This window comes from Grampus griseus (assembly GCF_964374135.1).
Source record: "Grampus griseus genome assembly, chromosome: 5".
Classification (NCBI taxonomy): domain Eukaryota; kingdom Metazoa; phylum Chordata; class Mammalia; order Artiodactyla; family Delphinidae; genus Grampus; species Grampus griseus.
The window spans coordinates 14,630,936-14,703,024 of record NC_138998.1 but is presented as its reverse complement, the minus strand read 5'-3'; positions in this window follow the sequence as shown (position 1 = coordinate 14,703,024).

Genomic DNA, 72,089 nt, shown 5'->3' with positions numbered 1-72,089 from the left:
AAAAATGCACAGAAGACCTAAATAGACATTTCTCCCAAGAAGATATACAGATTGCCCACAAACGCATGAAAGGATGCTCAACATAACTAATCATTAGAGAAATGCAAATCAAAATGACAATGAGGTATCACCTCACACCAGTCAGAATGGCCATCATCAAAAACTCTACAAACAATAAATGCTGGAAAGGGTGTGGAAAAAAAGGGAACACTCTTGCACTGCTGGTGGGAATGTAAATTGATACAGCCACTATGGATAACAGTATGGAGGTTCCATAAAAAACTAAAAACAGAACTACCATATGACCCAGCAATCCCACTCCTGGGCATATACCATATGTCCTGAGAAAACCATAATTCAGAAAGAGTCATATACCACCATGTTCATTGCAGCTCTATTTACAATAGCCAGGACATGGAAGCAACCGAAGTGTCCACTGACAGATGAATGGATAAAGAAGATGTGGCTCATATATACAGTGGAATATTACTCAGCCATGAAAGGAAACGAAATTGAGTTATTTTTAGCAAGGTGGATGGACCTAGAATCTGTCATACAGAGTGAAGTAAGTCAGAAAGAGAAAACCAAATACCGTATGCTAACACATATATATGGAATCTAAAAAAAAAAAAAAAGTGGTTCTGAAGAACCTAGGGGCAGGACAGGAATAAAGAGGCAGACGTAGAGAATGGACTTGAGGACATGGGGAGGGGGAAGGGTAAGCTGGGACAAAGTGAGATAGTGGCATGGACATGTATACACTACCAAATGTAAAACAGATAGCTAGTGGGAAGCAGCCGCATAGCACAAGAAGATCAGCTCGGTGCTTTGTGACCACCTAGAGGGGTGGGATAGGGAGGGTGGGAGGGAGACACAAGAGGGAGGAGATATAGGGATATATGTATATGTATAGCTGATTCACTTTCTTATGAAGCAGAAACTAACACACCATTGTAAAGCAATTATACTCCAATAAAGATGTTAAAAAGAAAATGGGGGCCTTCCCTGGTGGCGCAGTGGTTGAGAGTCCGCCTGCCGATGCGGGGGACATGGGTTCGTGCCCCGGTCCGGGAAGATCCCACATGCCGCGGGGCGGCTGGGCCCGTGAGCCATGGCCGCTGAGCCTGCGCGTCCGGAGCCTGTGCTCCGCAATGGGAGAGGCCACAGCAGTGAGAAGCCCGCGTACGGCAAAGAAAAAAAAAAAAGAAAAAAAAAAGAAAATGGGAGCTATGAAATCCTTTTTGCTTTATCGAGGACCTATAGTTTCAAAACACGATAGGAAATGAGTAGTTACATGGCAAGTAGCTCCTGGAGAACCAACAGAAAGGAAGTATCAGGAAAAAGATTCTCTTAGGAACAAAAAAGATTTTTTTAAATCACATTTTCAAGTTTAACTTGATCTAAAATGTTTAAATTTAGGCTAAGAAAAATATGGGCATTTCTTCATTGCACATTTCTTAAATCACACACACTATCTCTCATTCTTCTAAACAATATAACCTAAGACTAGGGTTTGTTTATCTATGTGCTCACATTTCCAAAAGACTCCTTTCTGGATCAATCACTGGAAATGCTTTGAGTAAATTCATCTCTGTGGATGTAAAAGTAGGAAAAGATGACTAAGATGATTCATATATTCTTCTGAGATTGAATTTAACAGCAATACCCAGGAGAAATAACTGCAACAACATATGTACTTTCCAGAGGACTGAGGACCAAATGATTCCTTCTCCCTGCTTCATTCCACACTGCCCTGATACCTCAGACCTCCTGGGAATGCAGGAGAAAAGCACCATCATGTGGGCAGGACTCCCTGAGACAGCCACCACACTCAAGTGTATATATCTGTGCTGCCTACAGGTAGCCCTCTTTTGTCTGTACAGTGTATACTGAACATTCCCCACACCGGTACTTCATTTTCACTTTCTGAAGTGGATTTACAGCTACCAGTAAGTAGTCCAACAGTCAGATATTCAGCGCCTGTCAATCAATCCAATTCCTTATTGATATCAAGTATATGAAAGATTCAGTGCTGGGCTTAAAGGAGGAACAACAGTACTAATGATAATGAATATTTATTGAGCTATTACTATGTACTAAGCACTATTCGTTCTTCACATGCATTTATTTGCTCATTCACTACTACCAATAGCCCAGTATACCACTGAACCATATTTATACTAACATAATGTGAGAAATTTGGGCTCATATAGGTAAATTTTATTTTGCAGAGCTAGTAATTGGTAAAGTCCAGATTTGAATTCAGATGGTATGATAATAGAGTCTTAATCACTACTTTGTACTATTGCACAGTAAAGAAGAGAAAAACAAACTATCTAATAGTGTATAATTTTGAAATTATATCAGCACATTGAAATTTGAACAAAGAATATCCAAAACAAAACCTAGAAAACACACATTGAAATCCAAGCCCAGGAGCTGAGAAGTTGTAGAGAATCAGTACATCTTGCTTCCCCAACTTTGTCCTGGGACCAGGCTGTGGCCCATCTCAGATCTATGCAAAATATAGTAAGGAAAAAAAGGAACATGAACAGGGTGAGTCCGTGGAAACAAAGAATCAGATCTACAGAGACTTTAAATATTGATATCAACTGAAAAAATAGAAATATATTTAATATATTTAAAGAGGTAAAATAAATAATTCTCAGTTTGAATTAAGAACAAGAGACCATCAGATATGACTGAACAAATTTGAAAAAGAGCCAAATAGAACTTCTGTAAACAAAGATATATTAGCATGGAACTTGATAAAGGGATTCTAAAATGCATAGAGAAGAGCAAAGGTCCAAAATTCCCTAACATACTTCTCAAGCAGAATATTTAAGAAACTTAGAAATGTCAAGGTATATTAAAAAGCTCTAGTATTTAAAATGTGTGTCACTGCTACAGAGCTACTACAGAGTAACGCAGTTGAATAGAAAGCAGAAACAGATATACTCATATGTAATATCTTAACATGACAGTGATGAACTGCACATCAGAGAGGAAAGAATGATATTCAGTAAATGTTGAAGGGACAATTGATTATTTTATAACTGCATAAAAACCAATTCTTGAAGAGTTCATAATTTAAATAGGAAAGCCAAAAGATTGAAACTATAATAAAAATTGGAGGAAGAATTTATCACCTTGCAGAAGGGAATGATTTCTTAAACAAGACACAAAAATTATAATCATTTTTTTAAAGTTTGATCTACCTTACTAGATAAAATTGGAATTACTGCCCATCAAAAGACATCATTAGGTGAATGAAAAGATAAGCCAAACACTGGGAGAAGGTATTTACAACACATAAACAACAAAGGATGCATATTCAAAACATACAAAGAACTCAATAGCAGTAAGAAATCCAACAGAAAAATAAGCAAAAGACATAAACAAGCCTTTCACAAAAGGGCAAAACTCAAATAGCTGATATTCATTTTAAAAGACAATATCATTAGTACTTGGTGAAATGAATATTGAAACTACAAGAGACCATTTCACACCCATATATTATCAAAAATAAAAGTCTTGTAATACCAAGTGCTGGTGAGATGTACAGCAATAGGAACACATATAAACACCTGCTGAGCCTGTAAATTAGTACAATCACTTTGAAAAAATCACTTGGCATTACCTTCTAAGTTAGACGTGAGCCTACGCCAAAACCTACGCATTTTATTCCTACATGTGACCCTAGAGATACTCTCACGTATGGGCATAAGAAGACATGTAAAAGAATGGTAATAGCAATATTTTCATAACATCAAAAAAAAAACCCGAAATAACCCAAACACCCATTGAACAGAGAATAAGCACACGTTACATTCATTCCACAGAACACTGCCATTCAAAATGAATTAACTAGAGCAGCATGCGTCAAAATGGATGATTCTCACAAACGTGACATGTTACATAAAGCAAGATGTGAGAAAATAATCTGCAGTGTACTACATATATATAAATTTCATAACTATCCCAAACTAATTATATTCTTAGGAATGATGCATGCATATTAAAACTGAATGAAAACCAAGGGAATTACAAATGCAAAATCCAGGGTCGAAGAGATGCAGGGGGTGTGTGATGGGGAAAGGAACACCAGGGACTTCAGAGTTCTTAACATGGGTAGTAACGCCCCATTTTGGGGCACTGCAGAAACTCATGATTAGGAGTGCAGTGTACTGGACTTCTGATTGTCTTGTTGAATTAAACTCTTATAAATATAAATTGGAAGTATTTTAATATGTGATAATACTAAGACATTTTTTTACAAGAAATTACTCTAAAAGCTCAGAAATTACTCTAAAAGCTCAGTATCTAAAATTACTCTAAAAGCTCAGTAATTCTGTTTAAGCTTCCAGAGGGAAGCTTAAACAGAATCAAGACGTCATCTTGAAACTATTCAGTGTTTTATTCTGCACTTCTTCTCACTCAATATATTCTAGCATTTCCAGCTACATTTGTAACTGAGAAGGGTTTCGGGATATAGTGCTCTTATGGCAGCATCCCCGGCTATAACAAAGCAAATAATTTTAACACTACAGTTCCAAATACAGCTCTGAACGTCACTTGAGAGATGAGGTTGACCTCATTTTCTCCACTTGAGCAGTCTGTAATTTGCCTCGGCCTGTTATCCCTGCATGTTTTTTTTGGCTTTTCCTATCCATTACACTAGTAAGTTTGGTCCGTAATTACTCACCCAAACTTTAGGCTTGATTTATTTATTTAATTCGAGTGTCCATCCTTGACTCTGTTCCCATATGGAATGGATCTTGATCTTATATATCCTATACCAAAACATTCATTGTAAGCATGTAAGAAATGTAACTGCTCCATGAGACCTCTAGCGTACATGTGTCCAAACATTTACAGATTGAAATATATTTTATTTTACTCTATTCTGCTTTCTTTCTATTTCTCTTTATATTACCATTATTTCATTACATTCATCTTTTAAAATTGTGCGTAGGTAAGTTTGGTATGCATTTTATTACCAGATAATGAAATATTTATTAGTAAAAGCAGTGTGTACAGACAGGTGGTCACTTCACTATGATTTATTATACCTCCCACACTGGCTATCATATCTGCATAAAATATTTCATAATAAGAAAAGGAACCCTTTTTTATCAAACAGTGCAAGAGCAGTGTGAGTACTATCTACATATTTGCTTGACACTGGGGGTGTGGGGTAGGGGCAGTTTATGGGTACGTGAGAGAAAGGGATCAACAGACGAGGATAAGAGGACACGCCTACGGAGAGAGGGGACCTTCCCCATCCTGCCCCACCTACATCGGGTACCCTGGAGGGCGAGGTGGTGCCCGTTCTAAAAAGCTTGTGGGTCCTACCTTTTCTTAATCCTCCTTGGAAATAGTAAAAAGAGAGTAATGGATCACTTCATTTCCAGCATAGAGTTCACTGTCGAAAATCAGCGGTTCCCACATCAGAAATCTCACCGTGCCAAAAACTTTGCGCAGTTTACCGCGTAGTACAGGGTTGAAGGGCTGACCTGCGCAGAAAGAGCGAGCGTCGCGCTACGTCGCGCGTGCGCAGACCCTCTGGGCGGGAAGCCGGCATTAAGCGAGAGTAGATGAATGGCGGCGAGGCAGCAGGGCGGTCCCAGGGGGTGATAAAAAGAGCAGGGGACCCAGGTTTTGGAACTGAGGCTCAGAGCAAATACATCGGTTATTACTGGAAATAGTTAAGACTTCAGTCCCTAATTGGCCCAAATAAAGATCTCGGGACACAAAGGAAACAAAAAGTCACATTTCCTGGAGCTGCGTCTGAAGTAAGGGCTTAACTACAATAAACATGCCAGATTCCTAGCTGCGCCGTAGAACCACAGCAAATAAGGCAGAGAAGTGATAATGTTTACTAGAACTCAGAAGCTTGATTTGCAATTGATAAAACGAGGATAATCTAAGAGACATAACTGACTTTACATTTATCTGTTTACCTGACATTTTAAAGTTATATAAAAATTTTTCCTGATTACGTTGGTTAGAGTGGTGAATGGAAGTGAAAAGACAGTGATGAAACATATTTTATTACAAAAATGTCCTCAGCTCAGGAAAAGGAATATTTTGCTGTATGTTCTACTTCTGTTTGAGATAGTCACAGTACATTATCAGATTTAAAGAAAGCCTTCCACCACCAACACTGAATTCATTTATGTAGCTTGCTTGATCACTAATGAATATCTGATTTTTCTGTTTAATATTGGGAAATATTTTATTTGAGAGAGGCTTTTCAAATATTTTAAAATACAAACCAAGCATTGTTTATTTATCTTTACAACCTATTATAAGTGACATTAACATTTCATGTTATTTCATGTAATAAATATAGATTCAGTACCACTTTCAAGTAAGAAGATTGTCTCCTGTCAGGAACGTTTCCCAAATGTCCAAAATTCTACTTTGTCAGTTTGGCTTTGCGTATCAGAACACTAGAATTGCAAGCAGCGTTGAGATCTGAGGACTAAATTAGGGACTTCTCTCCAAATTAGTGTCTCATAAAATTTGCCAAATGTTGGACACAAACTCTTCAAGATGCATTCAGTTTTGAGACTTTGAATATTCAAGCAGTTTTTCTTGGGAGGTAAGAAGGATATGGAAGCAGCTGGCTGAACAAGACACTTTTCTGTGCTTAGCTAATTGCACACAAAATTTTACATGAAACAGATTAGAAATCTTCTGTTATCAGTTTGACCCATACAATACTGTATAAACCATTGCTGTTGACTTTGCCCAACACTGAATTTTCTGCTAAGTACAGCTGAAAGTATACAAGATCAAGGATCTTCCTGAATGTTAAATGACATTACGTAAGAGCATGCGGTATTTACCATCCCCTTTCTTTGGTATTCCTAACCACGGCCTGCGTGTAAGGCAAAGTACACTAAATGTGAGCGGGACCCAATATCGCATTTACTACCTATTCAGCACATTTGCCTGCTTAATGATCATTCCCAACCAATCAAGTCTCCTTTCTTCTCCTCTAGTTTTTTTGAGATATGATTAACTTACATGTAAGTTTAGATGTACAAGGTGATGATTTGATACATGTATATATTGCAAAATGAGTACCACCATAAAGTTAGTTAACCCCCTTCATCCCAACACCTTTTTTGTTTTTCGGTGGTGTTAACTTTTAAAATCTACTCTCAACAATTTTCAAGTATATAATACAGTATTGTTAATTATATTCACCGTACTATATATTAGAACCTCAGAACTTTTTCATCTTATAGCTGGGAGTTTGTACCTTTTGACTGACATCTCTTCATTTCCTCTCCCCTGTCCCCTCCAATTCCCAGCTCCTAGCAACCCTCTATGTCCATTTCAGCTTTTTTAGATTCCACATACAAGTAAAAATATACAGTATTTGACTTTCTCTATCTGACTTATTTCGCTTATCGTAATGCCCTCAAGGTCCATCCATGCTGTCGCAAGAGGCAGAATTTCCTTCCTTTTTAGCTGAATGCTATTCCAGTGTGTGTGTGTGTGTGTGTGTGTGTATCACATTTTCTTTATCCGTGTATTGATGGATACCTAGCTTGTTTCCGTGTCTTGGCTATTGTGAATAATGCTGCTATGAACATGGGGGTGCAGATATCCTTTGTGATAGTGTTTCCATTTCCTTCACATACATACCTAGTAGTAGAATTGTTAGATCATATTGTAGTTCTATTTTCAATATTCTGAGAAAACGCCATGATATTTTCCATAGCGGCTGTACAAAATTACTTTCCCACAGTTGCACAAGTGTGCAACACAAGTGTTCTCCTTTCTCCACAACCTTGCCAATGCTTGTTCTCTCTTGTCTTTTTGTTAATAGTTATTCTAACAGGTGTGAGGTGATATGTCACTGTAGTTTTTATTTGCATTTCCCTGATGATTGGTGATGTCAAACATCTTTTCATATACCTGTTAGCCATCTATATGTCTTCTTTGGGAAAATGTCTACTCAGGTCATTTGCCCATTTTAAAATCAGATTGTTTTGTTTGGTATTGAGTTGTATGAGTTATTTATATATTTTGGACATTAACCCCTTATCAGATAGATGGTTTGCAATTTTTTTTCCATTCTGTATGTTGCCCTTTTATTTTGCTGACTGTTTCTTTTGCTGTGCAGAAGCTTTTTAATATTACATAGTTCAATTTGTTTATTTTTCCTCATTTCTTGCACTCGTGGTGTCATATCCAAAAAGTTTTGCCAAGATCAATGTCCAGGATATTTTCCCCTTGTTTTCTTTTAGGAGTTTTGCAGTTTCAGATCTCACACTTAAGTCTTTAATTTATTTCAAGTTAATTTTTGTGAGTGGTGTAAGATGGGGATCCAGTTTCATTCTTCTGCATGTAGTTGTCCACCACCATTTATTGGAGAGACTGTCCTCTCCCTATTGAGTGTTCTTGGCTCCCTTGTCAAATATCAGTTGACCATATATGTATGGGTTTAATTCTGGGATCTTTATTCAGTTCCACAGGTCTATATGTCTATTTTTATGCCACTACCATACTGATTTGGTTACCGTAGCTTTGTAAAAATGTTTGAAATCAGAAATTGTGATGTCTCCAGCTTTGTACAGTTGACCCTTGAACAACGCAGATCTGAATCATGCAGGTCCACTTATATGCAGATATTTTTCAATAGGAAATGCTACAGTACTACATGGTCCATGTTTGGTTGAATCCACAGATGCAGAGGAACCTCAGCTAAGGAGGGGCAATTGTAAATCAAATGTGGATTAACCCCCTGCATTAATCAAGGCTGCACTGTACTTTTCAGGATTGCTTTGGCTATATGGGGTCTTTTGTGATTCCATATTAATTTTAGGATTGCTTTTTCTATTTCTGTAAAAAAAAATGTCATTGGAATTTTTATAGGGATTGCATTGAATCTGTAGATTGCTTTGGACATTTTAACAATATAAATTCTTCTGATCCATGAACATGGGATAGCTTTCCATTTATTTCTATCTTCTTCAGTTTCTTTCATAAATGTCTTGTAATTTTTATATACAAAACTTTCACCTCCTGGGTTAAATTTATTCCTAAGTATTTTATATTTTTGATGCTATTATAAATAGGAATCTTTTCTTTTTCAGATAAGTCCTTTTTAGCGTATAGAAATGCAAATGATTTTTGTATGTTAATTTTGTATCCTGCTTTTTCTGAATTTTACTGAATTTGTTGATTAGTTCTAATAGTTTTTTTGTAGAATTTTTAGGGTTCTGTCTATGTAAGCTCATATCATCTGCAAACACAGTTTTACTTCTTTTTTTTTATGATTTGAATGCCTTTTCTTTCTTTTTCTTGCCTAATTGCTCTAACTAGGACTTCCAGTACTATGTTGAATAGGCATAGTGAGAGCAGGCACCTTTGTCTTGTTCCTGATCTCAGTGGGAAAGCTCTCAATCTTTCATTGTTGAGTATGTTTGTTGTGGGTTTCTTCTATATGACCTGCATTATGGTGAGGTTCTTTCCTTCCGTACCCAATTTGTTAAGAGTTTTAACATCTTTAATAGATGTTAAATTTAGTCAAGTGCATTTTCTGTACCTATTAAGATGATCATAAGGTTTTAAGCTTTTATTCTATTAATCTAGTGTATCACATTTATTGCAAATTTCAAACCATTCTTGTATCCCAGGCATGAATCCCACTTGATCATGGTGTGTGATTCTTCTAATGTACTGTTGAATTTGGTTTACTAGTATTTGTTAAGAAGTTTTGCTTGCATAAAACATCATATAGATATAACAATCTGTTTTATGCTAATAACTTAAAGGTGATTGCATACAAAAGCTTTACCCTTCTATTTCCCCACCATAACTTACGTTTTTGATGTCATCATTTACCAGCTAAATCTTTCCAACAATATATAGTCTTATTAATAATAGTACAGTTGTAGGTAAATGCTATTTTATTTCTTTCTCCAAAAGTGAAAATATCAATAGCTCAAATTTTAGCTTTGCCCCTCACTGGCTGCTGGTCTTTGGATATAATTATGGTCAGTGTCTTAATCTCCTATGTGTGAACTAAGTGTCTGAATAGATGACTTCCACAGATTTCATAACCACGGCATAGTCTGTATTGTTTGGCAGGGGCTTTGCTTTCTGTTTATAAAGAAAGCAAAGAGCTATAGTAGAGAATTACAGTGTATTGACAGACAGAAGAGTTTGAGGTCAGCCAAAGAGTATGTTTGATTAGACAGGGGCCACAAAGGAAACAAGAGACATAAATTACAACTCTCCTTTAACATAACGCTGTGATCTTTGTCTATAATGTGGGATTTTGTGTTCAAGAGTTTTTAAATCTGACCTCCATCATGGAAACTATAAGAAACAAAGCTAAAACGTATACAGCCGTACCACCCTGAACACACCTGATCTCGTCTGAGCTCGGAAACCAAGCAGGGTCGGGCCTCGTTAGTACCTGGATGGGAGAAACAAAGCTAAAACCAGTTTTCACAAGAATATGCACAGGAACAACAGACAAAAGAAACAGGCAGGAAGAATCCCAAACAACAAATTAATTTCCTTTCAAATAAAAATTACAGTTCGATTACAGTATACATAAAGTTCAAACATTCCTAGAGCTTGAAACAAAATGCCCCTAAATTATTTTACCCAATATATAGTTACTTACAGTAGATGGCTAGTTTATAAAAAGAAAAAAAAATTTTTCCTTCCTTATCCTAGCCTTGTGCCTAAACTAAGCAGTCCTGAGAATGTAACTTCATGAATGGGTGTTATTTAGCTTGTATCTCTAGAATAGCAGTAGACCAAATAAGAACTTGGACTTCTGAAGATTCTTTGTATGGGGATCCTTAGTTGACAATGTAATATTTTTAAAGAAGGAAAATTGCACAAAGACATTTGTGGTGTCAATTTTTAAAGCATCTTTGCAGATACACCATCACTTTCAAGTCAGGAGTCTGTCTTAATCCTCAATAAATTGGAAATGATTCCTTTTAGTTCAGAGACTTTGAGTCAGATACAAGAATGGTAAAACCTGGTGGACCCTAAAATAGTGCAGTTTGTTAGATAAACAGTTACATGTACATTCAGAGTAGTGTCAATTGAGGGTTACGTAATGGTTGTAATGACATCAGTTTTGATTTTTTTGGGGGGGGGCCTCCTCAGAAGTGAACTTCTTAGCTCTTTTAATAAAATAAATAGTAAATAAATAAAGGATGAAAAACTCCATTTTAAAAATGCCTACACTGGGTCAGTCACTATGTTAAAACCTTTGCCCTCATTGTCATTTAAATCTTATGTTACCTTTTGAGACATGATTATTCCCATCTACATGGAAGTAAATTTGTCTAAGATCACATTGAAAATAAGCGGGGCAGAGTTGGGACTTGAGATCAGATTTCTCTGATGCAGTCAGCAATCATCTTCTGTGCTATAAGTATTTGTAGTCACAGCTATAAGACCCCACTGGGTCTAATATCTAGAAATCAAAAGCCTGTTCATCTTACTACTAAATTAATTATCTCCAGTTGAACTAGTTATTACCCACTGCCTCTTGTTGGCCTGAAAAATGGGGATAACTACAGTAGTTCTTTCCTACTTCTTAGCCAGGTTCTGATGCTCAGTTAATTAATGTTTCTGGGCTGCTTTGAAGCCTTCTTTAGGTATTAATGGAGATTTTATCCTATGAATAAGATGGATAGTTTGAGGGTCCTTTTTGCTTCCATGAAGAGGATTTTAACTGCTTACAATTGAACTTCAAGTCCACTTATAGTTCAATATGCTCTTCTTGGTTATATCTCCTACTAAGTTCAATATCACTTGGATCCAGAATTTTATCTGAAGATAAGTAGTGAATTGAGTACTTTACAAAATGCTATGCAAGCTCAAAATATAATCATTATTAATTTTAGCAATCAGCCTATTTCAGCAGTGTTAGTGTTTTTCATTGCTATACTCATGGACCTTCCTGATTTTATCTCTCATTTTTCCTGATCCTGAGCATGTTAATATTATGTGAAAGCTATGTATAGCATAATCCTCAAAAACTATTCCATAGTTTGTTTTTTAATTTGGAAATCTCATTGCATTTAATTCTAATTCTTAATGGAATGTATTAATTAAATTTAGCAATTCATAAGGGAAAATATATTTGAAAATGTGGCCACTCTAAACCAGGGTATTGATCATAATAGGCTACTTTATGCCATGGTAATTAATTAAGCCCTAAGTCCCAAGGCATTAACAAAACAATGGTTTATTTCTTGCTCATACTACATGTTCATCGCAGCTTGAGGGGGGCTCTACTCCACATTGTCAGGCAGGGACCCAAACTGATGGAGGTTCTAACATTGTATAGCTGTACCATCTAAAATGAAGTAATCTTGGTTACTGTGGCACGGCAAAGAGGAGCTGGAGAATCTTGAATCTTTTATAGTTTTTTCACTGCTTCAGTCCATGAAGTCACTGGGGCCACCGAACAAACATTTCCCTGGCCAGAGGTAATCATAAGACTCTACTTAACTGCAAGGATGCCAGGAAATACATGGAAGCACGTGAGTTGCTTGGTGAAGTTTATTGTTGTTACCACAAACAGGAACCATTTAAGTCTCAACTGTGTCTAAATAGCCAGCTTTTAAGAGCCCAGTGAAACCACATTTGTTCTTTACAGTCACTACTATCAGCACCGGTCATTCTTAACCATGTTTACTAAATTCACTTGTGAACGGCACATCCTTGCTTCTTCCTTATTTAAGGCAATTTACAGTGCTATAACCTGCATGGTTTTCCTATGACACAGGTTCTAATAATCCACAAAACAACGAAGAAAACTGGGACTTTTAGAGATCAAGTAAACATCCTAAAGCAACAAAGCTAGTAAGTGGTAAAACTGTGATTTCAAAATGGGCCTGTCTGAATATGAGACACTTTGTGTCAACTCAAATGGGCTTCCTTCATGTCACAGACTTAGATTTATGCAGTTTTGAAGGAGATAAGAACAGATTTCTTTTTTCCAAGCACCAGTTCCTTCCCAAATTAAAACAACTACCAGATCTCAGCTGTAGCAGCATTCTAATAACTGATCTCTTTTCAAACTCTGAAAGGAGAATATCAATCTATCATGATTCTAGAAACAAATAACATCTCACATAAGAAACTGAGCTTTAGTCAAAAGATGATGTGAAGTAGATGGTCCTTACATCATTCTAGGTCATTAGTAGAAATTTACAGACTTCTTTGATATAAGCCAGTACACATTTTGGTGTATAATGTTCTTACTTACCCAAGACCTACAACTGAAAACTCTGAGTCTAGTCATTTTCAAGTTTCTTCATGTAGAAATATCAAGGAAATGTGATTTCCCTTGAAGCTCATGCTTTGGAACCTACAGGATAATCTAGCTAAAACATGGGAAATAAAAATCCAATGGCATGCTAAATAGGACCATTGTTTGAGATGTGTTACATCAGATAAACTCAGAACTTCTCCTCTAATAAAAGAAAATATTTATCATTTTAATCTTGACAGGTTTATGCCTGAGCTATTATACTCTACTTACTTCGAGTAATTCTTTAAACATTAAGTCGTGTTTTGAAATGATGGTTAGGAGCAGAATTTGTAATGATATATAAATCACTTCAAAACACTGATACAAAGAATTGTTAAGAAATTTATTATTTTAACATATTTTGAATCTAAAATATTTCTCCTTGAAACAGATTCACAACTAGGATGTTTGTTCATCCCTGTTTTGTTTACTAGGCTTAGGAATCATATTGATTCCAGAGCCCTGAGATGGATGTTCAAGGTCTAACATGTTAATATTCCACTTATCCAGAGATCAACTACTTAGTAACATCAATCACCCAGAGCCCCACAAAACAGAAAGATCTCAGACCAGCTAAACTATATAACACAAAACATATTCATTTTTTTAAGGAGGGTCTAATTTGGGACATGCTCAGAGCCTCTTTGTTCATATTTTAGACAGAATTTTACTGTGTGAGTTACTAACTCAATAAGATGGAGGTAGGAATTTTTTTTTTTAGAAATTTATTTATTTATTTTTGGCTGTGTTAGGTCTTCGTTGCTGCACGCAGGCTTTCTCTAGTTGCCGTAAGCAGGGGCTACTCTTCATTGCAGTGTGCGGACTTCTCATTGCGGTGGCTTCTCTTGCTGCAGAGCACAGGGTCTAGGTGAATGGGCTTCAGTAGTTGTGGCTCGCGGGCTCTAGAGCACAGGCTCAGTAGTTGTGGTGCATGGGCTTAGTTGCTCCACGGCATGTGGGATCTTCCCAGACCAGGGCTCGAACCCATGTTCCCTGCACTGGCAGGCAGCTTCTTAACCACTGCACCACCAGGGAAGTCCAGAAATTTTTAAAGAGAGGAGAGTTATAGAGGCTGGTAGGTTCCACTTATTTTATATATATTTTTTTAGTTGCTACACATATAATTGTAGCCAGAGTAAGAGTCAAGGCCAAAGGTTGACACTTGTATCTGATATAAAGGGTGAGTACTGCCAGGACGTTCTTATCATAGCAAGTATACTTTAGTACCAGTGTGGTGGTAGGGAAAGGGGTAGAGGTGAATAAACACGGATCAGGCATTTAGATAAACAGTGGGGCTTACAGGATGCATTGGGATGAACAAGGGGAACAAGCATCAGAGGGCTGAAATAGAAATCATAGAGTATAACACTGAAGTCAAATCACCAAACTCACAATTTTTTTCTTCTAGAATATATGTGTTCTCTGTATAACAGAACAAAACCTTCAGAAGATCAACAATTCATAGCTTAGTTTATGAAAGAGCCTTTTTTGTCCTCATCACAATTTTCTAAATCAAGACAGGAAGCACACAACACCCTGACATTAAATTGAAAGAAGTATATTCAGACATTATATTTATCCTTCCTTTTCTTCATTTCTAAACAAATATTATCAGCACTAGGTTCTAGCCCTTAACGTAAGTCACTAATCAGACTTTTTTCCTTAAAAAAATAAAAACCCTTTTTATGGACAGGGAAATGGTAAGAAATTGACACAAGAAAAAAGGTCTTAAATTTCTATGTGTCAAAAACAAAATTTGAGATTTTAAAAAATTATAGCTTCTATTTAATTATTTTATTTTTATAGTTTTTTAATTATAGTTTTTATTAAGTGTTCTGAATATTGAAAATTCTGCCATATATACATGACAGAAATAAATACCCATATAGATAGATAGATAGATAGATAGATAGATAGATAGATAGATAGATAAATACATATGTTTCTGCACTTTTGACATTGGTGGAATAGGACCAATCCTTCTGTTGATAACTAGAAAAGCTGACATGGATATATATGCTTAAATGTTTGAATTATTAATGAACAGTCAGAATAGTGAAGAATTAGACATTCTTTGTTAGTAAAAAATAGTCAGAGTATTTAAATACATAAATATAAAGTAAAGAATAATCAAGACATTCTTAAAATAGAAAAACACAGGAAAGGAAGAAGTAAAATTGTCACTATTTGTGGATGACATGATACTATATGTAGAAAACCCTAAAGCCTCCACCAAAAACCTATTAGAATTAATAAATGAATTCCGTAAACTTGCAGGACACAAAATTAATATACAAAAATCTGTTGCATTTCTAGACACTAACAACAAACTCTCAGAAAGAGAAGTCAAGGAAATAATCCCACTTATAATAGCATCAAAAAGAATAAATTAACTAGGAATAAATTTAACCAAATAAGTGAAAGATTTGTACACTGAAAACTACAAGAAAATCATGAAAGAAATTGAAGACACAAATACATGGAAAGATATCCCATGCTCGTGGACTGGAAGAATTAATATTGTTAAAATGTCCATATTATCCAAAGCAATCTACAGATTCAATGATTTCCTATCAAAATATCAATGCTATTTTTCACAGAACTAGAACAAATAATTCTAAAGGACCACAAAGGAACCTTCATAGCCAAAGCAATCTTGAGAAAGAAGAACAAAGCTGGGAGTATCACACTCCCTGATTTCAAACTATACTCAAAGCTATAGTAATCAAAACAGTGTGGTATTGGTATAAAAACAAACACAGATCAATGGAACATAAGAGAGAATCCAGAAATAAACCCAGACTTATAATGGTCAATTAATTCATGACAAAGGAGGCAAGAATATATAATGGGAAAAGGACAGTCTCTTCAATAAAAGGTGTTGGGAAAACTGGACAAATACATGCAAAAGAATAAAACTGGACCACTACCTGACACCATATACAGAAATTAACTCAAAATAGATTGAATACTTGAATATAAAACCTGAAAACATAAAAATCCTAGAAAAAAACATAGGCATTAAGCTTCTTGACATTGCTCTTAGCAATGGTTTTTGTATATAACTCCAAAGGCAAGGGCAACAAAAGAAAGAAATAAGCAAATAAATAAAACTGCATCAAACTAAAAAGATTCTGTGCAGCAAAGGAAACCATCAACAAAATGAAAAAGCAACCTACTGAATGTAGAAGATATTTGCAAATCATATATCCAATAAGGGGTTAATATTCAAAATATATAAAGAACTCATGCAACTCAATAACAAAAAAAGTAAAAAATCTGATTGAAAAATGGGCAGAAGACCTGGATAGACTTTTTTCCAAAGGAGACATACAGATGGCCCACAGTCATACAAAACAATGTTCAGCATCACAAATCATCAGGGAAACGCAAGTCAAACCCAGGAGATGTTACCTCACACCTGTCAGAATGGTTATCATAAAAAAAATAATAACCAAAAACTAATAAGTGTTGGTGAGGATGCAGAGAAAACGAAACCCTCATGCACACTGGTGGGAATGTAAATTGGTGCAATTACTATGGAAAGCAGTATGGAGGTTCCTCAAAAAAATAAAAATAGAATTACCATATGGTCCAGCAATTCCACTTCTGGGTATCTATCTGAAGAAAATGAAAACACTAATTTGAAAAGATATATGCAAACCTATGTTCATTGCAGCACTGTTTGCAACAGCCAAGATTTGTAAACAACTTAAGTGCCCAACAGTAGATGAACAGATAAAGAATATGTGATATATATATAAATATATATATATATATATATAATGAAATACTACTCAGCCATAAAAAAGAATGAAAACTTGCCATTCAAGGAAACAGGGATGGACCTAGAGTGTATTATGTTTGGTGAAACAAATCAGACAAAGAAAGACAAATTCTGTATAATCTCACTTATACATGGAATCTGAAAAGCAAAACAAACAAAACCATACTAAACCCAGGCTCATAAATAAAGAGAACATAATGGTGGTTGCCAGAGGGTAAAGGGATTGGTGGGCTGGTGAAATGGGTGAAGGGGATCAAGAGGTAAAAGCTTCCATTTATAAAATAAGTCATGGGGATGTTAATGTACAGTACAGAGACTATAGTCATAATACTGTATTAACTTTGTATGGTGACAGATGGTAACTAAACTTACTGTGGTGATCATTTGGCAAGGTATACATACACTCACACTAGGGAGTAAATGCCACATAAATAGGAACCTTATCTTTTTTCTTCACTATTATATTTCTAGCATTTAGAACAATGCCTGACATATGGTAGGCATTTAATAAAATTTTGATGCATGAATGAATAGACCACAATACAAACTATTGTGACAATATCTTTACTCATTACTTCTTTAGACTAGATTTATCAGTGATCACCTAATGTAACAAGTTGTGATCAGCTCATTTTTTTTTTTTTTTTTTTTTTGCTGTACGCAGGCCTCTCACTGCTGCAGCCTCTCCCGTTGCGGAGCACAGGCTCCGGACGCGCAGGCTCAGCGGCCATGGCTCACGGGCCCAGCCGCTCCGCGGCATGTGGGATCTTCCCGGACTGGGGCACGAACCCGCGTCCCCTGCATCGGCAGGCGGACTCTCAACCACTGCGCCACCAGGGAAGCCCTCAGCTCAGTTTTGATCTTTTGTTTGTTTAGTTTTTAATTATAATAAGCCTAGTGGCCACTGTGTTTCAACTTTGGCCCAAGAAATTGTCTAATCTTGTTCATTTAATCCTTAAGTACCTTGTCTCATTAGAAATGATCATTTCTATTTTAATCTAACTCTACATTATACTCTCAAGAAGAATGAAGGGCAAAATTCAAAGAACTGTTTTAATGATAAGTTTAAATTGCTACATCATTTTATGACCTCCTTATTTCCACCATTTAACCCATGTTTTTTTACTGCCTTTAAAATGTTTGTTTTCATTGCCTTTAAAGCTCCGCTTGAGGGCAGAGAACATTTATTGCCCTGAACTGTCCCCAGTCATATTTCTTGGCAGGAATCTAAAAAAGAAGGAGAAGAATGAAGAAGAGATTGTCCATTTTGAGAAATTAGCTTCTACTTTTCCCATATAAAATTATGCTCTTCAATTTATCACACATTTATTGAGAACCTACAGAGTCCTGGGTACTTCCTGAGGGCTGAAAAACAAAGATTAAAAAAGGATTTCCTACCTTCAAGTACCTCATAGCGTACTAAGGAAACTTCATATTTTTAGATTGAGTCAGAGGAACATTAATTCATTATATATTTAACAATCTGTTCTGTGAGAAAATATTATTCATAAGTTGGAAAAGAAAAGAGAAATTATTAGGTGTTCTTTCAGTGAAATACTGGACTTTACTGTCTGGGCTATTTTGCAACTCTATTAGGGCAGAGTTTAACTTACAGATATTGTTCAATAGAGATGCAAATAATTCCTGTCTGGCAGAAAAATAGCTCTAAAAGTTTATTTCTCCTTGAGACATCAACCGGTTTCATAGCCTGTATACCTTATCTTAACATTCTTTTATTAAATTATACATATATCTATGACAGTGGTGTGCTGGAGCCAGCTCGGACTGGCTCATGAGAACCAATTATTTAATTTTCAAGAACTTTGAAAGCTCACTGGCTTCTCATTGGTGACTTAAAATCAGCCATGCTTGGAGTACTTGGACTACAAAAACTGGCAGACACTACAAATCAGGGCTTTTGCATGCTTGTTTGTTTGTTTCCTGGAAAGCCAGGTGAACTGATTTTAATCTCTTATTGGTTCCCTCATTAAATGATGAATTAAATCCAATTAATGACAAATAAAATTCTTGACATGCTTATTTTATGTCTTTATAACAGCCATGATTTTTAATTTTTTAAAAATTATACTCTAATAGTTGACATCAATTGCCTTTCTCAGGAATTGTTGTTCTACTGTGTTAAAGAAGAACTTCATTTTCACTGTCACTGGAACAAACACAGAGTGCTAGATCAAGATGGCCTGTTTTAGGAGGACAATCTAAAAGCGTATGTCTGTAACAATTCATCTTAACCAAAGGTTAAGAGTAGGTGAACTAATATACAATTCCCATACTGATAAACAATTGAATAACCTAAATTCACCAACCTGACTTTACTGATTCAGGTCTCATTCCCTTTTAATGTATAGCTTGATTGCCAGGAAATTACCATTTTTCAGTATGTTCCCATCTATTTCTGAGGATTTCATTTACTAGTTCAGTTGAGCCTCTGAAAATGTAAATTCAAATCCTCATTTCTCTGAAAAGAGATAACTACTACTCAAAGAGCTTTGTTGTTCTCTTATACAAAGGTCCAAAATACGCTTTTAGTCCATGCTTAGCCATAAAGATTTACTTTTCATTTTTACAGAGCAGTTTAAAAAAAATATTGCTTTGGAGAACTAAAAAAAGTCTTTTGAGATAATGAAATATAGGTCTTCTTATCCTCATTTTACAGATAAGAAAACAAAGGTCCAGGGCCTTGGGAAATTTCACGTGTTCTACTAGGCAATTATGAAATGGCTTGGCTGTGGCATTCTCTGTAAAATATGGAAAACAGATACAGCCTGCTTTAAATGAATGGAAAATAGTTTTATAGCACTAAGTTAAAAAGTATGCAAACAAAATCAAAATCACAAGTGTCAAAATCACAAGACCAAGACTGAAGCTAAAGTTAGGTTCTTAAATTGTTTTATTTTCTGTGCATATTCAGCGAACAACTCATAATTACCAAATCTGGCAAGCAGAGAAAACACTGGGTGATTTGAGATGCTTAGTTTTTGTGTTTAAATTTTTAATTTGTAGATAAGCCATGGAGCAAGTTCTTGGCTCTTGACAGAAGTATCAACGTTCTTCGGTTATAGGCTTAATTAGGTGCATGGATTTCTTTATAGTTTGGCCATTTGGCAGTAATACTTTTTTTTCAATATGAGGGTTTGCTGGCGTTTTCACATCACCAGTTAATTTTTTTTTTTAAGTCACTATTGTGTTTTTCACAGTTGGGTGTTCATTGTGGCTTTTGAAATAATTGTCTAATGAGGCTGAGTCATTTTAAAGCTTTTTCATTGAGTAAAAATGCTTCTGGTAGCCAAGGTAATTTCAGGGAAGCGCTTTGATGAGCACTGTTTAGGATTATACAAAGTTTAGGATTATACAAAGTTTCTACGGAAAAAAAAGGCTTAGTGAAGGTTAAGTTTGGCTAAAATCTTCCCTTTTGCTTCTCTCTGCACATGGAAAATACAGTTGTAGTAAGGCCAGCTTCATAGATAGCCTGGAAAAAAATAATTGTTATTGGAGTGAATTTTCATGAGTTTGAATATCAAATCGAAATACAGAGTATGATAAATCATAAGGACTATTATTATTCTCTGTTTTCTCCTGACACTGCAAATATGACTTTAATTTACAACACAATTGCTTAGATTTTGTCACTTTCTTGGTTGGCTTCAGGGGAGAAATGAATGAAATAGGAAATCAAACTTTGATCTTATTGTGTCTATCAGAAATAAAGGCCTAAAGGCAAGGCTCTGCTTTATTTGAGGATAATAATAAAAAAAGGTACCTTTGTACTTTTTCCACTTGGCTAGATTGAACTACATTTCCTAGAATGCCCTTATTTAAGTTTCCACTTAGGACAGTCCATGAGAGAGAGTCTTGGGGGACTTAGAGGGCAGAAAGGAAGCACCAGCCATTCTGTAGCTCAAATGTGTTGTTGCTGATTTGCTGACCCACCTTGTTATCGTGAGACACAGCTGAGGCGGCAACTGTTCTATCTTCCTATGCGTTCTCCTTCAGTTTCTCTGACTCCTGGGCCATGTGTGTGTGTTTAGTTCTGTGAGATACTACCTGGCTTCTGCAAGACACCCATGTGACTCACACTAGAGGCAATAAAAACTGGCATGGGTTTCAGTCCTTTCCTGTGGAGTTCCAGGCTATGCTTTTGAGTTCCAGTTTGCTCTTGGTCTCCCCAGATTTACATTTATCTTCCCTTCCCAACTGCTTGCTCTGAAGACTCTAAACTCCAGCATCAGATGTAAAGTAAACAGCCCTGCAGAGACTAACCAGTTACACAGGGCCAAATCCCAAGTGTATATTATATATATATATATATGTATATATCCTAGTGTTTATACTTCTCTGGTTGAACCCTGAATGATACAGTGCCCCTTCAGAAATAAGAGAGGCATTTGAATAGTAGAATAAATGCCAAAACAAGATTTTTAACACAATTATCAAAAATATTAGAGACCTGTTCTACCAACAGTTGCCCACATCCCTAGTTGAATCCTCTCTCATGTAACAGACAAGCTGGGAGAACATATCAACACCATGTGCTTTGAGGGAAATACCAATAGACCCCAGATAAGGAAAAGGGAGTCTAGAACAAGTTACCCTTTTATACGTCGGCAAATGGAAGGTTTGGATAGAGTTGATCCTGTATAATAATATGAAAAGAAATAGCATGATAAGTAGGTAGAAATTCAGATGAAGAAAAATGGAAGGAAGAATCTCAATTATGTGAGACAGAGAAAAAATCCAGTATAGGAAAGAGAAGAAAACATCCTATAGCATTTGTTTTGTATATAGAAAAAATTTAAAAGAAAATGAAATCAGTGAAACAAAATGAGACATTACACCAACAGAATATGATTAATAATGCATAGCTAAGTCAGTAAATTAAGGATAAAACACTACCAGTCCTCAAAACTAATATAAATTAGAAGAACAAGAAACAACACATTGGGCTAAAACCTAACTGGAAGCATGGAGGGAAGGGTCAAGATAGTCACAGTCAGGGCAAATGAAATGACAGTGATTCCATTTGAGAAAGATAACAGATATGGTTAAATGGATAATAGTAATAGAGCCTAAGATTATTTAATGAGTATGATGTTAAGAAGATTATTAGCAGTATAAAAAATGTATGCAATAATTTTCCTGAAATAAGTATTTAGAGTGTTAAAAATAATAGTTGTCTTGAATGAGTTGGGAATTCTCAAATATTCTTGAAAATTTAATTTGATATATTTCTAGAAATCAATTTGAGAATTGAATTATCTTAAATCCTTTCTAAAATTAGAAATGACTATGCTCTCTGGGCTCCGCTTTCCTTTCATAACAGAAAGTTTAATGTAATTGTAAATTAAATTGTTAGTTTCAAATGTGGCACCAAATGCGTTATGAGATAACCCAAAACATAGATTTTCAAAGGGGATATCTCGGAACTGGTTACACCACTTTAAAAACTCCTTACTGTCAAGAAGATATAAAAAGGGTCAGGAATTGGATAGTCGTGAGGATCTGTAAAGAGATTTCTTCGAAGAAAACTGTTGCCATATTTGAGTTCTCCATTGACCCCACATACACACAATCATACACACACAGGGGTTAGGGATGGGTAGGGCTCTCCTTTCCTCAAGCCTGGAGATCTGGTGGTAACAGAACCACTACATGAGTTTGACATCTCTTCTAGAATTTGAGAAGGGCAGGGTACTGGTATCTGACTTCTGCTAGATAGGAGAGTGAGATAGATGGACTGCCAAGCAGAGTGCAAAGTGAAGGAGAGGTGATATTTTGGGTTTGCCTGTGCTTCCAGGATGGATTTGAACAAAATATTCACTAGTGTTTATTGTGAACCATATGTAGGCCAGGTTGGAGAGAGAGCCAGCCTGGAGCTATTTGACTTCTTCCTAAGAAGACTACCTACATGTCCTGTAGGACTCCAACAGAGAAAGTTTACATGGAAAGGATGACAGGAGAACCAAAGACTGAAGGTAAAGCATCTGTCAAAGAAATAGAATACACCAAGATCAACTGAGTTGCAGTTGGAGTGTCCCAGTAGGAGAGATTTTAACACCCCGTGAAAGGTACATATGAGAGAAAGGTCAGTTTTTCTGACAATTCCACAAAGCCGAAAATTATATTTCAACAATACCAATCAAATCAGAACTTTCTGTTCATTCTCTCTTCCTTCTTTGTGCCAATTCATGTGGTCTTTAAGAATTACTGGCAAGTGAAGAGAAAGGGAATAAATAAAGGAGAGAAACGAAGCACTCTACTGCCTAAAAGCAGGTAGTGATTCTCTACAGACTACACTTACGGGCAGTGATGAGAGAAGCTTGAACAAATATGGATGTGTGATTAATATATCACAATTCCCAAATCAAAGCTATAATTTGCACAGGACCAACTGTTACCTGAGGGAGACTAGAAAATCACAGGGCCATCAGAGTTTTTATCCAGTGAAAGGGGAAAACATTTTCCCCAGATAAAAAAATTTAAAGTGACAGTGGGAAATTTTTAATTATAAGCATTTTTGACCTTTTATTAAAGTATAATGAACAGAATATTACACAAATCACAAGGCACAGTTCAATAAAGTTTTAAAAAGCAATCGTACCCTTATAACTAGCACTCATACCAAGACATATCACCAGCACCCACAAAGCCCCACTCATGCCCCCTTTGAATCATCTCAGTCAAAAGTAACCACTTTTTGGGCTTCCCTGGTGGCGCAGTGGTTGAGAATCTGCCTGCTAATGCAGGGAACACGGGTTCGAGCCCTGGTCTGGAGGATCCCACATGCTGCGGAGCAACTGGGCCCGTGAGCCACAACTACTGAGTCTGCCCGTCTGGAGCCTGTGCTCCGCAACGAGAGGCCGCGACAGTGAGAGGCCCACACACCGCGATGAAGAGTGGCCCCCGCTTGCCACAACTAGAGAAAGCCCTCGCACAGAAACGAAGACGCAACACAGCAAAAATAAATTAATTATTTTTTTTAAAAGTAACCACTTTTCTAACTTCTGACATCATAAATTAATTTTGCCTATTTTTGAACTTTATATAAATAGAATCATGTGATATGCATTCTTTTGTGTCCAACTTCATTCACTCAACATTATGTTTATGATGGTCTTCCATATTTTTGCATGTCATTGTAGTTTTCTTCATTCTCATTTCTGTATATATCTTCTACACCAAAGGTTGGCTCTAATATGGGCCATGAGCCAAATCCGACTTACCACCTGCTTGTATGACCTATAAGATAAAAATCGTTTTTATATTTTTAAATGATTGAAAGAAAATCAAAAGAGGAACATTATTTCAGGATACATGAAAATTTTTATGAAATTTAAGTTTTAGTGCCAATTAAAGTTTTATTGCACATTCATCTGTTTATGTATTGTCTATGGTTGTTTTCAAGCTCCACTGGCAGAGTTAAGAAGTTGTGACAGTGTTGACAACAAAACCTAAAATATTAACTGTCTGACAATTTATAGAAAAAGTTGACCAACCCCTGTGTTATGTGAATGTAGCACAATTTATTTATTTGACTATTGAAAAGCGGTAGTTTCAGCTTTGGGGATATTGCAAATAGTGCTGCTATGAACATTTTTACACATTTCCTTTGTGATCTTATGTGTGCATATCTATTACATGTATTACATGTTTTTACCATGAATGGATGTTGAATTTTGCCATATGCATTTTCTGCATCAATTGATATGATCATGTATTTTTTCTTCTTTAGTCTGTTAATATGATAGAGCACATTATTTGATTTTCAAATATTGAAACAACCTTGCATCCCTGTATTTAGCTCCACCTGGTTACAGTGTATAATTCTTTTTTATATATTGCTAAATTCTATTTGCTAATATTTTGTTAGAGATTTTTACATCTATATTCAAGAGAACATTCAGTCTATAGTTTTCTTTTTTTTGTACTGTCTTCATCTAGTTTTGTTATCAGGGTAATCTAGCTTTATAAATTGATTTGAAGAGTGCTCCATCTTGTTATAATTTTTATAAGAGATTGGGTAGAATTAATGTTAATCATTCATTAAACATTTGGTACCATTCTCCCCAGAAACCATACGGGCCTAGAGATTTTGTGATGGGAAGTTTTTAAATTATGAACTCAACTTTCCTATTACTTATGGAGTTATACAAATTGTCTATTTTATATTGAGTAAGTTGTGGTAGTTTGTGTTTTTTGAGGACTTGGTCCCTTTTCATCTAAGTTGTCAAATTCAAGTATATAGTGTTGCTTGTAGAATTCTCTTATTATCCTATTATTTCGTGTTTAATTCCTGAATTGTTAAGTTATACCTTGTCTCTTTCTGTCCCTTTCACTTTCGCCTCTCCTACTGTTTCTCCTACCTGTGCACACCTCTAAAAGGATGCTGTTCAACAATTAGTTTCAGAGGAAAGCAGGAAAACTATAGAATGTACAATATTTCATTCAGCTATCAGCTAACTTTTAAAATATAAACAATAGGAACTGGGCAGTTGCTCTTGTTGAAAACAAGGATAAACTTATCAAAATGCCCTAAGCTTTTAAATTGTAACTATCTAATTTACTTTTCTTCTGTCTCAGCTGGGCCTTTAGGGGATCCTAGAGAAAAGGGCACAGAACACACGACGGGATTTTTGCTGTGACTTAACTCCTGTCATTTACACACTAATGGAAGTGAGAAAAATTCTGTGGGAATACATAGTGCCTCAACTTAATCCTAAATCATCTGAGAGGCCTATTTGACCTTTCTTGAGAGCTCTGCAAGGCAACTGAGTTGTCCCAGTCCTCTCAACAATTCCTTCACTCTCCTCTTTATAAACAGATGTTGGCAGACCAGACTGTTCCCCAGGATTTGATTCTGTTTCCCAGAAGCATAACACTATTTTCCACAGAAATACATCATGGGAAGGAACTCACACACACACTTAAAATACAAATTTTAAGGATGGCAGAGTATTGATGTATGGGTGATTAAAAAATAAATAGAGGGCTTCCCTGGTGGCGCAGTGGTTGAGAGTCCGCCTGCCGATGCAGGGGACACGGGTTCGTGCCGCGGTCCGGTAAGATCCCACATGCCGCGGAGCGGCTGGGCCCGTGAGCCATGGCCGCTGAGCCTGCGCATCCAGAGCCTGTGCTCCGCAACGGGAGAGGCCACAGCAGTGAGAGGCCCGTGTACCGCAAAAAAAAAAAACAGAAACATATAAAAAATAATAAAAAAAAAAAGATTGGGAAACAAGATTCCTAAATATAAACACTATTCTATCAATTGGACTTTAAGCAAATCCTTAAAATGTCCCAGTTTCCTGTTTGCTGGATGCATATATTTTTCTGCATCCCTCAAACTTGGGGAGAGTAATTACCGAAAGAACACTTACCAGACATTGGGTCATATAGAAGTAAGTTGAAAGAGACGTATGCCACTAGTTAACCTAGTTCTTCCTAGTAGTTAGTTGTATGATTTTTTGGATACTTCTACACGGCTAAGAGTAGCCCACTTCATGTTTATGAAATGTTTGTTAAATAAGATTATAGCATTTTAGAAATTTTGCCAAATTATCTCATTTGGAAGACAAGAAATCCAAAATTGGAGCCATTTAATCAACTCAGTGATAGAGTCAGGTCAAGAAGACATGTCTCCTAGAACTTTTCCAGCCCTCTTTCTATCGCATCCCCATTTTCTTTAATTTAGCAATCTGCAAACAACAGCTTACATATTGCTGAGAACAATAATTGTATAGTGCATCCATGCATGACATATATCCCTTTCTTTTGCAACAGTTCTTACCGGAACATCAAATTTTAAGCTAAGAGTATCGAGTTAATGAAAATTTGTAAATAAATAGAAGTCAGTCAAATAGGATGAATTAAATCTCAGTCATTGCGAATGGAGAGTCTGCACTTAAATAATAAGATCATGCTCTGTTTACATAGCTGGCTATGTGAGTTCCAAATGAAATTAGTGGAGCTCTCTTCATCTTCACTACTTGAAAGAGTAAATACAATTTGGCCTTCTTTATTTTGATTAGTTTTTACCATGAGAGTATGTGTCTTTGTGGGTACAATTAAATGAGGCTCAGAGACCTATTCAATCTAAGAGCTGGGAAAGAGTGTAGAAGTTGCCTAGTCTAACTTTACTATTCATGAAAATAATGTTTATTTAACCAACTTTATTAAGGAATGATATATCTGACATATATAGAAAAGCAAACAGGGAATCAAGCTGATAGTCTAGGGTCTTAGTGAAAGAACCAGCACGAGTTGGATATAGGGAGAGGCAGCTTGGAGACAAACCAAAGCAGATGGCAGATTTAAGAGATGATCTAGGCCTAAGGTAATGGTAGAATCAGGTATAGATAAAATCAGCAGGGCAAGAAAGAGATCAGGCATAGTGAGTAAAGGTTCTGGGTCACATTGTGTTAATGTCCTCCAGTCAAAGACTCCAGCAAGAGGCCTGTAGTTATACAAGTGAGTGCGGTACTTGCTGCAACAAGAGAGAATGCTCACTGTGAAAAACACTGGGGCATCTAAGGAAGAGTGCATTAGAAAGAACCTGTTATATTTCGGTTTTGTTGGGTAATTTGGAGGATAATTCAAGATAATGAATATTCACTATTGACTGGGTTTTCCGAAAAGTGGGAACAATTTTACAATTACGTATCTCATAAGTCTTACCTACAGGGAGGGAAAACTAAAGTGAGGCTAAAGTTGTAATTGGTAAAGAAACAGCAATCATTCATGTTAGCCAGAAGGGGGTGTTTGGCAATTTTCGTGGTTAGGACAGTGTTCACATTTTGCCTGCATTTAAACATGATTAGAGAGCAGTCTTGTTTTTATCTTCATCCATCATAGTCATAGAGTAGCCTAGCCTGATTTTGATGTTCTCTGGAATTACTTATGTTCAACAAGAGAACACCAAGACCTAGGTTTGGGCTCCAGGTCCAAGGCCTGGCTGATTACGCCAGGCCAGGTCCTGAAGGTCAGGGGCTGCTTTTCTCTTTCTCAGTTGGAAATGGTCCAGGAAACCAGATAGCTCTACATAAACGTGAATATAATAAAGAGAAATCACACTCAAGTCCTTATTCCCTTTAAGTCTAGTAAGTCATACTGAGTTAAGCTCAGTTTTAGAATATTGCAAATAAGATTAATTAAAAGTTTGCTATTTGGCTTTCTCTGTTGATATGAGTGTGTCTTGTCTGGAATGGAAGGGCTTTAGTACCATGAGTCATAGGAGTGTGTGACTGAAAACCAGACCTGTGACAAGGTCACGACGGAGATTCTGAACGTTGGCCAAACATCATAATATATTGGAGCAAGTTTGGACTTCTATGAAGGCTATCCCAGGTATTCATCAAACCAGTGCCAGCATGAGGGTATGGATAAAAACTTAGATACGCAGAATCATGAGTAACACATTAAAAAAAAATGTCTGGCTAAAAAGAAAAGCCCCCCAAAATTTTAGAGGAAGTGTCACTCTCAAGTTAACTCTGAGCCCATGTTGCCAGCCTTATGTTACATGGCCCAGGCCAGTGTATTCCAAACTGATCTACATAAAGGTATCTCAGGACTGCCACACACTTGTGATTCAATATTGTTTTTATTTTTAGTTTATAGCAGTACTGAAAAAAAAAAGTATACACACACTTAATGAATTTTATGCTACATTTTAACAATGAACAACAATGAAGACAATCAACTTGTTACCTGATGATGGAAATCTAATTCATATATCTGAAGATCTCAGAAAGAACAGAGATCTGTTCACATAAAATTTTCCCAATGAGTACACCTCCACTCTGTATTATGCTGGGCGTAATTAGTGACTAGGTAAGAATTAGTATCATGTGATAATGCACGTCACCCAGCTGAGTGATACTGGAGTAGGATTTCTTTATAAATTCTGGATACTAACCCCCTTATACACATTGCAGATAATGCACTTTGCTATTATAACTTTTATTACTATTCTTAGTTTTCAAGTGTATTCCTGATGGTTGAGATTGTCTGAAAAGCTGCTGCAGGTAAGTGTTCCTACAATTAGGTTTTTCTTCCCTCTTTATAAGCAAAGTCATCTGACTTGAGATGACTTAAAGCCTAAGGCAGAATTTTCACCCTTTATTATATACAAAATGGAACAAATATAAGTAAAAAAAAAAAATTTAAGCAATAAAATTACACTTGATCAGCTTTAATTTGCTTTTTGCTAAATTAATCATCTTAGAAGTTAATGTAAGAGTACCCTTCACATCTCTCCCTAAATTAGCTTATTTGGGAAAATTATTTCGAGAGATTTCAAGTTATGCTAAGTCTCTTCTAAAACAAATATATTCTTCTGTCAATGAAAATTGGGAAGAATAAAGGGCACATTAACATACAAAATATACGAAAAAAATAGTGCTGGAAAATCAAACCCTCTTGTTGCTAATCTTGGTAGCAAAAGCAACTCTATGGATTTAACACACTGTGTACATTTTGCTAACAGACTAAAAGGTTAAACAAATTTAAACTGTTAGCATGAAACTAGTCCCCCAAGCTATTTCAACTTAATTTCTCTGGCGAATCCAAAGAGAACAAAAATGCCTGGCAGCTTGTTCCTTCAGTGTAGAAGCAGCCTTGTACTTTTTGTAGATGTTGATTTCTAAATATTTGTCATTTGTTCATTTTTTTGCTCACCTCTAGTATCCTGATGATGCTAAAACTTGTTCATTTTATAAGGTCTGTATTACTTGAGACGGAAAGACATTCAGAATTCAAAGAAAGATTTTTATAAATTTGTATTCCTAGAGTCCTAGAGATAGTGTTTTAAAATTCTTTAATAGAAACACTTGATTTTAGAACCGTGTGTTCTTTTTTTTCTCCTGAGTATATTTTTTATCATACTCTTGTTTTTACAAAACTGGCACAAAATACTCTTTCCATTTTATCAGTGCAAACTGTCCATTGACCTAATTAATTAGAAGTGCTGTTCTCTGAATTTTTGCTTTTTTATCCAATATGCCTCATAGAGAAGTTCAGGTGGAATGCTAAGAGAATAGAATATCAATAGCCTCCAAAACCAAACTATGTTTGACTTTTAGGCCTGAAACAATATTATGGAGAAGGAGAAGTCTGTCTCCAGCAACCTTATCTCCCTTATCTCCACTCTTTCTTCTTCTAAGCATTCCTCCCAACCCCTCTTCCCCCAACACACACACTTGCCCACCTATGCACTCCCCCTCCACATAGACAACATGTAAATGAATGGGAATGGCTGTGTTCCAATAAAGCTTTATTAACAAAAACAGACTGTGGGCCTAATACGACCCATAAATCATAGTCGGCCAACATCTTCCCTAGAGCCTTAGTGATATAGCCAATTAGCTGTGCTCATTCACTCACTCACTTCCTCATTTAATAAAAAATATAGAGCCCCTACTATGTGTCAATTACTTGACAAGGCTTATTACATATTGGTACAAAGATGACTGAGACAGTTTCTCCCTGTATGAGCTCAGAGTTCAAGGGAAAGATAGATTCGTCAAAAAAAAAAAAAAATTCATAAGTTGATAAGGTAAGTGTGTGTCACTTTAGATTTGTTCTTGTTGTTGCAAGTGGCCAGCAAACTTTTCCCAAATAGTTTAAATAAAACATAGTATATTGGTTCGTGTAAGCTAAAGTTCAGGAGACATTAGAGAAAGGGACCTAACCAGGGCCTATCTGTTATCTCTGCTTTTCTTGAGTGGACTCCATCCTCGGGCTCCATGTGGGATCTCAAGAAGATTCAAGGTCATACCAACACCACACTTCACACCAGAAGAAATAATCTGGCTTCATGATAGCATAAAGTTCTGGGTTTATGTCTTCTTGGGTCTCATAAGATGATTTGAGTCATGTGCCCAACCTAAGCCAATCACTGTAGATGTGGGGATGGAATATGCTGAGTGATTTAGTTTAGGTCAGCTTCTCCGATCTGGGGAATTGAGGAAAGCTTCACCTAAAGCACATGGGCTAAGTGGAGAGGGCTGATTTCCCCAAAGAAAAATTGGGTACTATTATCATAATATATGGATGCCGTGTGGCCAGAACAACCAGTGTCCATCACAAAATGAAAATTTAGAGTGGGCAAAGAGCCTTTGGAGCAGTGGTTTTGTCTGCTGGCATGGATCATTGCCTTCTTCTAGGTGACTAGGACACTGACTTGTACACAGTCCATCACTAATATCCTACCCCTGTCCTTTGCACCATTGTTCATGACAGTCGGTTTGCCTCTCCAAACTCTCTACAGGTGGGACTGCCGCTCTTAACCTTAGTCTCCATGACTAGGCCATTGATATCTACTGCCAAACATCCCTGACATCAGTTGCTTACTTACAAGGATCTACAGATGACCAAATCCCCTCACCTATAGTCTGTCCACCTACTGGGATAATTGGTCACCAGGCTGGATGGCCTTAATTGTCTGATCCAAGGACAATATAAAATTGGCATGATTTCTGGCCACTCAAAGCCCTCTGTAGCTGTGCTCCAGCTCCATAGTCCTAACAGGAATGAGTTGTTGATGTGTAATTCAGACATCCATAAAAGGAGTTTAATTGGCAGGGAAAAAGCTCATCTTAGCAACCAGGATTCATAGATGCAACTCTTCATATTGTATGTGCATAAACCCAATCCTAATCTTAGAATTAAGGCTAACAACAACAATAATACAATTATAACAGTAGTAATATAATAATAATTAAATGCTTACTATATACCCAGGTTCAGTTCTAAGTGTATATATTAACTCTTAATCCTCACCCCAACACTGAGTGGTAGATATAATGTTACCCTTACTTTATAGATGAGGGTCTTGGAGCAGGGAGTGTTTAAATACCTCACTTATCTAGAACGTGGCACAGTCAGGATTTGAATGCCGGCAGCCTGGGTTCCACCTTATGTTAGGATTCTGCCACTGATAGGCATTGTAGGACTCTGTTTCCAATTTCTGTGAAAACACAACTTTCCAGCTTTGGCATCAGGTACATTTTAAGAGGCTCAGGATAATCAGCTGCAGAGTAAGAAGTAAACCCCCTATTGTTCAAAGATCAGGGCCATATCTAGTCATCCTAAATCCTAACATAATATTTTCATAAACCGTGCTACATCATGTTGGAGCATTTTAATTCTCTCTCATGTCTTTCTGAGCAATTGTTAAATGGGAATAACTATTCATGTACCTTAAAAATGATTATTATATCTATCTGAAATATAAAAATTTGAAATTTTTTCCATGAAGATATTATAATTATACTAGATAATTATATTTATAAATCAAGTGCCTAACGAGGGATGATAGTGCCTCTAGAGTAGCTAAAATTCAAATCTAATGTTTCTTCTATCTTATTTGTATGGATTTTTTTAAAAGGTATAGTGGTTTTTTTCTTGTGTTTTAACAAAGTAATACAATATAAAATGCCATTTTACAAACATTTTTAGTAAAGAATTATACCTGTAAATTTATGATTGAAAGTAATTTGTGGCCTGGCTTTTAAAAGTGTGTGTGTGTGTGTGTGTGTGTGTGTGTGTGTGTGTGTGTGTACATGCACACACATATGTGATGTCTTTTGTGGTTTGGAAATGTGAGGAATTTTGTTTTTCTAAAATTAAAATAACAACTTAGCAGGAACATAAGTTTTGGATCATAAAACAAGACTATTGAGTAATAATTTTACAAAAGCACACCCGGAAATTATTGCTACTAAATGAATTCATGTTGTTTTTAGTATTACTTTGCTACAACATGCATGTCTTTTCATTTTGGATTTAAATGCTAGACTTGCTTGATTGTATTTTATAGGTCTCTCACTGTTTTCCTCTTCAATAGGACATCCATATGAATATTAAGCAACCATGGAGCAGGAATGAATCCATCATTCGTTTCTAAATGCATATCATTTCAGCAGATTCATGGGAGTATGAAAGAGTTCGTGGTAGTTTTGGCAAATGAGGGTGGAATTGTTTCAATTTTAGGAATGAATTGCTTTTTATATTTATCGCTTTTCTGTGTTCGTAATAAAAGTGATACTCATAAAAAAGGTGAAACAAAGTTATTTTTTAAAAATAGATGATCATTTCCAGAAGTGATGGAAAGATGAGTTAATGGATCTTTTACCCAATTTCTGGTTGTGTATATTATTAACACTTTTCCTTCCCTCCATTAATGCAGGCTAATTACACTATCTCATATGTGACTTTCAAAAATATATGTTAAAATTTTCATTGACTTCAATAAACTTTTCTATTCATAATACTAGCTAACGTTTCTTAACTTTTTAATATGTGTCAGGCACTATTCACAGTGACTAACAATGGTTATCTCATTTAATCTTCATAACCCTATTAGGAGGTTACTGCTATGATTCCTGTTGTATGGATGTGTATTCTGAGACACAGACTGGCTAAGTAACTTACCCAGGGTCTCACAGCTAGTAAGTGGTAGAGCTAGCTGAGAACCCAGGCAATCTGATTCCAGAGACCACACACTTAACAATTCATTGTTTTGCACCCATCAGAAAGAATTCTGCTGAAAAAATTAGTTGAAATACTCTCATTTCTGAAGAACATTTACAATATGGCCATAGGGTTTGTGCAGCTACTTCATTGCTCTGCAGTTGATGTCACACTCATCAAACAGTAATATCTATTAAGCATTCATCTTTTTTGCTCTTTTTCTAGTATAGCACTCATTCCTTTTCTTATATGTGCCTGCTGGGATTTGTCCCTGACCAATTAAAGATGATAGTAGCACAGTACCTATTAAAATGAAGTAGAATCTTAGACGTGAGCAAAAGAAACCCTGCATACCACAAAGGCACAAAACATACAAATTCATTAAAAAACTCCTAGGACTCTATATTACTCAGGAGCTGGTATTTAACATGCACACAGAAAGGCCTGTAACTCTAGATATATCTGTTCTCAATATGAACACCATTCAAGCCCCAGGGAATTGCTTTTAAGTTTTGTGCTCTTTGATTATAATTACATTTTATTTTTAATCTTTAGGTTTTTACCATCAATAAAATGCAAATTATGTGACAAATTTGATTAAGACAACATGTTATGCATAAAATAGGGACAAAAATGAAATTTACGGAAGAATATATAGCAATTTATATAATATGTATATCTTTATATTTTTTATGTATCCAAACACAGCTGGTTCCCCAACACAACATCCAAACATACACAGTAATGAATAAATTTAGTCCTCATCAACATTTTGCCAACTTTGAGATCTGTAAAAAACAAAATTTTACACATCTGATTTGCTGTCACATTGACAATACATTTTTCAAGGTGAAATAAAGCATATTTTCCTTTATAATTGTTTGCTTGACTTGTAACTCTTAAATATTTAAGCATGTAGTAGGTGGGCCTCCATTTGTTCTCATGGTCCAGGCACCACTAATGTTTGGGGCAGCCCAGCTTGAATGTATTTAATAGAATGTCACTATCATGGTGATTTGATGCTCACCTTTACCCATTTAAAAAATTAATCGTCACATTTTTCTTAAAGAGTGAAAAAATCTCACTGTTCCTTTCTTTGTACTCAAATTTCCATTTCACTTCCCAACAGTTTATCGTAATGCAGTACTCCTAGTAAATATATTTATACTCAAAGTCCTGTTATTAACCACTCTATCAATCTTTTCTGCAAAAAAATTATATAAATTGAAATTAATTTTTTATTCTTGTGGCTATAAGGCTTCACAGGTTAAAAGCACATTTGTGAACTGAGTATTATTACTAGCAATATTAATATACAAATGATGAAAATATATCAAAAGTTTTGATTAAAATATTGGACACAAAAAATGTATCGCTTAATGAGATAGCTGGGGAAGTTTTAATTAGTTCAGTATCCATGTATGCATATTACTTGTTGTTAGGTTTTAGCATCCATTCTACTCTACGTGTTCATTTTTTAGAGCTATAAGTTCTGAGAAACCTTCTTTACATAAATAAGTAGAGGGAAGAGAAGGGGACTTTAATTCTCTTGTCAACCATATCTGCCTTCAATTTTCTTGAAAAGAAAGGATTCAAACTTAACAACTTTCCACTGCCACAAATCCCCTCTTGCCTGGATTATTACAACAGGACCTTAACAGGTGTCTCTGCTTCCATTCTTGTCCCCTGTCAATCTTTACCACATTATTATCATCTATACCACATTGTATTATAACAGTTACAGTGAGTCTGTTAAAAGAAAAGTCAGATCATACCACTCCCCTGCTTAAAATCTCCCTTGGCTCACCACGTCACTCAGAATAAAAGCCAAAAAAAGCCTTCAAAGATCTGCATGATCTGATCTCCTTTCTCCTCTCTAACCTTATCTCCTAGTCTCCATCCTCATTCAGTGCACTGCATGGTCCACATGCCCTCCAACCCTCTACCTGGTCTCGGAGAGCCTGGACACCAGTTTTCTCTCTTCCCTCAACATTGTCAGTTACCTTCCTTCATATAAGACCTACTCCTTCTAGGTGAAGCTAAACTTTCAATACCTCTCTCCTTCCATCCCTGGCCTTCCCACTAGTCATCTCCCATTTTCCTACTTGAATTTTTTTCTCCAGCAACTATCACTAACATGCTAGATATTTTAGATTTTAAACTTGTTTATGGTTTATTCTACCCACCAAAAAATAAGTTTAATGAGGGTAGAGATTTTGGAGTGTCATTAAAGATTATCGCTCCGTGTCTGGAATATAGTATGTGCTCAGTAAATACTTTTTGAATGATTGCATTGGAATTCTATACTGCATAACAAATTACTACAAAAGTAGCAACTATGAACAATATGCATTTTATCAATTCAGTCTCCTTGGGTCAGGAGTCCCGGCTGGCTTAACTGAGGCCTCTGCTGAAGGTCTTGCCAGACTGCAGGAGTCTCATTAGATGTCAGCGGGGTAGTATTGTTTCCTGAGTCTGATGGCCCTCTTCCAAGGTGGTCATTGGCAGAATTGAGCTCCTTGCAGCTTTAGTACTTGGTTGCTGGCTCTCAGCTTCTAGAGACACCCACAGTCCCTTGGTGCATGTTGCTCTCACAAGCCCTCTCAGGGCATGGCAACTTACTTTCTCAAGACCAACAGAAAAATTTCTCCCTCTGGTGTGTTAAGATAGTTTTATACACTGTAATGTAATCATGGCAGTAGCTATCCCATAATAGCCCACCCATTCTCCAGGGGAGAGAATTATACAGAGTGGTGTAGTTCAGGGGTTGGGAATCTTGGGGACCATCCTAGAATTCTCCTTACCACAATGACTGAATAAAAAAAGGAAAAGATAACCCTTATCTCATGGCGTCTTAAATAAGAAGACTTAAAGATACCATTCTTTTAAGTGTCCCTGTTATTTGAAACCTGGAGGCTTTTGCATCCCATAAGAAGATTCAGTTTGGGTGGGAGTAAAAGTAGGACAAGGACACTTATGAAAGAGAAAGGAGAACATCTTGACATCACTCAGGCAGATCAGTTTCAGGGAAGTGTATCCATGGAAGTTAAGACTCTGGAAACTGGATTCCCTTAAAACTATCTGTGTCCCTGTCAAGTCTCCGGATACCCTCCAGACATAAGTACTCTTCAGTTTGAAGACTGCTGGGACAGTCTATTTTAGGGGTGGCCCTTATATAAAACACCGACAATCACCTGACACCATGACTTGCCTCCAGCCATGGTTACCTTGAGTTGCTATGACAAGATGTAGTTGCTAAAATAAAAGGACTTCTACACACCCACTCCTAATGCCAGGTTATCTCTACTTTCTAATTCCTTGATCATTCTCTCAAAAGCATCTCAAGTAGTCACCAAACTTTCATTTTATCTTTCAGCATACCTTCTCTACACCCCCACTTTTCTTTTTGCTTTAGTTTTTGTAACAGATCCGGCACTATCATTTTTATACATCTTCTCAGCCATTAAGGGCCAAAATATATAACAGAAATAAAGACCAAGAGTTGGAAACTACTTGTTGCAGAATCCACTCATCTCTGATGGTGAGGGGAGTGTGATGAAGAAAGCTCATTGGCCAAGAGTGTACAGTACCATCTGTAGAACTAGCTTTCATTGGCTGAAAACACATGAGTAGTCAAATCATGAGGAACTATAAATAGATGTGAATGTGCTCAAATGAACATATAGTCAATCTGTTGTGTTGGAATGTTTTCATTGGGATTTATACACACATACCTACGTGTGTGTGTGTGTCTATGCATGAGTCTCAGGAATAATTTGATATTAGTAACATTATAGCAAGTCAGGCTCATGGTGGTGTTAAAGTAGGTATACGGTTGGGGAAATAATAGTTGAGTTGGAAGTGGCTAGTGATATAAGAAGACACACAATGGGAATGGGAAACAGGGAAGCTGAGTCACACTAGTGGAGCAGTGAGGGGAGATCCAAAAGAAGAGAACCTGAAGAAGTGTCAGAATTACCTGATCATTAAAGTTAGTCTGAAACCTGAAAGACCTTTTCAATTCCTAAACACTAGCACCATCACCAGCAGGTCTGGCTGTTCTATGTTCTGGAAGGATTTCCAGCTCCCTCATTGCTAAGAAGAATTCTTAAAATAAATTCTCAGTTTTGAAAGTAACCTGGGTCAATTTCTGTCCCTTCTGATAAGGATATTGCCTTAGAGATTTTTTTTAATAGTATTTGTAATATGCTTTGTTTGTACCAAAATAGCACAACTGGATTACTGACTGTATATTTTAAATTATAAATGTCTTAACCTACTTTATAGAAATATGATTTTGTTTTTTAAAATTTGTGTTTATGTGTATGGGAAAATGTCTGGAAAATATGCCAAAATATCATCCATAGTTAATTCTGGGATTATGAGGTTTTCTTTAATCAATAGTATGGTCAACTCTGCCTCAAACACAAAACACATCTGTGTTATTTTGAAATAAAAAGTTATTTTAAAAAGCTACTCATAAAAAAATCCAGAAGGACTTTTTGTAGAAATAGGCTTCAGAGAGAAATTATGTATTTTTAAGTGAATTAAGGATTCACTTAAAATAGAATTAACACTCTAAGAAACACTCTAACAAAATAGAATTACCCCATTAGATTGTAAGCTCCCAGCAAAAGGACCTCTTCTGTGCTGTTCATTTGTGTGTCCCCAGTATCTGGAAAGAGACTTGGCATTATGCAGTTGCTTAATGAATATTTGTCGCATGAACAACTTTCCTCAAATAATACAACTGAAATATTAACATATGTACTTACTATTACCACAATTGCACATCTCCTATTAATTTCTAAATAACTTGAGAAAAAAGTTATATAGAAGAACTTTGAGTCTGTGCCTCAATATTCCTTATTGATCTGAGGATCTAAAAATGTACTTCTAAAAATGTACACGTAATTGCGTTTTTTATAACACTGCAGATATATTCAGTCACCTGTTTACTCACATGCATTTATGTATTTACTGGACACTGTCTGATGTGCCTGAAACTGCTGAGGAATGGCCTCTATAGCCTCATGAGAAAGATGACAGACAAAAGATAATAGACTCGTAAGCACACAGAGAGACTTACTTTCAACTGTAATAAGTAAGCATGATGGAGAATGACACCCTACTGCTGACTGACTTAACAAGTGAAAGTCTCTTTGAGGTGGCGATGTTTAAGAAGACAGCTGACCAATGAGAAGTTAAAAGTGATGCAAGTGATGCAAACTTTATGGAGAAATATCATTCCTGGCAGATGGAACATGGAATGAGAGGCTCGAGAAGTGTGAATGAGACTAGTACATTTAACAAGCAGAGAGAAGGCCCATGTTGTCTGGATCATTTTGAGCAAAAAGAATACGAATATATGACATGCGGTTAAAGAATAAGGAAGAGAATCAGATCGTATGAATTCATGTTGTCATGATAAGGATCTGAAGGTTCATCTCATGTGGAATAGGAAGCTACTGAAGAACTCTGGGCAAGGTAAAACATTTGATCAGCTTTTATTTTTTAATATTTTTCAATACATTTGTGCAAAAAATGTATTGGTGGGGGAACAAGACAAATACAAAGAGAAAATTTTCACAAGAATTTTGCAAATATTACTTATTCTCTTTTCTTATTGGGAATAGAGATATCTATTGAGATTACTACAGTTGTCTAGGTGAAAAGTGAGGGTTGCTCGGGCTAGAATAGTAGCTGTGAATATGTGAAGTGAATAGATATTTTGGAGACACAATTGACAGGATTTGTTAAAAGATCAGAAGTGGCTACGAGAAAAAGACAGGAATGAGAGTTGACTACCATGATTCCAGCTTGAGGAGATCAGAAAAACAGCTCTGGAAAGAGAGATCAAGAATTTAATTTTGAAAAAGGGAACGAACACATACTTGATCCGTGCAAGCTCTTATAACTTCAAACTTGGAATAAACTGGATAAATAAATTTATAATTGAATAAATAAATCAAAATTGGAATAATGCAAACATTGGGATGACCCCTTCACGTGGATGATTCACACATTAGTGAAGTATTGCATAGAACAAGGAGAAAAAGAGGAAGAAAAAGAAGAAAAGAAAAGCTGCTCACACTCCTAATAGGAAAAGTATAAGGAAAAACCAAACTAAAATAAATAGTAGAGGACCTTCAAGATGGTGGAGGAGTAAGACGCGGAGATCACCTTCCTCCCCACAAATACATCAGAAATACACCTACACGTGGAACACTCCTACAGAACACCTACTGAACACTGACAGAAGACCTCAGACCTCCCAAAAGGCAAGAATCTCCCCATGTACCTGGGTAGGGCAAAAGAAAAAAGAAAAAACAGAGACAAAAGAATAGGGATGGGACCTGCACCAGTGGGAGGGAGCTGTGAAGGAGGAAAGGTTTCCACACACTAGGAAGCCCCTTCGTGGACAGAGACTGCGGGTGGTGGAGGGGGGAAGCTTCGGAGCCGCGGAGGAGAGCACAGCAACAGGGGTGCGGAGGGCAAAGCGGAGAGACTCCCGCACGGAGGATCAGTGCAGACCAGCACTCACCAGCCCGAGAGGCTTGTCTGCTCACCCGCCGGGGCAGGCGGGGCTAGGAGCTGAGGCTCGGGCTTCAGAGGTCAGACTCCAGGGAGAGGACTGGGGTTGGTGGCATGAACACAGCCTGAAGGGGGCTAGTGTGCCACAGCTAGCTGGGAGGGAGTCCAGGAAAAAGTCTGGACCTGTCTAAGAGGCAAGAGACCATTGTTTCAGGGTGAGCAGGAGAGGGGATTCAGAGCACCGCCTAAACGAGATCCAGAGATGGGCGCAAGCCGCGGCTTTCAGCACAGACACCAGAGACGGGCATGAGACGCTAAGGCTGCTGCTGCCGCCACCAAGAAGCCTGTGTGCGAGCACAGCTCACTATCCACACACCCCCTCCCGGGAGCCCGTGCAGCCCGCCACTGCCAGGGTCCCATGAACCAGGGACAACTTCCCCAGGAGAACACATGGCACTCCTCAGGCTGGTGCAACGTCACGCCAGCCTCTGCCGCCACAGGTTCACCCTGCATTCCATACCCCTCCCTCCCCCCTGGCCTGAGTGAGCCAGAGCCCCCTAATCAGCTGTTACTTTAACCCTGTCCTGTCTGGCCAGGGAACAGACACCCTCAGGCGACCTACATGCAGAGGCGGGGGCAAATCCAAAGCTGAACCCCTGGAACTGTGAGAACAAAGAAAAGAAAGGGAAATTTATCCATGAAGCTACAGGAGCAGTGGATTAAATCTCCACAGTCAACACGATGTACCATGCATCTGTGGAATACCTGAATAGACAACAAATCATCCCAAAATTGAGGCGATGGACTTTGGGGGCAACTATGGACGTGGGGTTTGCTGTATGAGACTGACTAGTTTCTGATTTTTATGTTTATCTTAGCTTAGTTTTTTACCACTTGTTATCATTGGTGGATTTGTTTATTGGTTTGGTTGCTCCCTTCTTTTTTTTTTAATTATTATTTTTTATTTTAATAATACTAAAAAAATTGTTTTTATTTTAATAACTTTATTTTATTTTATTACCTTTCTTGCTTTCTCTTTTTTTTCCTCCCTTTTCTTCTGAGCCATGTGGCTAGCAGGGTCTTCATGCTCCAGCCAGCTGTCAGGCCTGAGCCTCTGAGGTGGGAGAGCTGAGTTCAGGACATTGGACCACCAGAGACCTCTGGGCCCCATGTAATATCAATCAGCGTGAGCTCTCCCAGAGATCTCTGTCTCAACGCTAAGACCCAGCTCCTTTCAATGACCAACAAGCTCCAATGCTGGACACCCCAGGCCAAACAACTAGCAAGACAGGAACACAACCACACCCATTAGCAGAGAGGTTGCCTAAAATCATAATAAGTTCATAGACACCCCAAACCACACCACCAGATGTGGTCCTGCCCACCAGAAAGACAAGATGCAGACTCATATACCACAACACAGGCACCAGGCCCCTCCACCAGGAAGCGGACAGAACCCACTAAACCAACCTTACTAACTGGGGGAAGACCAAAAACAATGGGAGCTACAAACCTGCAGCCTGTGAAAAGGAGACCCCAAACACAGTAAGTTAAGCAAAATGGTAAGACAAAGAAATATGCAGCAGATGAAGAAGCAAGGTAAAAACGCACCAGACCAAACAAATGAAGAGGAAATAGGCAGTCTACCTGAAAAAGAATTCACAGTAATGATAGTAAAGATGATCCAAAATCTTGGAAATAGAATGGAGAAAATACAAGAAACGTTTAACAAGGACCTAGAACAACTAAAGAGTGAACAAACAAAGATGAACAACAAAATATGTGAAATTAAAAATTCTCTAGAAGGAATCAATAGCAGAATAACTGAGGCAAAAGAATGGTTAAGTGACCTGGAAGATGAAATATTAGAAATAACTACTGCAGAGCAGAATAAAGAAAAAAGAATGAAAAGAATTGAGAACAGTCTCAGAGACCTCTGGGACAACAATAAACACACTAACATTAAATTATAGGGGTCCCAGAAGAAGAACAGAAAAAGAAAGGGACTGAGAAAATAATTGAAGAGATTATAGTTGAAAACTTTCCTAATATGGGAAAGGAAATAGTCAATCAACTCCAGGAAGCGCAGAGAGTCCCATACAGGATAAATACAAGGAGAAACACACAAAGACACATGTTAATCAAACTATCAACAATTAAATACAAAGAAAAAATATTAAGAGCAGCAAGGGAAAAGCAACAAATAACATACAAGGAAATCCCCGTAAGGATAACAGCTGATCTTTCAGCAGAAACTCTGTAAACCAGAAGGGAGTGGCAGGACATATTTAAAGTGATGAAAGGGGAAAACCTACAACCAAGATTACTCTACCAAGCAAGGATCTTGCTCAGATTTGACGGAGAAATTAAAACTTTTACAGACAAGCAAAAGCTAAGAGAATTCAGTACCACCAAACCATCTTTACAACATATGCTAAAGGAATTTCTCTAGGCAGGAAACACAAGAGAAAAAAAGACCTACAATAACAAAACCAAAACAATTAAGAAAATGGTAATAGGAATATACATATCAATAATTACCTTAAATGTAAATGGATTAAATGCTCCAACCAAAAGACAGAGACTGGCTGAAGGGATACAAAATCAAGACCTATACATATGCTGTCTACAAGAGACCCACTTCAGACCTAGGGACACATACAGACTGAAAGTGAGGGGATGGGAACAGATACTCCATGCAAATGGAAATCCAAAGAAAGCTGGAGTAGCAATTCTCATATCAGACAAAATAGACTTTAAAATAAAGACTATTACAAGAGACAAAGAAGGACACTACATAATGATCAAGGGATCAATCCAAGAAGAAGATATAACAACTGTAAATATTTATGCACCCAACACAGGAGCACCTCAATACATAAGGCAAATGCTAACAGCCATAAAAGGGGAAATCGAAAGTAACACAATCATAGTAGGGGACTTTAATAAATAAGGAAACACAACCTTAAATAACACATTAAACAAGATGGACTTAACTGATATTTATAAGAGATTCCATCCAAAAACAACAGAATACACTTTCTTCTCAAGTGCTCATGGTACATTCTCCAGGATAAGACCATATCTTGTGTCACAAATCAAGCCTTGGTAAATTTAAGAAAACTGAAATCATATCAAGTATCTTTTCGGACTGCAACACTATGAGACGAGATATCAATTACAGGAAAAAATCTGTAAAAAATACAAAGACAGGGAGGCTAAACAATATGCTACTAAATAACCAAGAGATCACTGAAGAAATCAAAGAGGAAATCAAAAAATACCTAGAAACAAATGACAATGAAAACATGACCCAAAACCTATGGATGCAGCAAAAGCAGTTCTAAGAGGGAAGTTTATAGCAATACAATCCTACCTCAAGACACAAGAAGCATCTCAAATAAACAACCTAACCTTACACCTAAAGCAATTAGAGAAAGAAGAACAAAAAAACCCCAAAGTTAGCAGAAGGAAAGAAATCATAAAGAACCGATCAGAAATAAATGAAAAAGAAATTAAGGAAATGATAGCAAAGATCAATAAAACTAAAAGCTGGTTCTTTGAGAAGATAAACAAAATTGATAAGCCATTAGCCAGACTTATCAAGAAAAAAAGGGAGAAGACTCAAATCAACAGAATTAGAAATGAAAAAGGAGAAGTAACAACTGACACTGCAGAAATATAAAGATCATGAGAGATTACAACAAGCAGCTATATGCCAATAAAATGGACAACCTGGAAGAAATGGACAAATCCTGAGAAAAACACAACCTTCCAGGATTGAACCAGGAAGAAACAGAAAATATAAACCGACCAATCATAAGCACTGAAATTGAAACTGTGATTAAAAATCTTCCAACAAACAAAAGCCCAGGACCAGATGGCTTCACAGGCGAATTCTATCAAACCTTTAGAGAAGAGCTAACACCTATCCTTCTCAAACTCTTCCAAAATATAGCAGAAAGAGGAACACTCCCAAACTCATTCTACGAGGTCCCCGTCACCCTGATACCAAAACCAGACAAAGATGTCACAAAAAAAGAAAACTACAGGCCAATATCACTAATGAACATAGATGCAAAAATCCTCAACAAAATACTTCCAAAATACTAGCAAACAGAATCTTACAACTCATTAAACAGATCACACAGCGTGATCAAGTGTGGTTTATCTCAGGAATGCAAGGATTCTTCAATATATGCAAATCAATCAATGTGATAAACCATATTAACAAATTGAAGGAGAAAAACCATATAATCATCTCAATAGATGCAGAAAAAGCTTTTGACAAAATTCAACACCCATTTCTTATAAAAACTCTCCAGAAAGTAGGCATAGAGGGAACTTACCTCAATAATAATAAAGGCCATATATGACATACCCACAGCCAACATCGTTCTCAATGATGAAACACTGAAACCATTTCTACTAAGGTCAGGAACAAGACAAGGTTGCCCACTCTCACCACTATTATTCAACATTGTTTTGGAAGTTTTAGCCACAGCAATCAGAGAAGAAAATGAAATAAAAGAATCCAAATTGGAAAAGAAGAAGTAAAACCGTTACTGTTTGCAGATGACATGATACTATACATAGAGAATCCTAAAGATGCTACCAGAAAACTACTAGACATAATCAATGAATTTGGTAAAGTAGCAGGATACAAAATTAATGCACAGAAATCTCTTGCATTCCTGTACACTAATGATGAAAACTCTGAAAGTGAAATTAAGGGAACACTCCCATTTACCATTGCAACAAAAAGAAGAAAATACCTAGGAATAATCCTACCTAAGGAGACCTGTATGCAGAAAATTATAAGACACTGATGAAAGAAATTAAAGATAATACAAACAGATGGAGAGCTATACCATGTTCTTGTATTGGAAGAATCAACATTGTGAAAATGACTCTACTACCCAAAGCAATCTACACATTCAATGCAATCCCTATCAAACTACCAATGGCATTTTTCACAGAAGTAGAACAAAAAAAAGTCACAATTTGTATGGAAACACAAAAGACCCTGAATAGCCAAAGCGATCTTGAGAAAGAAAACTAGAGCTGGAGGAATCAGGCTCCCTGACTTTAGACTATACTACAAAGCTACAGTAATCAAGACAATATGGTACTGGCACAAAAACAGAAATATAGATCAATGGAATAGGATAGAAAGCCAAGAGATAAACCCACACACATATGGTCACCTTATCTTTGATAAAGGACACAAGAGTATACAATGGATTAAAGACAGCCTCTTCAATAAGGGGTGCTGGGAAAACTGGACAGCTACATGTAAAAGAAGGAAATTAGAACACTCCCTAACACCATACACAAAAATAAGCTCAAAATGGATTAAAGACCTAAATGTAAGGCCAGACACTAACAAACTCTTAGAGGAAAACTTAGGCAGAACACTCTATAACATAAATCACAGCAAGATCCTTCTTGACCCACCTCCTAGAGAAATGGAAATAAAAACAAACAAATGGGACCTAATGAAACTTAAAAGCATTTTGCATAGCAATGGAAACCATAAACAAGATGAAAAGACAACCCTCAGAATGGGGGAAAATGTTTTCAAATGAAGCAACTGACAAAGGATTAATCTCCAAAATTTACAAGCAGCTCATGCAGCTCAATATCAAAAAAACAAACAACCTAATCCACAAATGGGCAGAAGACCCAAATAGACATTTCTCCCAAGAAGATATACAGATTGCCAACTAACACACGAAAGGATGCTTAACATCACTAATCATTAGAGAAATGCAAATCAAAACTACAATTAGGTATCCCCTCACACTGGTCAGAATGGCCATCATCCAAAAATCTACAAACAGTAAATGCTGGAGAGGGTGTGGAGGAAAGGGAACCTTCTTAAACTGTTGGTGGGAATGTAAATTGATACAGCCACTATGGAGAACAGTACGGAGGTTCCATAAAAAACTAAAAATAGAACTACCATATGACCCAGCAATCCCACTACTGGGCATATACCCTGAGAAAACCATAATTCAAAAAGAGACATTTACCACAATGTTCATTGCAGCACTATCTACAATAGCCAGGACATGGAAGCAACCTAAGTGTACATCGACAGAGGAATGGATAAAGATGTGGCACATATATACAATGGAATATTACTCAGCCATAAAAAGAAATGAAATTGAGTTATTTTTAGCAGGGTGGATGGACCTAGAGTCTGTCATACAGAGTGAAATAAGTCAGAAGGAGAAAAACAAATTCCGTATGCTAACATATATAAATGGAATCTTAAAAAAAAAATCGTTCTGAAAAATCTAGAGGCAGGACAGGAATAAAGATGCAGACGTAGAGAATGGAGTTGAGGACACGGGGAGTGGGGAGGGTAATTGGGACGAAGTGAGAGCGTGGCATGGACATATATACACCACCAAATGTAAAATAGACAGCTTGTGGGAAGCAGCCGCACAGCACAGGGAGATCATCTTGGTGCTTTGTGACCACCTAGAGGGGTGGGATAGGGAGGGTGGTGGGGAGACGCAAGAGGGAGGGGATGTGGGGATATATGTATACATGGCTGATTCACCCTGTTAAATAGCAGAAACTAACACAACAATGTAAAGCAATTATACTCCAATAAAGATGTTAAAAAAAAATAAAGAAAATAAGTAGTACATGAAAAAAGATTAAAGAAGTAACATCAAATGTATTACTTTATATGTAAATTAATTCAATTCTCTTACAGAAGGACAAGATGTCAAATTGTGTTAAAAAAACAGTTATCTGTTATTACAACAAATATATGTAATATGATAGAGTTAGAAAAGATGTGGATGGTCAAAGAGATGCTTGGGAGTTTGAGATTGACATGTACACACTGATGTATTTAAAATATACAATCAAGAAGGACCTACTATAATAAATAAATAATAAATGCTAAAAATATCAGTAGTTGCAGATAATGTTAGTCAGGTGAAATATAAGGATAAGCAACTAACTAGGATAAGTTATGATAGAAGGCATAATTATGGAGCAAATATAGCTGTCATAAGCCAACACATAGCAACTATACTCATATTTTTTTAAAACTTTTAGAAATATCTCTTGAGATAATAATAAAATAACTTTATGCTGGGAGATTTTAATATACCTCTTCAGCATGTATCATATCTGGAAGATAAATAAAGAATGTCAATTATTAATTAATAACACTATCAAAAATCTTTATATTATCTGTGTTATGATTGAGATGTCTCCACATGGAGACATTGGGTAGGCAGCCCAGGGCTCAGAACTGCAACTCCGTGACACTTCCTCTACATATAATGTTTCCATGGTCATAGATGCTTTTAGACGGTAAGGTTATGAACACTTTTAGTGTCTGAGGACTTATAAAAATTGGAGTCTAACATTTCTCTGGCCAGGCTTCACTCTGTTTAGTTCCATTACAATAGGACAAAAGTTTTATGACATTGAGACACTGAGACCATTCAAAATATTATACTATCCTTTATTATCTAATCAAGAAAATCTTAAGCAATAACCAGATATTACATGCACTGCTTACATTCCTCCAGCAAATGTGCTATTTCTCCCAACTCCAAGCAGCCTGGATACCTGACCTCATCTGGCTGGCTTGGTCTTTGAGCAATACAGAGAGAAAGCTTTGTCTACATCCCACAGACAGGCTTCAGTGGAATTACCAAGCAATTATTTCAATAGAGAGATATATTCTCACTTGTTCTATTACCGTCCCTGGAGCAGAAACCAAGGACCTCAAGTGACATCCAGTTTCAGTTCTTAGTTCATCTGAGGCAGGTTCAATGAGGACAGCAAATCACAACATCCTTGACCTCATTTGCATTCTATAAGAGGAGTTTTTTTTTTTTCTATTCTCTAAAATAAACTTCAAGTAGCAAATATATATAATTGACTAGACAAAGATATTTCTCACAGGAATTTGCAATATGTGTAATTTATCTTCTATTCTTGTTACAGTATGTATAACTTATCTTGTGGGAAACGAATGGGAAAAGGGCACAGGTCGTTTTGCAACTTGGTTATTAGTCATAACTTATTAATACCATATTCTTCCCAAGAGAGATGAGTAATGCCATAGCATTATGTTATCAGAGCCTAGGGAGGGACTTCCGTAACATCAAGTACTGCAAGTAGAATGAGATGAGGATACTAGTCATGGATGAAAAGAGAAAGACGCTAATTAAAAACAATTCTAAGGTTTTGAGTATAAGTTTCTGAGAAAGCCCAGAATAAGGATCAAGTTTTGGAAGAGAAATGAATTCAGCTTAAAACAAATTAAATGTTTGCTACCTAGTGGGACCCCTGAATGTGAATTCCCTGCAGGCAGCTGGAAGTGTGGGAGATGTCCAGAAGATAGATTGGAGGGAGAGTTATTACTTGGGTTTAATCCACACAGAGGCAATTATGTTTATGATTTATCAACCAAGCTCCTTTTCAGAAAATGTATTTTCTAGTTGTTAATATTATATAACTGATACTTTGTTGTCTAAACGTGTATCTTGGAAAGAAGCTGTTTATATAAATTGTAACAATCTTAGGAAATACTTAAAGCAAAAAGTTTAAGTAATCATTCCTCTTTACACTAGGTCTCTCAGGTTGGTGAAAGCATTCTTGAAAAGAAACCAAAATTTAAAACTTACTTTTATTTAAAATAATGTATTTAAATTTAAAATGTATTTATATGTAGACACACACACATTTAGGTAGGAGTAACAGAAAAGCCTTTGCAAATACTTCTCAAAGGAAGGAGATAGTGAATTTTGTGTAGAAGTGATGGTTTGTTCAGTGGCTGTTCAGTTCTACTTTTACTCAAGGACTCTTGTTCTCCTTTGCTGCCTCTATTCCTACATACAGTGTCCAAATCCCCACCCTCTCTTCAGGAATCTTACAAATGCCTAGAACTATTGCATGCTGGCATTTCCATGGGGATAACAAGAGCAAGAGGTTCTCCTGTCCTTCTTGTCCATCCTTCCTCTCCTTTGTGCATTGCCACTCTTCTCTTTCCACTTCTCCAGTCTCCATCTACCTAGTCTCTGAAAGAAGAAAAACTGATTCCTCAAGTTTGCACACAAGTATCTTCTTCTACCTTTTAAAGTTTACTCTTGCTTTGGAATGGGAGGAGGGGTGTAGGGGGAGAAGGAACCAAACTTTGTGTACCAATGAAGGAGAAAATGAGGAGGGAATATTCATAATCCTTCCATGCTACACTCATAGCATGCTTTCTTTTTCTCTCATAATAAAAGATGTTAGGCAGGGTTCCCCCCAACACACACTTAAAAGATCTTTAAAAGTAGGAATCATGTTTTACCCCAGTTCATCAGTGTTTAGTGAGTGAGGATGTGAGTGAATGAATGAAAAAGTGAATGAACTTTTATTCTTGGGTAGTAAAGATGTTTGAATAGGGCTTTTTCAGTTTACAAGTTTTTAAATATACATTATTATTACTTAATTCTTGATAGAATTTACATGAAGTAATTTTAGAGGGAAAGGAAAAAAAAACTAAGATAATTGTAAGGTCAAGATGCGAATCCAGATCTTCTGAATCCAATTAGTGGCCATTTTTACTCTCTTATTCTATGTTTTAGGAGAAAAGAGATAAATTAGAACAGTGATGTCCCAAGCTAGAGAAGGAGGACGTGTATTAAATGATCCATGTAGATTAGGCCAATAAAAGCAGCTAAAGTCAGTGGAAGCAGCATCTCATTCAGCTAAACCCCAAATGGGGTTCCTCCCTCTTTGTACTGGATGCTTCCTCAGGCTCCTGGAGCTACATGACTTCTGATTTCATATGCCCCAAATCTTGACTACTGTGCCCTGTTCTCCATTCCATGACATGAAGGCTTTGGTTTTTTGATTGCCTTCCCTGTTGTCTCATAAGAACTCTTTTAAGACCTTATGCAAACTCCTTTTGTGGGCCCTACATGACTAAAGCCACCCCCAATCCCACCTCACAGTAAGAGTAATACTTGTTCCCATGCCCCTAGGCCATTCCTTGCTATTAATGCCTATAATGATAACTGCCAATTATTGAAGACTTACTGTGTGTTAAATATTGTGTTGATCGCTTTAAATGTGTATTAATTCTACTATATGCCTAAGGCATTTATATTATAATTCCCATTTTACTATCAAAAAAAACAAGATCAGAAGGGTAAGGTAACTTAGCTATAGTCAGTGACTTAGCTCATTAGCGTAGGAACTGTGGGTCAGCCTCAGCTCTGACTGATGACAAAGCCCAGGTTCACCCATTGCATTAGACACTTGGTACAAATACTACATCTTCAGTGAGTCCTTCTTGCCCTCGGTCACTTATGGTTCCTATATCCTGCCTTGTTTTTCTTCATACCACTGATCACTGATAAATTAATTTACTTATTATTTGTCTCCACTGACTAGAACTTAACTTTCCAAAAAGCATGGACTTACCACTTTTGTTCCCTGCTGTCTTCTCTGGTGTGTGGAACAGAGCTTGGCAATAGTTGTCTCTCAATAAATACATATTTTTTTAATATATGAGTGTACGATTCTATAGAATACTTGTTCTTTCACTTTCTAAGTCTACTTTCCTTAATATTTTCCTTGTGAGAAGAAAGGCAAATTACATAGAAAAATTAAGAAACAGTATCAGAGGCAATCTATGTAACTCTGAGCAACAGGAGGATTAACCAATTGTGCATCTGTTTACATGTTAAAGTATTCCAGCCCTGTATTACTGACAAGTTTACTAGTCAGCTTATGATGCTGCAACAAACATTCCCCAAATCTCAGTGGTTCACAATAACAAATGTTTATTTCTTGCTCACTTTACATGAAGGCTGCAATCGGCTGCAGATCTGCTGGTCTTGACTTAGCTCTATATGTGTTCACATTCTAAGTACCAGGCTAATGGACAGCCGCTATCTGGGGTGTGCTGTTCTCATGACAGAATGCAGATGCTCACAGAGGGACACAGCCAGTCCCCACAAGTACGTTCAATACTAAATCTATTCATATTCCATTAGCCAAAACTAGTGACGTGCCCCATGTCAACGGGAAATACAATGCCTACAGGAATCCAGGGCAAGGTCAGGGAGAGACTGAGTAAAACAACATACTACACAAGTGCTATGTTTCTACATTACTGCTGCCTATCTCCCTTCATCTAAGAACTTTTCCTTCACTACTTACACACATTTGTAAATGACCCATCTTATGTTCTTTATCAAGATTTTTTTCTCTTCCCCATGTAAAGTATACCCTACTTGTTTCTACTGAATGTTCTCCAGATTTTAATTATTCATTTTTTTTCAGTTTAGTCCACGCATTGTGGTTTTTATATATATTTCTAAGTTACTGACTTTCAAATTTGGTATTATTGACAAATTTAATCTCTTTCAATCAAAGACAACCTAAGCCCGTGAGCCCAAAGTCATTGGAAAGACCCTTTTGTGGTGAATATACCAATCCCATGAGATGATTTTTCCATTAAAAAAATAAATATAGTATTTCAATCTGCAGCTGTAAAATACCTTACCTGTTTAGTCAGAGAAAGTACAGTCTCAGTTTTAAAGATTTTGTGAAGTATCATGATAATTTTGCTGTTCTTGGAAGAACTTTATCAATATTTCATCATGACACTTTTCTCTGCAGGAGAACCTAAGAAAAATATTCTATTAATCATGGTGATATTAAAGCTATCTGTCACTTGTAGCATGCATATGCAATAAAGTAATCAGATAAAATTGATATCAGAGACAAATGGCCCACATTAAAAATGTCTGCTCGGCTTTCTAAAATTGGTCCTTTTTATGATGATCTCAATAACTAAACCTCTCAATTTGCAAATGAAGATAAATCCTAAGATAATTTTTGAACTCTGAATTGTGAAACAGGATAAAGAGAGGCCTAAAGTGACTAACAGTGTAACAGCTCAAAGAAATGCTTTAGAACTTTTTGAGACAAATATTTTTATAACTAGCTATTTTCTTGGACATTCACTTCAAATTTTCCATAATTATACTAAAAGTGAAACTGATAGAAGCATGTGGACTTAAGCAAGTTTCTTACATATTTGGGTTTCAGTTTTTTAAAATGTGTATCTAAAGAGACTAGAATCAGTATATCCCATATGTTAGTCTGTTAAAAAAAAGGAAGGAGTTGGAAGAGGGGGACATCAATAACGTAAGTTAGAGAATGCTTAATGACAAACACTGTTTTTTGCCTCCCAATATCCATTCTTCCCAACTTCCTCACCAGTGGAATCCCGATTTGGTGCAGAGTGACAATGCTCCTGGTTTAAAATCTCACGTCCACAGACTTCAGACTTCCTGAAAGCATATAATCTAGTTCTGGCATGAAATGTAAGTAAAAACCTACTGGGTGAGACACCTAGGAAAGCAACTGTAATACAATGCCTGGAGATGTAGGATTCTTCCTGAAAACTTTAGGTGGAAAAACACTCAATAACATTGGTTGAGCAGAAAGATAGAAGGAGCTCAGAAAATGATGACTTAATGAAGCCACTGAGCCAGCCCTGGACTGCCTACACTGGGCTTCTTTTCATGTGGGGAAAAAAAAAAAAATCTCCCTTTAGTTTAGCCAGCATAATTGGGTTTCTGTTACATGTGGCTGACCCAAACCCCTAATTCATAAAATCCTTCTCTTTGTCACTCATATATTCATTAGCATAATAAAAACTCTGAAAAGCCCTATGATAAAGAAGTCCACTTAACTTTATTTAACACAGAACTTTTCAAACTATCTTGATCAGAAGATACCTGAGGGCTTCTCTGGTGGCGCAGTGGTCGAGAGTCTGCCTGCCGATGCAGGGGACACGGGTTCGTGCCCCGGTCCGGGAAGAACCCACATGCCGCGGAGCGGCTGGGCCCGTGAGCCATGGCCGCTGAGCCTGCGTGTCCAGAGCCTGTGCTCCGCAACGGGAGAGGCCACAACAGTGAGAGGCCCGCGTACCAAAAAAAAAAAAAAAAAAAGAAGAAGATACCTGATAATTTCCCTATGAATTAGCATCCTAAGCTACACACTTTAGTAAAGTCCACACTTCTAGTAAACATTTGACTAGAGATCTCAAAAGGCATAGAAATGTAACATTCTGTAACTACATAGTTAAAAACCTAAAAGACTATGTCCATAACCATAACTGCCCCTGGATCCTACATGTCTTAGGAATCATTGCTACCAGTAACAACTATTGGCCTAAGCCGTTACTCAAAGAGTTAGCATCCCCTGTCTCCATAGGTGTTGGGTGCACCAGCGGCCTTAGAGGACTTAAACAAAAAAATCTCTGAAAATTATCTTTCTTCTTTACTCTGATTTGTCCAGGGGTGACTGTTTATCGAAACCTGAGGCAGATGATGATCTAATTCCTAAAGAAAAGTAAACAAGAGAGAATTAAATGTCTTTCTTTGGAATTTGGTTTATGTTCCCCAACTTATGGTATTATGACCATTTGATCAGCATTCTCTTCCTGTTATTTTTATTTTTTTTTAACATCTTTATTGGAGTATAATTGCTTTACAAAGATGTGTTAGTTTCCCTCTCCTTTCCCTCTACCTTGCAATCAGTGGAGTACAGTTATTCAACTTTCTCTTTCATATATGTGAAGGCATTTATGTCACTCCAGTAGCCATGATTGTTTTAAACTAATAGACTAAAGCAATAAACATATGGAAATGCTTTGTTCATTTTAATGCTTTTCAAATAAGCATCTGCATCTAAGAGTAAAGGTCATCATCACCATATATAACAGATTCCCTATTTGCAGAGTTCTATATTAAGTACAGATGAACCTCAAAGGAGGTAAATGCTTTGATTCTTATCCTATATTCTAAATAAAAGGGAACTGCATATAGAAAAATAATTGGGGAAAATGGTGCTTTATCATTTGTTCTGAGAACTGAATGGTAAATTTCTGATTTCTACAACTTCTTGTTGCTTCAATAGTAGGGTTTCTATTTTAAAGAGAGAATTACATTTAAGCCATTAGTCTTTCAGTATATTTACATTCTGACAAGGAAATAAAATGGAAATGGGGCAATTATCAGGGTGGTTCTGAGCATAGCCTGATTATTATTACTCCATTTGTCCTTTAAGCCAGACCAAACTCTACAGGCTATTGCCTGGTTTCTAGGGCTGAGGAGTTGCAATAAAAGAGAAAGTAAAATCTAAAAGGGTAAAAACCAAACTGCAAGTACAAGGTGTTCACCATAATGAGTTTCTGCGGCAATGGGAGATAAGGCTAATTACTGCAGCAACAATAGGAAATTGCTCGTTGGGGATGCAAGAAAGTGCACTTGGCACACACAACAGGGTCCTTCGCACAGAGCTTCGGTATTCTCAGGAAAGACCTGGAACAGCAGCAGAACCTTTAGTGGGCATGGCCAGCAAAGTTCCTGCTTTGGAGTCAGCAGCAAGACGAGCTATCACCACCACCAGTAGAGATAAAGAGAGGAAAAGGAGAAAAGGGGTGTGAAGGCATTCAAAACAATCCACTGCGCACATGTGAGGAATCTGAAGGGGGCTAGAGTTCTTAGATAAGTATGGATTTGTAAACTTATTTTTACTCTAAGACCACTGTGGTGTAAAAAAAAAAAAAAATGTGAATAAAACCAGAAAAAGAAGCAACAGCATATCAAAAATAAGTTTTTTTTTAACAAAAACGGGTCTCAGGAGATTGTAGAAGACTGTATGAGGCTGTGGTGAGGCCAAATTATCTAAAGAATTGGGTAGACAATGGAAAAATAATTATAAGTAGAGAGGGATAAAAAGGAGAGGGCAATCATTGACAGACCAGATAGATAGACAGATAAATAGATGAAAAATTATCATAAGTATGAACCCATTAAGGGCTTTCCATCCCTGGAAAAGCTATGATCAAGTGATCAAAAACACATATATATCTATAAGGCACTTTCTTTAAATTAGCACTATACTAAGCACTACAGAATTATAAATAAACGGCAGGTACTTTCTTCTCTAGGCCTGTGGGTGATAGCTGAGTCTGGTTAAAGGGACCTGAGAAGCGTACAGACCAGAAAACATGGTAAAGTAGGGCAGATTACAAAGAAGGAGTAAAAATAGAAAATAAAATCTTGTCACAGTAAGGTCAGGAAACATGAACTTCAAAAGATAGGAAAGGTAAAGTATTCTTGAAATATATAGACCTTACATATAAATAGCTGGGAGCTCTTTTGTTGTTATTAAATATAGAAACTCCCTTAGTCCCTTTTAATCCCTATCTGATCAAAAGCATTACTGAGCTACTGTATAGCCTAAAAAATGTATTTTTAGAATGAAGAGGTATCTGACAATTGGAGACAAGTTATATTAGTAAGCTTTTGAAAACATAAGTAACATATTGAATCTGAAAAATATGGAGTGGTAAAATTTCACATGGCGTAAAAATTATGAGGGACAAAAAGTAAAATCACAAAACAAGTGTTAATATCCATGAAGAGGACTGAGCGCTGGGTAAACACTAACAAAGATTTATTTTGAAAATTCTGTCATATTGAATCTCTTTTTATAAAAGTGTCTGATTTTTTTTTTTTACAAACATTTACTTTAAGTTCAGCAAATATGTTTTTGGTCCCTTTAAAACTAGATAGTTACCCCCAAACTGGTGTGGTAAAATGGTAGTTCCTGATTATAGGACAGTGGAACCAAACAATAATTACAAGCATAATTATGGTATTTTTTTAATGTCATAGTACACAATATATTTCAGCTTCGTGACCTCCTCTGAATGTACAATAAGCATTTAAGTAGGCAGCCCCATCCTTCCCACGGGGAAGAGCAGAAATGTGAACTAAACCAGAACTCTGACCACAGGAACCTGGAAGGCACAGTCTCTAACCCACATACAGGCTTAGCCTCACAATGTAATGAGGGCGCTTGTAATGCAGACAATTCTTCCTCTGAAAACGTAGGCTCATCTCTAAAAACCTCTCAATTTTTCTCTTTACATATTTCTGCTTCAAATACTCTTTTAATAGGATTTTACTCACGGACGTGTCCCTGATGATGGTAGGGAAAAATCCACTTTGTTTCACTTTCTGCAAAATGTAAGTATTTATCACCATCCCATTATAAGACTTGTGGGGCATCTTTACAACATGAGAATAAAGTCCTTTGTAACTAAGAATCTTTATAAGCACTGCGGAAGCCTAAGTCCAGCATAGTTAATTACTGAGAAGTTTCTCCCATTGTTAGTCATTTTAGTCAAGATTACATTAGACCCTTAATTTGTTTCAATTTCATAATCACTTCAAAGTTTCCTAGATGTAATTTTTCTTTATTAAATGAACAAATGGATTTGGGTTATTACATGTGAGCTTATATTTTATAGGCATACTTTGTGGCATTTCCTATCACAGAAGTCTCATGTTTTCAAGAGGAGAAATAATGTTATTTACAATGAAAAACTAATTCAGATTTATAAAAGTTTTCCAATGCTTTTGAATAATCCTTTAACATTGTTTTTAAAAATCACATTTTTATACCTCTAGTATAAAAGAGGGTGCTATCCTAGAAAATAAAGAGAACAAGAAACATTAAAAAATTTACTTTAATGAACAGAGGAGATGCATCTGTGAATCAGAATAACAATGATATGAATTAGGACTTCCAAATTTAGAGAAGGTAAAATGGGATGTAACCAGGGGAAGATGGATGCCTGTGGCTGCAGATCTCAGACTAATGTGGCAGAATTTCCAAAGTGAGTAACAAGCCAACATCTCTTGACTGAAACATCAGAATGTGTGGGCTAACTGTGGGAACTTCCATGAACTAATATGGCAAAAAAAATCAAGGTAAGTAAGGCTGAATAAAGAATCCCACTGACATGCCATATTTTCATGTAAGCATTTAGTTGGTGAGGCAGAGCAAAAGATAATGATATAAATGAAGGCAGCCCCACATCTGCTAACTTATGTTGGATGGAGAAAAGAGCTACCCAACAGCACCATGAACTGTCCAGTCCTATAATGAACCTCCTATAAATAACTGGTGCAGAATGAGAACTGCGCTCAAAAATAAGCCACTGTCAAAAACTAATCAGCATTGGTTCTTACCAAACGTAACATCACATGAGGGAGGAAAGGAATAGGAAAAGCGAATAGCAAAGAACACCCACAAAAATAATCTTGCCACAGAGCAGATGACCAAAAATATTGCCATAAATTAAAAACACTTAAAGATGTGGTAGCTATATAAAGCAACTACTCAAATAAAAGGTACAAAAGATTACAGAACATGAGACTATATAACAAAGGTGTGAAATATGAACCAAAAGAGTTTAGGAAAGCAGTGGAATAGAAAGTAAAAACATCACCGAGATGAAGGCTACGTTGGCAGAATCACACAGGACAAAACGCTCAAGGAACATGGAGTGTAACATTGAGAACAGCAAGCAAAAGGAAATGGAAATAAAGAGTTAAAGAGGGGCTTCCCTGGTGGCGCAGTGGTTGAGAATCTGCCTGCTAATGCATGGGACACGGGTTCGAGCCCTGGTCTGGGAGGATCCCACATGCCGCGGAGCAACTAGGCCCGTGAGCCACAAGTACTGAGCCTGCGCGTCTGGAGCCTGTGCTCCCCAACAAGAGAGGCCGCAATAGTGAGAGGCCTGCGCACTGCGATGAAGCGTAGCCCCCACTTGCCACAACTAGAGAAAGCCCTCGCACAGAAACAAAGACTCAACACAGCAAAAATAAATAAATTAATTAATAATAATAAAAAAAAGAATAAGGTCTTTGAATGCAGAGAATGTGCTTTAAAAAAAAAAAAGAGTTAAAGAAGAGTTGCTTGGGCCAAGGTGGCAGAGTAGGAAGACCCTGAGCTCACCTCCTCCTATGCGCACACCAAAATTACCACTATTTATGGAGCAACTATAAATGAGAACAATCTGAAGGCTAGCAGAAACGATTTTCCACAATTAAAGATATAAGGAAGGAACCACAAGGAGAAGGGTAGGAAGGGCAGAAACGTAGTTGAGTCAAGACCCATACCCCCAGTTAGGCAACCCACAAATGGGAGGATAATCACAACTGCAGAGGTTCTTCCCAAGAGTCAGGGGTCTGAGCACCACATCAGGCTATGCCACTGGATGGGTCCTAAACCAGGAAGATGAGCCCCCATAATGTCTGGCTAGGGCTTGCATACTGGAGAGCCAGAGGAGTGTATGAAACAGAGACTCTGCTCTTAAAGGATGCATGCAAAAATCTCACACTCTCTGGGAACCAGCACAGAGCCAGTAATTTGAAAAGACTTCAGGTCCAACGTACTTGTTGATCTTGGAGAGTCTCCTGGAGAGGCAGGAGGAAACTGGAACTCCCCCCGGGGACAAAGACACTGGTGGCAGCCATTTTGAGGAGCTCATTCTAACACAAAGACACTGGTGTTGACAAGTGCCATTCTGGAGTCTTCCCTGTATCCTATTAGCACTGGAGGCTTATCCACCTACCAGTGGGCCAGTATCAGTCCCGGCAAACCCTGGGCCTTGCAGCCAGCTGCTCAGGGACCTGGCTCTTCCCACCAGCAGATTGGCACCAGCCTGAGACCCCCAACTCCTGGGTAGGTATCTGAAAAAAATGAAAACACTAATTCAAAAACATAAATGCACCCCAATGTCCACGGCTATTTATTTACAATAGTCAAGATATGGAAGTGACTAAAGTGTCCATCAGTAGATGAATGGATAAAGAAGTGGTAGTACATACACACAGTGGAATATTTCTCAGACATAGAAGATAATGAAATCCTGCCATTTGCAACAACATGGATGGACCTGGAGGGTATTATGCTAAGTAAAATAAGTCAGACAGAGAAAGACAAATGCCATATGATTTCACTTATATATGGAATCTAAAAAACAAAACAAATGAATAAACAAAACAAAACAGAAAGGGACTCAGACACTGAGAACAAATAGGTGGTTGCCAGGGAGGAGGGGAATTGGAGAAGCAGGGAAATAGGTGAGGAGATTAAGAGGCACAAACTTCCAAGTACAAAATAAATGAGTCATGGGGATAAAATGTACAGCATGGGGAATATAGTCGATAATATTGTAATAACTTTGTTGGTGACACATGGTAATTAGACTGATCATGATCATTTTGTAACGTACAGAAATATCAAATCACTGGGCTTCCCTGGTGGCGCAGTGGTTGAGAGTCCGCCTGCCGATGCAGGGGACGCGGATTCATGCCCCGGTCTGGGAAGATCCCACATGCCGCAGAGCGGCTGGGCCCGTGAGCCATGGCCGCTGGGCCTGCGCATCCGGAGCCTGTGCTCCGCAACGGGAGAGGCCGCAGCAGTGAGAGGCCCGCGTAGCAAAAAAAAGATAGTTATAAAGAGGTCATATTCTTTTCAGATCACCAGGAAAGTAAAGAAGGCCTGTAGGGCTCAGGTTGGAAGCTCTTACCCAAAATAAAGCCTGTGTATTTGTTGGTGTGTCCTGTATACTCCTTCTCAGAAACTGAGCCTGGTGATGTAAGGCACCTCCACATAAAGGAATTTTCTAGAACACAACTTGCTTAGTTGTGAACATACTCTCCTATTGATTGTCTCCAGGGCTTAAGAGAAAAAATACTCCCTTTACTAGGGATCCAAAATTGAGTGGACCACTAGTTTCGTAAAAAGCACTTAACATAGTAAATACAATTGAACCTTCTATTAAAACCACATGAGTTTAAACATCAATTTCAGCAATCTTTAAAGTTATATTTATATAGAAGTCATGAGGGTAAATATGTGCTGATCCTAGAATATCTAGGAATTTTCTTGGTTTTTAAAATTAATTTATTCTCAGCACTTTTTTATATACCAAGTTTCTGTTTGGCCATTTCCACTTGAGTTCTGATTAAATATATATTCATTATCAAGATACCGAATTATATTTATCAAGCATTTGCTATATGCCATTCATTATTCTAAGTGTTTATATGCATTATCTCAATTAATTCTCTTCTTTGTGAGGTAGTGACTACTATTAAGCATATATTACAGATGAGGAAAATGAAATACACTGCACAGAAAAATGTGATATAATGTGTCAAAAGTGTATATGAAAACAATTTTGAAGAAATTGTTTAAACTAAGGTTCAGTAGCTTTAATCATTAAGATAGTGATAACGATCATTATATTGATAATGATAATAAAAATAATAACAGTGTTGTTTTGAGGATCAACACACATAATGCTCACAAAAATGTCTTAATTATAAAGCATTATACCAATTTACCAATAACATTATTGTTGTTATTAGGGGGTAAAAATTCTCCATTTGATCACCTCATTTATAATTAATGTTATGCATGGCTTTTATATTTTTAAACTCAACAGGGTTATACTATTTTTCAATAGAACAACAAATCACTAGTTCCTCTCTATAAAATGCACCTAAAAATCTGGTTTCTGAATGTTCCAGGGAAGGAGAGTTCAGATTAGCCTCTCAAGGGATCTTTATCTCAGAAATGTTAAGGACCACCGATAGTGGAATGAATTACCTCAGCAGCTGTTGGAGGGAGGTTTTAAATCATAGGAGCTATGGATTTTAAAAGCATGTGCTAGCAAATTCAGATTTATGTTATCTCCATTGTCTATTGGTCCCTTGACTTTTTTCTCTTTCCTAAAATAACTGTATGGACCTAAGAACAACCCCAAGCATAAATGATTCAAACCAATTCATTAGAAACTGTTTCTCATGGTTACAATTTGAGTACAAAATATTCCAGCAGTCAAAATAGAGCTTTTCAAACATTTTACGTGTTTACAATTTATAAGAGGTTTATAGGAGTTTGCTTCTTTGTTTTTAATAGTAATTTATTTTTCTCTTGTCTCCTAAAACATCCTTCTTTAAAATGAAGTCATATTCCAGATAAATTTTGAATACTTCATCTTTCAGGTCTTTTTTTCTACTTAACCTTATTCTTTCTTAAGCAGGCATTAAGGGAAAAAAGCTTGCTTTTCCAGGGGGAAGCAACTTAGCACATAAGGTTTCCAAAAGTATTACTAATGCAGGGAGAATTGTAGCATTGCCTGTCAAGCCTACAGATATTTAGAAATAACAAGAAATAGAAGGATGAGACTCAGTCTCCTTTGTTCTGAGAAACTAAGTCTATATCTCAAGGTGATACTAGCTTCACTCTATTGTATTCCATCTTCGCAATTTCTTGATTTAGATTATACAGCTTTGATCTCTACATTTCTTTCCCTCCCATTCTGGTATATCTTATATGGGCATAAAATCCCCTTTAAGTGGCTGACTGCCAGAACTAGTTTCCAAACCCTTGAATGTTCTTTTCCTCAGTCTCATGCTTTGAATTTGGAAGTGAAATTCATTTGTTTCAGCTTGTTCATTTGTTTTCTTTGGCCTGATGCGGCTTAAGTGCCATTAAGTGTTTCTATAATGTCTGAACATGAAGGAAGAAGAGAAGTACAAGACATATTACAAGCAGAGAGGGAACAGTAATGTCACAGAATTCTAGAATGCGCTCACACATATCATGCCCAATATTTTCCTCCCCACTATTTACCATGTACCTTCAAATCCTTTTAGGAAATACTCAATTCTACATTCACTAATGGAATCTTATTCATAATCAAAAGAAAAATTTAATATTAAAATATCTGTCAAAGCAAAACTGTTATTTTCACTTAATATTGGAGAAAATTTCAAGGCCTTTCTTTTTTTTTATTATAGATAGTCCTTGTCTGAGTTCTAGCCCATAAAAACTCCTAATTCTATTAAGATGAGTCTTATTTAAAAACCTAAATATAAACGTTTCAGTAGATTGATTGCATTAATGGCTCCAATTTTTTACCTCTCCCTTCATTCACACTCTTGCTATATGACTTTGTATGTCTTCCCTCAAACAAAGACAGAATATATTTCCCTTGATTTTGGATTCAGCTACGTGATTTTGTTTTCCTCAGTGGGAGGCTAGCAGTGATGGTGCACTCAGGGATTGAAAAAAAAAAAGCACTTAAGTGTCTGTCATTGCTCTCGCACTTCTACCAGCTATGAACACAGACAGGCTAGTCTGCTGGTGGTTGAAAGACAAGTGTAGCAGGATCACCTCACCCTAGTCATTTCGGCCAAGGGCATCCTACATCAGTCAAAACTAGTCCATACCCAACGTGCAAATGGGCCAGCTATGATCAGCAGAGCTGCCTTGTCACTCCAGCTGACTACAGGTGCACCAGCCAGCCCAGCCAAGAGCACCTGAACACGTTAGTGTGAGATAAATAAATGTGTATTTTTTATTCCTTTAAGATGTCATCGTTGCTTGTTACGCAATATTACTGTGATGATAGGTAATTGGTATATATGTGTACAGACATAATATATGCACATATATAAACATATGCATACACTGTACTATAAATACCTAGAAATGTGTTGGAAGGTAAAAATATGTTTCTGAATAGTAATGTGCAACATTTACATATATGTGAATAAATTTCATGATAGATTTAGAAATTTTAAGGATACAGTTACAAAAATAGACCATATTTCCTAAAGCCATTTTACCTAAAATCCCTTTGCCTAAAAGGAGTTTTCCAAATATTCAAATCCCTTTTCAATATGCTTGTGTATATTTGAATGATTTATTTTTACTTTTTACATTATGGGCAAATTTTAGCATTTTCATTTAGTTCTTAGAATATTTTTATCTTAATTTTGTATACTTAATAAATACTAGATATGCAACACTTTGGGAAAGCTGGAAATATGTTAAGGTTTTATTTAATATATTATTCATTTTTGAATATGTTAACACCTAGTTAATCAGAAAAAAAAAAACTTTTTCAGTTAAAAAAAGGTTAGCAATCAAATCTTCCCAATAATACTAAGCTATTAAATGCAATCATCTATGGGATGTGCAATCTTGATACAGTTTAATTATGGGTCATCCTACGAATCATCTTGTATTTCTTAACTCAGTGTTTCTCTACTGAATAAATGTATTGAAATATTTTAATCTCATGTGACATGCTGTGAACCTGAAATATCTTAAATCTTTCAAAAATGAAATATTTCAAATTAGTCTTTTAAGTGTTCAAGACAGATATAATGGGAAAAGAGATAATAATATAAAACAATCCCATCTTCATGAAAATGCTGTAAATTTGATAAAGATGTACTATAAATATTTTTAAATATGTTAAATGTATTGAAGGTGAACTGAAGCTTATTGGGTTGGCCAAAAAGTTCGTTCTGGTTTTTCCATAAGATGTTATGGAAAAACCCAAATGAACTTTTTCGCCAACCCACAATATTTCTCCTTATCTCATCCTGCCACCATCGATGTGGTCAAGAAAACAACTTAGGAATTAGAAAGAAGTAATTATGGGTACGGTACCATTTAAGTTTGATGAATGCCAGAAAACAGGGAAGAAAATAGATCCTTAACTTAAAGCTAAGGTGATTATTTCACACAGTCACATGCATACACCCCCCCCCACAGAATCAGAGTACATTCATCCCTAGAAGAACATAAATTTCTCATGTAAAGTAGACAATGAAATACATAAAGTCATCCTTGTTTGTCAAAGTATATTTTATTTTAGAGGCTGAGAAGAAAGCCAGATGATGTCCCTATTCAGAGCCCTCCTTTCTTTCTTCCCCTGTTTGCCGTTCATCAGGCTGTATTGTTTCCACAATGGAAAACGTATAAATTGTAAAATGTTGTACAGGTGTAGCTGTTTCAACTTGCACTGCAATTATGGAATTTAACCTTAAGGTATGTTGAGTTTTGCTTCTCCTGAAGGAATGGTACTAGAGAAGTACCAATAAGTATTGGGAAAAAATTCCAGTTAGGCACATTTTACATGGTGGCATGATCTGAAACACACTCATCATCTGATTTAAAATGTTTATGAGAGATATGCTAAATGGCAAAAAATGTGCAAGATTACAAAAAATAAAGCTTAGAGAAGATGGCCTTGAGAGGGAGAGGTGGGGAATTCCACTAGGTGCAGTATCAGTAGAGTTAGACTGAAAAACACACCTGAGCCACAAGCCGGGAAACTACCTGAGGCCACACCAATAAAGAGTGCTACAGATCCACTGCAACAAATGAGGCATTGGTGCCAATTACCGGGCTTTCCAGACAGAATTCCTGATATAACCGCCTGAATGTAATTTGGTTACACTCCCACTGAAGTAGACAGCGCCCTCAAGTGGACACTGGTTTCAGAACAAGCCTCAGTAGCACCACCCTACCACCCTATCTTGCTTGAGTGGTTCTGCAATTCATACAGCCAGTTTGCTGTATACACATTGCAACTGCTGACAAGCCCAGCCTCAACTCAGAGACCAGACTGCTGAGAGGCAGCCAACACGGAGTAGTCAGTGTCAGCAGAAACTTCCAACCAAAACCACACGTGCACAGTGCAATGACCAGAAGCAGGTTTTATCATCTCAGTTTTAAACATTCTATGTGCCTTCTAGAAAAGCAAAATGGTTCAGGGACTTTCACGAGACAATTGGAGAGATGTTGTTTAAGGGTACAAACTTGTGACTAGTGTATACATACGTTCTGGATATCTACGCACAGCATAGTAATCATAGCCAACAATACTGTATTATGAACTTCAAAGTTGCTAAGAGACTAGATCATAATTGTTCTCAGCACAGAAAAGAAATGATAATTACGTGACCTAATAGAGGTGTTAGTGAACGCTGTGATGGTAATCATATTGCAATATATAAATGTATCAAATCAACACGTTGTATGCCTTAAACTTGTACAATGCTATATGTCAATTTTATCTCAATAAAAAGAAAAAGAAGAAAACGGAGAGGAAATAACTAGAGAGAAGTAGAGAACATTGTTTTTCCACCATGAAAATAAGCAGAAAGGATTTTTAAATGTATTTTGAGTAAAACTATAACCTTATGATTACCTTTAAAGTCAGTGATTGAGCAACTAATACCATGTAAGATATGAGTAACAGAAGGACTGTAAAATAAAGGATAATTCCAAGTAAAATCCATGTTTAGTACATAAAATAAATTACATAGTTTAAACATAAATAAATAGTTTAGCAGTTCATTTAGTTAAAAATTAGGTCCCTTCCTGTCCCCACTAAATAAATATTAAACAAACATTTAAAGACTATCCATTGGAAATGAAAATAAATCATGAGCCTGCTCGATGAAGCACCATATTCCAGGCAGACTCTGTGTAGTCCTTGACTAAGCATGTCCAAACCTCTGAACTAGGATAGCAGCTACAGCTGTAAATAAGGTATATATATACATTTATATATTTAAGATCAATTTATACATTTAAAATCAATAAAACACTGAGAACCTGTCTTTTTTTCAGTGTCTGTCTCTAGTTCAGGAATCCTGTGGTTGTTCTTGTCACAAAATTTTTTTTTAAATTCCTGTTTCCTACATGGGAAGTAGTTTTTAAACTTGTCATTCAAAGCCTATAAGCACCTGCGTACATAAATGATGAAGGTGTGAACAAATATTATCTTGCAATATGTAGTTACTTAAAAAAAAAAAAAGTAGATAGGCAAAGGCGGAAAGAAAAAGAGCCCTGGGAGCTTTCCTTGACAGAGAGGATATATGCATAAAGCAATTATACAAAAAAATGAAACAAAACAAAACAAAAACAAAAAATGAAAACAAACAAAAAAACAAGAACAGCCAGACGAAATAAGATAAATATAATCTAGGCACCAGAATTAAGACAAAGATCTGCTCCACACAATGGCACTCCCCAAATCTAAATCTGACAAAGGGGACAGTCAAGGGGACAGGGAAAGGGCTAGGATGGGGCAGTCATCATACATTTTAGCACAAATAAAATAAGATTAAATAAATTAATTAAAATAAAATAAAATAAGTCTAGATGACATCTCATTGTTCAACTATTAGAAGTAGATTTTCCATAGCTCAGGGGAAAGAAAGTATTCTTTCCATATCTGGAAAGGAAAGATATGCTTTTGAAAAGGTTTATTATATATTAATTTAAAATTATGTTAATCTTCTTGGGAAATCAGGATTGCTGTTGCTTCTCATGGTGAGTAATTGCTTAGAGTTACTCATAGTTACCATTTTGTTGCTTTTCATTCCTTCCTCATTTCCATGTTTCTATTTGGAATCATTTCCCTTTAGTATCATTCCCTTTAGTATTTCTTGTAGTGCTGGCCTCCCAGGGCAGAATTCTCAGAATCATTGCCTACAAATATTTTTATTTTACCTCTATTTTTGAAAAAACTTTTCACTCAGGAAAGAGTAATTCTAGGTTGGCAGTTTTCTTTCTTTCAACATTTTAAAGATGCCATTCCATTGTCTGACTTGTGTTAATCCTCCTGAGAAGTCAGTCATTAGCTTTATTATTGATCTTGTGAAGGTTAACATATATATTGTCTCAGGTTTCTCTGTTTTTTATATTTTCCCCCTATCTTTGGTTTGAAACAGTTTTGCTATGATACAGTTGCATGGTTTCTGGTTGGTTTATTTTTCCATTTTATCCATGCTTGGGTTCACAGCTCTTCATGAATCTTTAGTCTGATTACTCTCATCACTTTTGAAGTATTCTCAATCATTTGGTCTTCCAATCTTGCTCTGCTCCATTCACAGTTTCTCCTTCTATTATAAAAATTACATACATAGGAACTTTTCATTGCGTTCATGTGTCTTTTGTGATCTTTTTGTATTTCCCATTCTTTTACCTTCTCTGCTTCAGTCTTTCTTGTCTTTCTAGACATATATCCTTTTGTCAGATGTGCCAATCTGCTGTTAAACACATCTATTGCATTTTTATTTTAAATGATATGTTTAGTTCTACAATTTCCTTTTGTGGATTTCAGATCACTGGTTAAATTGCCTGTCTCACCCTCTATTATCTTGAACATATTACCATAAATTTAAAGTCTTAGTTTCCTGTTGCAAGAGCCTGCATTAACCACAGGGGTAATTGCTATTGTTTATCTTTTTCTCTTGGACATGTTTCTTGGTACACTTGGTAAGTTTTTTGAAATACAGTCATTGTGCATGAAAATTGTGAGAGGCTCTGGATGACGATATGTACCTCCAGAGACTCTTACCCTCATTCTCTGGCAGCCAGCCAGAGTGCTGACAGACTGTCTCAATCTAGGTGACTTGAGGCTGTTTCTCGGACACTGTAAGGTTTGAACTCTATCTCCTAGCATGTAAAACAACCACCCCCCTCCCCAGAGGTTCCTTACTGAAAGCCTTTGATGTTTAACAAGGTTTTTCCATTTGGGATATTCATTACTCCAATTTTTCTCTCCCCAACAAAGAAGTGAGACTACTGAAATCCTTGCTTGATTTTTATTTTTTGCTTAATTTTGGATCTCTTGCCCTGTGTAGCTTACAAATCAACAAATACCTGCAGGAGAAATAGCCCGCTTCTCTTTTACCACTTCTAAATCACTTCCTTGTACCCCACTTATCTCCAGAATCTTGGACCCTCAAGTCCTGGCCTCCCTCACAGGTCTATATATCTACTTTTGTATCCTAAACCCCATGGGATTGCTGAAAGTCCTGCTGGCTTTGCTGCCCCTTAGCATTTTCCCTAAGCCTTTCACTCTACCAAGCTTAAAAATTGGCACACAGACCAAGAGTATCACCACATGCAGAATGTTGGGCTCAAGTCAATAAGCCTTTCATCTCTAAAGATCTTGGGCCAAGTCCTGGATTCTGAGAAGCTCTGCAGCACCTTCAAAAAGGCTGTGGTTTGGATATACGTGTGTGCATTGTATTCATTTCCTGATTTTTCTCAATGCGGTAATCATCTGCTATAAGTTCCTCCATCATAGCCAAAAGCTGACGCTCCAAATTACTTGTACCACAGATCAGAAACAAGAGAGAAAGTGGATGGCTACCCCAAAACTGTGAAAAGGAAAGAGAGGTGTAAATATGGTAGCCATTTCCAGTCAGACCCCTTACCCAGTGGTGAAGGTTATAATCTCTGATGCTGTCACATTGTGCCATATCAGCTACTTGATGGATGGGTTGAGCCTGTCAGTTAGTTGGGTATTTCTGATTTAGATATTCGTCTGCCTAAACATCCTGAACAAGAAAATCTCTTGAACCCCCTTCCAGCTTCGCAATGTGTTAATTGATGGTTATTTAATGAACATTAGTAGTTTATTCACACGCCATATGCTAACAATTTAAAATCCTTGTTGATCAAACCATGTAACAGTAAAGTCGAGAAAAATCCCACCTGCCTTCTTAACTCCTAATACTTTATTCATGCAATAGGAAGTTGCTCTAAGTGACATGTCATGAGGGTGTTTATTTATTGTTTTCATGAAAGCAACTTTATTTTCAAATAAGTGGGCATAGAAGAGCTACATTTTAAAAAGACAAGTTTGCTTCCATTTTGCAATTTTGTGACAGAAGTATATAATGCTTTCCTCAAATTCAGAATTGTTTCATGCATTCAACACTTTGAAAACAAATTCCAGTAAGTAATGTGTTACTCTTTGGTAACCTAAAACATTCAATCACCTACTCAATGGAATGGTTAATGGAACTATAACCATGGAAGTGAAATTATTTTTGTGAAAATATGAAATTCCTAATAAGTTCTATCACCGCTCAAGGGCATGTAACCTACTAAACTACCCAGAGCTCCTCCCTTTCCCTTCGACTAGCACGTGCTGGCAGAGGTATCTAACTGGGATAATTTCTTAGTTTCTTGATACCATAAGTTGTTGGATTTTCCTATAATTTTTATTTAATGTTTATAGAAGTAGAAAGTGCCCATCTAAGTAAGTTTTAAGAGGAGATGTAAATCAGCTGTTGGTGTTTTAGGCTTGGTTAAGACATCTTCCCCTGCCTTCTTCTGTGAAAGTCAGAGTCGTATGTTTGTTTCCTCAGGTAATAGAATGATGCTCTCTAGCCAACTGCTTACCCCCCAGCCCCGAAACTGCTCCTGCTTTGGCTTTATTTTTCAACAAAGAGAAAGTGTTTCTTCTGCCTCTTTGTACTCACTAAGTACACAACATTTCTCAATTATCAAAATCTCTACCCTAATTTGTGACTAAACCCATAGAACTGTTAAAGCTGTTGATGAAAATTCATTAATAATCAAGTTAAGAGGAAAAAATGGATTTTATTAGAGCCAAATTAAGGATTATAAACTGGAAGACAGATCCTCAGAAAGCCGAAGAAACGAAAGTCGAAGGCACAGTCATATACATTTTCAAGACAAAAGGTTGTACATCAAAATGACATTGATATTTTACATAAAGTTCACCAAGCATACACAGTCCAGGTAAGGAAGTACAAAGCAAGCAGCAAGTCACCATGACTCCCTAAGAGTTGTGAAAGAATGCTATTCTTCTGAGAAGCTACATTGCTAGCGTCAGAAAAAAGGGGGGGAAAGATGATCTTTACAGTTGGGCAGTCACTCCTATGTTTGAGGAGCTCTGGTTAACGTGTAGTGCAAATGCACACTGCACGTTAGGGATGGAGAGAGGAGGCCCAAACAAACACACAGAGATAATTTTATGTTTAAATTGTCTTGTCTTGCCTTAAAATATAAATTTTATTTCATCAAGTCAAAAATTCATCATAACCACTACACACCTCCCGGAATGGCCAAATTCTGGAACACTGACAATATGAAATGCTGGTGAGGATGTGAAGCCACAGGAACTCTCATACTTTGCTTGTGGGAATGCACAATGGCGCAGCTATCTTGGAAGACAGTTTGGCAGTTTCTTTCAAAACGAAACACACTTTTACCAAACAGTCCAGCAATTGCACTCCTTTGTACTTAGGCGTTTCAAAGGAGTTGAAAACTTAAGTCCATGTAAAAACTACACACACAAGTTTATAGCAGCTCTTTTCATAATTGCCAAAACTTGGAAGCAACCAACCTATCCTTCAGTAGGTGAATGGATAAATAAACTGTGGTACATACAGGCAATGGAATATTCAGCACTAAAAAGAAATGAATTATCAAGCCACGAGAGGACATGGAGGAACCTTAAATACATATTGCTAAGTGAAAGAAGCCAATCTGAAAAGGCTACATATTGTATGATTCCAATTATATGACATTCTGGAAAAGGCAAAACTATGGAGACAGTAAAAAGACCAGTGGTTTCCAGGGGTGCTGGAGGCAGGGGGAAGATGAATAGGCAGAGCACAGAGGAGTTTTAGGGCAGTGAGAATAATTTGGATGATATTATACTGATAGATATATGTTATTATACATTTGTCCAAACCCATAGAATATACAAAAACAAGAGTGAACCTTAAGGTAAACTATGGACTTTGATTGGTTATATGTATCAGTATAGGTTCATCCTTGGTAAAAAAAACAATGCACCATTCTAGGGGTGTTGATAATAGGGGCACTATGCATGTGTGGTGGCAGCGGGTATACGGTAAATCCTTCTTCTGGATTTTGTTGTAAACCTAAAACTGCTTTAGAAAAATAAAGTCTTTAAAAGAAGTTCATTGTACCAAAATAAAATAAAATAAAATACCTAGGAATAAACCTGACCAAGGAGGTGAAAGACTTACATGCTGAAAACTATAACACATCAATAAAGGAAATAAAAAAGAGTTCAAAGAAATGGAAAGGAAAATCCCACAAGGACTCAGAGGCAAAAAATATACAAATCAATTTTCACTGCAAAGTAAATGAGCTGTTACAGTGGAGGATTACTGGACTGGATGTCAATATTATGACATAGTACGAGTGTGTTTCGTGTTTGGTAATGGCAATCATTGTTGCTTTTTGTTGTGGTCATCCATTTACAATGCTTGGTGTCAGTTTATTTATCTCTTGTAAAAATAAAATACAGTGTGTGTGTGTGTGTGTGTGTGTGTGTGTGTGTGAGTTGTGAAAAAAAAAAGGAAACTTTAAAAAAAAAAAAAGAAATGGAAAGGTATCCCATGCTCTTGGATTGGAAGAATTAATATTGTTAAAATGGCAATACTACCCAGAGCAATCTACCGATTTAATGTGATCCCTATCAAATTATCCATGGCATTTTTCACAGAACTAGAATAAATAGTCCAAAAATTTATGGAGAATCATAAAAGACCCAGAATTGCTAGAGAAATCCTGAAATAAAAAACAAAGCAGCCACGGCGGGAGAGGCCACGGCAGGGAGAGGCCCGTGTACCACAAAAAAAAAAAAAAAACAACAAAGCAGGAGGCATAACTCTCCCAGACTTCAGACAATACTACAAAGCTACAGTAATCAAAACAGTGTGGTATTGGTACAAAAACAGGCATACAGATCAAAGGAACAGAATAGAGAGCCCAGAAGTAAACCCACACACTTACAATCAATTAATCTTCAACAAAGGAGGCAAGAATATAAAATGGGAAAAAGACAGTCTCTTCAGCAAGTAGTGCTGGGAAAGTTGGACAGCAGCATGTAAATCAATAACGTTAGAACACACCCTCACACCATGCACAAAAATAAACTCAAAATGGCTTAAAGACTTAAACATAAGACATGACACCATAAAACTCCGAGAAGAGAGCATAGGCAAAACATTCTTTGACATAAATTGTACCAATGTTTTCTTAGGTCAGCCTCCCAAGGCAATAGAAATAAAAACAAAAATAATATGGGACCTAATCAAACTTACAAGCTTTTGCACAGCAAAGGAAACCATAAAAAAACGAAAAGACAACCTACAGGATGGGAGAAAATATCTGCAAATTATGTGACAGACAAAAGCTTAATCTCCCAAACAAAAAAACAGCTCATACAACTCAATTAAAAAAAAAAAAAAAACCAAACAACCCAATCGAAAAATGGGCAGAAGACCTTAAAAGACATTTCTCCAAAGAAGACGTACAGATGGCCAACAGGCACATGAAAAGATGCTCAATATCACTAATTATTAGAGAAATGCAAATCAGAACTACAATGATGTACCACCTCACATTGGTGAGAATGGCCATCATTAAAAAGTCTACAAA